Below are 72,089 nucleotides of genomic sequence, written 5' to 3'. Positions count from 1 at the left end.
AAGCATGGATGGTGCTTGTGCTTCTGGAAAAATTACCTGCGATGTGTCTGCTATCGAGGCTGTACGCTTTAGGTGACATGGGCAGAGCACTCGGGTACAAACGTAGAAAAAACGCGTTCAAATGAATGGACCAATACGTCCTCTGCAGTTGCTAGCATTTTACTTTCGCGTAACATACCGTACGCGATGGTATTGGCTAGATGCGTGCACCTAATAAAGAGCGGCAGCTGCAACGTACAACCAATGTCGCCTCGACAGGTTGCCTCCTTCAGTACGGTGGCAGAGGCCTCAAATGATATCTCGCAGACAACTCCGGTTCTCACCGCAGGTATTGACCAGGCACGGCTGTTATACCCAATTTTCTATTTGAGGGGCGTGTAAGACACCCCGAGAAAGCTCCTACCAAAGTGGCTGCAGTTATTGTAAAACCCCGCAGCCGTTGAAGGCTTGCTGTTTATTAGTGATCTGTTCTCTGGAGAAACATTTCGTTTTTACGCAAACATTACGGCGCTAACCACGTGCAGAATGGCCCTCCTGGAGCTGCTTCAAACAAATTTAAGACTTCCCTGTGAACTTTTGGACTTGCATACTCAAGAGTCTGGCTGGGGGAAAAGATCTGAACATAAAACCAAAGTCCCATAATTACTGAATGAAGCGGAAAGCTGTAAAATAAAGGAGCAATTCGGGTAGGCCGAAATGCTGGCAGTGGAGTTTGCCTCTGTACGTGGAAAATTGCATTGCTAAGAAGTGGGTCTGGACCAAACCGTGAATTCGTAGTGCTGGCGGGTGTTCAACGTATAGATTTCTACCATCGATAAGGCTGGATACGACGCTAAACTTTGTGTTAGCAGTCACAGGTAGCACTGTGATGAAAACGAAGCCGGCTAGAATGGGGAATAAATTTAGCACAACCTGAGGGAGTGTGCTATCCGTAACGGGCGTCTTTGTGGCATTCTGGCTGCTATTATTTCCGGCTGCTATGGGCAGATCTCTGTATGTAAAGCCGTGGTTGATTGATTGATTCTGTGGTTTAACACGCCGACGCTCCACAGGCGATGAGGCGCGCCCCAGTGGAGGGCTCCGGATTCATTTTGACCACCGGGGGATCTTTAACGTGCGCCGAAATCTCGCACAAACGGGCGTTTTTGCTTCTTGCCTCCATCAGAAAAGCGGCCACCGCGGCCGGGAATCGAACCGCCAACTCGTTCTCTGCAGTGTGACGCCTTAGCCACTGAGCCACCGCGGCGGGTCTGAACAACAGTGACAAATGCCTTTAGCTCAGTTCTTTTTGTGCGTCTGTGCGTTCTGTTAGTCGCATGAGACTGCGATACTTAAATGTTTTTCATAATTCCAGGGTGGTGCAAGAGTATCGCCTCAAATGAATCATGTACTGTTAAGTTCGTGTGCATGGCACTCTATGTGTATTCCATTTTGTTGTCAGGTATGGCTTCTAGCAATTCTAAGTTTAAATTACACGACATTTTGAATGTGTTCGACAGGTGTGGGACTGGCGTAGCCTTCACATTTGAGCAAGCAGTTGAAGGGTGCATACAGTTTCTGGATTTGAAACTTGACCTCTCAAATCGGCACCCGTGTTGGCGTTACCACCCACATTCGGAGAGGCCGTTGCTGAACTACTCTTCTGGCCATTCAAAGATAGTGAAAAGAGGAATAGCCATGTCATGTCTTGGGTAGGCTGTTAAGAAGTCGTGTGAGCATTTGGTGGGAGAGAGTTTTTCGGAGCAGATCACTCGCCTTAAGGCGGCGGGTTTCCCTCCGTCTGTACTGTCGGCCGTGTGTGGTGGCCTTGTGCGCCAGATAAAGTGCAAATTTTCAAAGGAGGAGAAGGACCGGCCTGAAATAAAATTTGCTGTAGTCCCCTACGTCCATAAAATGGCGCACGGTTTGAAGAACGTGGGGTCCCGATCCGGCGTAAAGGTGTTGTTCTCGACAAAAACAAAAGTGGGCAGTCTCTGCCGCATTGTTAACAACAAGCACCGGCCTAAGAAAAAGAGGAACGAGTGTGGCGTCACCCACAAGCAGCCTTTTGTTCGTTGTGCGATTGGCGTCGTGTACAGAATCCCGTTGTCATGCAAGTCTGTGTATGTGGGCCAAACTGGACGCTGTTTAAACATTCGTTTGAATGAGCATGCGTCAACTGTGAGACATTCAACATGCGCCAATTTGCCTGCACATTGCAAAAAATGTAAGTGTCACCCGTTGTTTGGTAACACAGAGGTGCTCTACCGGCACAATGATCAAACTGTCGGAGAATTTGTAGAGGCATACTTTATCAAGGAACATAGTGACAAGTGTATAAGCAAATCATCCATTATTCTTCACGGGAAGGAGCAAGCACTAATCGGCCCAAAGTTTGTTTAATCTGTTTTGTGTTCATTTATTAATTTGTGTTTTTCAATAAAACTGGCAGTTGCGAGTAAGTGAGTGTGTGTGTGTCCCTCATCTTTGTCCCCGTCGATTTGTGCGTTTGAAGTTTTTTCCATATGACTTCTAGCTGCTGCTCGCAACAATACCTAGAAATTTACTCATGATCTTTAAAGTACTTTCTTTTCACGAATCATTTTCTGTAGTTCCACTTTGTAACGGCCCGCATCTGGGCTAGCAGTATTAACAAATAAATGATATGAGAAATTGAATTTTTTGTGATGCTTTCAGCCCTGTCTGGCGTAGCGAGACATGTGGCCGATATGAAGGCCGTCAATAGTTTATAAAGCCTTTTCTCCTTTTTCAAATTTTCAAATTCGGTGGCAGCTGGGCTGCGCATATTATGACCCAATTACTCTACATTGTCTTAGCTACACAACACCGACCGGCAATTTTCGCTGCAATCCGTTTGAACAATCTTACCCAGCTTCGAGGTCTGTTTTATCCAGGCTGATGACAAGATTCGCAATAACCCTGAAGAAAAATACAAATTTACTTAACGAGCAGAGGTACATATAGTAAGAAAAACTAGACCCCGAAGTTTTTAATTAAATATTAGAATTTCGTTCTTCCAGAGTTCGGCCGTCTTTTGAGTTGTTGTCCTTCGACTTTTGTTTGTCTTCGTGCTATTATCCCTCTTTCCAGGTTACCGTCCCTCGTAATATGGTAAACTCATTGCGCCACCGTACAGGTGCACTGTTGCTACGGTAGTGGCCTTCTTCAGGCGGCTGTCGTATTCTCTGAGCCGTTTGTGTTTCTTAATATGTTGCTGTGGCTAACAGCCTTGGCCATTTCGCCTTGTCACAATATATGTGCTATATTCGGCCATAGCACACTCTATATACAAGCTTCAGTTGCACTAATATATAGTCTTACTACTATTCCTTTGATAATTTCGCTTTGCGATACTATATTTATAAAGACAAGCGCCCGACTGACTGACTCTTCAACTGACTCTTCAACTGACTCTTCATCTGACTCTTCGATTGACTGACTGACTGTTCAAAGCCCAGCCAAAACTTAGGGGCTTGAAATTCCGGGAATCGATTCATGTCATGAAGTAAGTGGTCAGTACGGCGGCAATTTCCGAAATTATATTACTTTACAAAGTGTAAATTGTGTTTTCCTAAATTCATCATTATCTCTCTAATTCGTTCTCATATCGATCAGCTTTTTCCTGATATGTGTAGCCTTTATAATGATCTAAGATGTAGTTCTGCGGTTTTCGACTAACCAACACTAATAGGCCGATTCGGCAATGGGGAACAAAATGGATGTATTAAAATATTACCCAATAAATCTTTTACTGATTCCTTTATCCTATTTATTTGCGCTAATGAATGTTACTAATACAATACACAAAACCGAATGAAGCATTTAGCCCTGTGAGGGCGGGGAAAGTGCGAAAACGTTTTTTTTAAATGACACGGCTGACAGGCGGAAAAGGCAAAACAAGTTGTATCAACACCTAGCCAAACTGCTCATTCAAAATATTTCCATTTTTATGAACACATTCTGGTTACAGTGTTGAAGCGGAATATTGCTGCAAATATAAGAAATACACCCAGAAGGGAGTGGAGAGCATTGAAATTAATTGTATTTATTTATTTTTCCATCGCAGGCCATTTCAGATATTCAACTGGTTTTTGTTGATATAGTTCACTTATACAGGTTTCTCAACACTGTTCCAGCAGATTTTTTTTCATAACACTCACGTAGTATAGACATTCATGAGCCCAATAAAAATATGTATTTTTAACAAACCATTTATTAACTAAATACCCTCTTGGTATATCCACTTTCTTTGATTCCACCAATGCAACCCATGCAGGGGCCCAAAACTTTATTTTATGATTTTGTGCTAGCATGCCTATAAAGACACCATCGGGGCTTTTACCTTACACCTCTCTGGACGTTGAATTCAGTTAAATTTTCCCGCTTTCGCATAGCTCTCGCCATCCTCTGGCAGTTTTTGCACCACGCTCCTCCCCGTGCCAACCCATGTTATTTATCATAAAACTGTGACTGATGAGTACCTTATCATACCTAATTAGCTAACACTTCCAATGGGGAAGTAGTCATTTGTCTTGCTGCAATTTGTTTCCGGAGAGTTCCAGTAATGCACCTATTGCAGCTTTTCCCCCATTACCCCATGTGTCCGGTAGAAGCAACGTATTGTGACACACGTGTCCCGACTTCTCCGAGCCAGATGGAAAAACTTTGGCCGCAGAAAGTTTTCCCGTGGGAACTCGCGGCAGCATCGTAAAGGAGATATGTTCACTTATTGTCTCGGGGCGAGCCAAGCTTCCCTTCGCTTGACGCGTCCTTGGCGGGTGGGCGGGCAGCCGCGTCGTCCACCACCGCTTGTGGCCGGCGCTTCTCGCCCTTCCCCCCGCCGCTGCTCGGGCGTAGGAGGAGGTGCAGGTAAAGAGGAGCGAACGGAGAGGATCGGGGTTGGACTTGGGCGACCGTCTTGCTATACGGACGCAGCTGTAGGAGCAATCCGAAAGCGCGTACCTCCTAGGAGCCCGCACGCTGCCAGCGTTTTGTGACCTGGCCTACACCTCGAGCCCACCGAGCTTCCGGTCCGGTACTGCCTCCCGTTTCTGCACTGGGATTCACCGCAGAAACCTTTTTGAGCCACCGACCCCGATATGCCTTCATCTCCTGGCCTCGAGACCCACTTGGCCCGTGGGCGTGCCGTCGACGTTTGACCACCCCTGCTACCCCAATGATTCCGTCCAACCTGGTCAGGAAGTCGGCACCACTGAGGCACCCCTTGAAAGTATTTGTTAATGTTTTTCGCCCAACACAGTGATTTTTATTTCCTTCTAGCTCTCTGTGGTCCCACAATAATATAAGTTTGTAACTGACCAATTAACGAGCGTCACAGTATTGAAAGCACCCGCGAGTTCCTACTTGTGTAAAACGTTTCGGCCAACTACCTAATTATGAGAAGAAACAACGGAACACGCGTTATGCTAATTACTGTCGCTGGCCCACTCCGGCGTCTCCTGGTGCTACCGCTAGTTTACTCTAAATATAATATACAACGAGTAAGTTCGCAAAGAGAGATATTGAGAGAGAAAGGTAGAGAGAGAAAGAGAGAAATACAATGATTCAAAAAGTTCCCCCTTAAGGGGCGGTGGCCGCTGCCCACGAATAAGCCTCGGGAATTGACCAGCCCCTGGCCCGAGACCTCCAAGCTGAATTTGCCGAATCTTGGTCTTTTAATCCTTCTGTATAAACAAATAGTTAGGAAATAAATTGCCCCTCCCGATACTAAAAAGCAATACATTTTTCACACGGGAAAGGTGTGTTCCTCAGGCCAAGCTCTGTTAACCTCATAAACTACTGGTGTGCGAATACATCCCCGACCTTCGCTCTCTCTTTCCCCATTTGCCCTGAGTTATGACGCAATCCACTTAAGACCAGTGCTCTAACCGTTAGCAACTCTTTGCGGCCCTTCAGACGGCTCAAGTGACCCTTTCGATTCTTGGAACAGGGAAGAACTCCCACTTTAGCACATCAATAAACGTTATATTGGCAGTACTAGCACCACTGCTATGTTTGCACTAATAGTACGATTACTGTTTTCATTTGATATTACAACACTATGCTTCCTCACTTTTGTAATTACCGTGGTGTACTGCTCATACGCTTGTCTAAAACGAGTTTTTAAGTCGTCATCCCATATGTAATCAGTAGGCTGACCTTTTGTTAGGTCAACCTTGGCCACGGATGGGGCAACGACCTTTCAACGTGCCGAATGGTAAAACATTATCTCATCAAATATGGTTTCTTTTGAAAAATCCGTGTCGCTTTTATCTTGAGGTATTAAGGAATTTTGGACATGATGATGTTTGCCGATGATAATGTTATCGTAATGAGCCTCGTGCTAGCAGTCAACCTCGAGCTCTGTTATATTTTCTAGCACTGAGTCCTGCGTGTTGCACTATCCGGTTCATTTCTCTTTTCGCATCCATCAAAAAAGCGGCCGCCGCGGCCGGCAATCGAACCCGCCACTTCGTGCTCAGCAGCAGAACGCCTTAGCCACTGAACCACAGCGGCGGGCAAAGCCGATGTTGCTCCTCACATCCTATCATTGATTGCTCCTAGGTATCCCCTCACATTTTCTCTATCGCGCTCAGTTAAATGCTAGCATTCTACAATATAATTAGTCATGGGCAGAAGTCTTTGGTTCTGTACCGTTTTTTAAGAATGAAGGGAAACAAATCTTCTTTTTTCTGACCGCTGTTGCCTATTGCTCCCACCTCATATTATATTAACGTCAGGGTGTTTTTGTTACTTCAGTTCAGCACTCAGAACGTCTATATTATAGTTAGGCACACCATCCATTTTCATTACTTAGGCTTAGGTTCAGGTTTAGGCATGTCTATTTAACGCTCGGCGCACAACTGCAGATGCCCGTATCTTTTTCAGTGGCATATGTGGCAAACACAGCTCCTCCTCTTACAAAACGTCGTGATGCTAAACAGCTTGCAGTTTGAGACCAGAAAAGTCAACAGCCATTTACCTAAGAATTTCTAGTAGAGGTGCACACGCAATACAATATTTTTTCTCTATATTTCTATACCTGAGCGAATTTAAAAGACGAATACTGTTGTTTTGATTTGATTTTGATTTTAAGCTTGATGGCTCCTACGCAACGCAGGTGGTATGCGCGCCGTAGTAGCGAAATACTGTTCTTTTAGCAACAAATGGATTTCACAAGAGAAAATCAGGTAATAAGTCACGCATTTACAAGAACGTGTAGGCGCATATTCAGTGTAACTTTGGAAAAAGAAGTGTTTTCTTTTTGCCACTGCAAGTGCATTACTATACCTAAACTGAAGTAGCACCTCACTTGATCTTTAATGCATTTTCAGGCAAACCATCCTGTGTACCCGGGGTATTGCCTACAGGTAATACACCACACTGTGAGCTCTGGTGGGCGAAGCCTCAAGGTGAAGAGGTTTGGAAAAACTCTCAGCTTGGCACATGCTGCGAGCTTTTTTTCAATTCTACATGCAACACATCAAAAGTCTACGATGTCTATCAACCGGATACTTGTTTTAACATTATACCAAACGCGACGTGCTAGTTTAGGCTCGAGAAGGCCTTTTCGATTGAGAAGCAATGCGATGTTTGCCTAAGTTGAAGAACTTTGCTATGTTCAACACGCAATGACAATGGCAACATTGCAACACTTTCACATTCAATAAAGGCACAGATGCTGACTTGTGCACACGTCTTTGTACGAAGGAAGCGTATTTTTAAACCGTACAATAATACTAGTTACGTCAAAACCCTCGAAAGTCCCATGTTTCAGTTAGAGTATTTTTTTTGCAATATTGTATGTTTCGTCGCTTTCAACTCATCCCCCCCTAGATAATGACCACTCCGGTCTTCAGGGTACGTTAGCAACTAAATAATTATGTAATAATTAAACCAACTAACTAATTTAAAAATAAATCATTCATAAATTAATATGCTCTATTCTTGATACCTGTATAATTTTTAAATCCTCTTATTGATGTTCATCATTGTGCTATGATTATCCATACTGTCTCCTGAACGTCGCCGCCAGGCAGCACGTTCCGCAAAGCACGCATGTCATCCCAGCTTCCTTCCCACGCTTTGGCGATTGGCAGAGAGCGCGACCAGGGGCGGCGCTGCGAAGCGTGTTGACGTCGGCTTAGGGATTCTCGTATTTGTCATCTGCTTCACTCGGGCTCGCTCTCCCTACTGTTTGCGATCGGTTCACGTTTGATACTTTTCCGCATTAAACATTACGCGTGCGCAGCTTTGTATCATAATAAGAACTTAAAATCGCATATACTAACTCAACGTATTTAAAGTATAGTTTTTGATACCACTCCGGAAGAAGCATTGCTGGCGTCGTCCTATGTCTGCGAAGCCGGTCCTGTGCCCACCGCAAAGAGTGGGAGCTAAGCGTCAGCTTCCGTATTCAGCAATCTTTCGATGAAATGGAACAGCCAGAGTCTAATAGCCAGCAAAAGAGAAAATGCAAGGCAAAAACAAATTCCAGGACTTCGGAGCTGTCCGCTTTGGCAGAAGGCATTACGACCTCCGTAATCATACGTAAGTAAAACAATTTTCGCAACCTTGCCGAACGATCGAAAGTATTGGATCACGTCACTTTACGTTGTCATCGCACGAAAGTATGCCGACATGCAGTATCGGCTGCACAAACTATAGGCTTAGTTCCAAATAACCCGCTGTGTGAGTAGGCGCATGGTTGTTTTATACCAGGTTTCGAACCAGTATGGATGTTTATTGAGCAAAAGAGGTCACGTCTACGGTAAAGATACAGTAACACTACGTTTGTTCAGACCTGGAAGGATATTTTGCTACATTTCCCAAAGCCATATCTTCACAATGTTGAGATATGCGTTATAGTAAAACTGAACTCAAGAAGAAGAGGAGCACATGGTGGAGGAGAAGAATTTATTTACCAGTAAAATCGATATGGTTATGGGCCGGCTCTTCTGACCAGAGCAAGAGAGTAAAATTAATTTCCTCCAATTATGGGAGCGTCATCCCGAGTAGGCCAGGGTTTGTTCGTGATGCCTGAAGGGGTTGGAAAACAATAAAGTGCTTCTTGGACATATCCGTAGGTTTCGATTGTTGTCACACGAAAAACTGGCATGTATACTATTTATTGCGGTCTTTAGCGATTATATCAAGTCTTCAATACCGTAATCATGTCTTAACGGTTAGGGTTGAGATTCAGTTCGTTACGATAACAATGGTTACAGTAGAAATTCAGTGTAGAAAAGCCGCCTTCCGATAATTGCGTAACGTTTTCCGCGCCGTTTTGCGGTGGCGTAGCACAAACCTTCTCATTGAATTTCAATGTGAATAAACAACGCACGCTGCGGATTTAGGCCTTCTTCTACGCAGCCATAACGAAAGCCAATTTATGTAGGAGGTACTGTGAGCCTTACAGTCTGATGAAAATATCCACGCGAACCTTGTGGGCCTCCCACACATCCCCAAACGTCCTAGCTAGACGTTTGTGATGGTTCGGAAAAATTAATGCTTTGGGCACAGAAAAAAAAAACATTTACCTGATATAGGTCATTACAACGAAAAAAATAGAAGAAAGCCTTTTTATGTCCTGCTGTGCAGCCCGCTGCTTGGTGCGTAGCACTACAGACTGTTGAACATTCATAAGCGCACATCAAAAATGCATAAGCAAAACCTTTTGCATATTGAGCACTTATGAAACAGTTCTGAGCACTGAAACTCGCAAATAGGCTACAAAGAGCGAGTTACACACAATCGTATGACCGATGCTTTCAAAAAGTTGGTCTCTCTCTCCTAGTGTGTCGCAAACTTTTGCGCTATGCAGCTCTAAACTATTCAGAGGTGTCAGTATATGGAAAAATACCTGAATTACTCGAAATACGCTTTTTAATGCACCAAAGCATCAAACCGGGCAGTTTCTGTCACAGGCACTAGTGCCGCTAACAAGCGGGCGACAGCAGCGCTAGTCCCTAGGATGACATCAGATCTAGGGGGCGCCACTCAAACATCTCTCCGCCAATAGAGACGGAAACATGAAGTTTGCCACGCGACACTAGCGCCACTTTTTTGCCCTACTGGCGGAAAACGGAAGTTGTGAACGCAAGCCGTCTCGCTCGCGACTGGCGGCACGTTCTTTTTTCTTTTTTTACGGGAGTGCGGTATTCGCTCGACGGAAGCTTTTACCGCGGCAGTTGAGCCCGGACGTTAATTAATTAACCAGTTTAAGTTAATTAGTGATTTGAAGTGGTGCTTCGCTCACTGCGCTGCTCTCCGTGCTATTTTCGTAGTTTTAACAGCGATTCCATTAGCCCGGCAAGAAAGTTCTCGCCGCCGGATATGCTGACCACGGGCGCCCCCCGGACTGGCAGTTCGGCCACCTGGCTCGCTTTTCGGCGGGCCACACGGGACCGGACCTGGTGGGTTAGGCCTGCCGGCCGTACCTGCGGCCCCAGCTGGATACTCCTTGCCGCCGCCAGTAGGCTTGTCACCACCTGTTCTGCCTGTGTCGCCTCACATCATGCCTCCTGTAACTACTCCTGGCCCACTACAGGCCGTACCCGCGGCCCTAGCTGGATACTGCCTCATGCCTCCTGTAACTACTCCTGGTGCTCTACCGGCCGTACCAGCGGCCCCAGCTGGATACTCCCTGCAGCCGCCAGCAGGCTTGTCACCACCTGTGCTGCCTGTGTCGGCTCACGTCATGCCTCCTGTGACTACCTGTAACCCTGGTGCGTTGAGTGTTTTTTGCCCACGGCTGATCTCCCAACGGGATACTCCCCGCAGTTACCGGTAGGCGCACCGACTGTAGCTAGCGTGTTGCAGACACCGCCCAAGGATGTTCGGGATGCCATTACCCAAGAAGATCCTATGATTGTCGCTGAGTCACTCTGCTCTGACACTTCTGCAACCATTATTTATTCATACGCTGAAGGCGAAGCATTGGAAGCTGACGGGGATGGTAAATTTCAGCTCGTGAAAGGTAAGCGACGTCGACGAGCGTCGAAAGGTTGTTTGTCAACCGAGGACGACAACACCCGAGTGAACGTACCGAGACATGGCCTTACTGTGATTCTAAAACCCAAGGATACCACCAAGATCAGCACACGCTTCAATGCACTATCGCTAAAGGCCTCCTTTGAACTCGTAGCTCCTGATGGGGTGTTGCAGCTGCGGCCGAACTATAGGGTGAAACTCCTGGCGGTCAACACTAGACATGTTGACGCTACAGCATGCCTGTAGAAAATCACCACTATTATGGGCATCCCTGTTGAGGCCTATGAGCCGCGTCCGGAAAACTGCGCGCTGGTGTCATGAGACGGGTGCCAGTGGAGATTTCCGACGCTGAAATAAGAGAGAACCTACTTCAGAGAACGCCTGTGAAAACTGTACGTCGTCTGGGAAAGACATCGCAACTCATCCTAATCGTCTTCAACACCGACACAAAGCCTCAGCATGTGATCCTTGGCTATACCCGGTACACCGTGTCGACTACAGACAAAAACCAAAACAATGTTCTCGATGCCAGCGGTTCGGGCACATCGCTGGAACATGCAACCGGAAAGTCCGCTGCGCTTGCTGCAGAGGTGATCACGATCGCGCTGATTTCAAGGGTGAAGAACTTCGATGCCCCAACTGTCGACAGACGCATGAGGCTGCTTACGCCTCTTTTCCGACTCTCCGTCAAGAGAAGAATATATATAGGTACAAAAATCTAAACAAACTTGATTACAAGGCGGCAAAGGCGGCTGTCGTTCCTAGCGAAGGTTCCACGCACCATGGCACCAAGAAGGCCCAGGTGAAGAAACAGGATCAAACACCTAAGGTGGCTACAGGTGATGACTTTTCCGACTTCCCATCACTTCCATCTGAGCTATCGGACACCAGTGGAGCCACAATCACATCATCTGCCTCTAGTTCAGATCGTGCTTCGCCGGCCTCAACACCACCACGAATGGCATGGAGAGGTCCTCGCCGAGCCCAAGCGAGCCAGCAGCAACAGCTGCCCACTCACACCTTAAGCTCTTCGTGGTAAGTGCTACTAGACGCTGTGCGGTCATTCCTGGCTCCTTTCACGTCTCCCGTGGTCCGCGCGATCATCACATTACTCGATGTCGTTGCTCCCCTCATACAACACTGGCATTGAGCACCGGCACGACTTTACGCCTACAAAATATCCGGAATCAGGCGACCATAATTCAGTGGAATGCCTGTGGGCCTCACCCACGATTATCTGACCTCCGGCAATTCGTCAGCAAGCACCAGTTCCCTATAATCGCCATATCGGAATATAACCTGCGCTCCAAGGTTAGAATTTCTGGCTATTCGCTCTTGGAGTCCACAACCGATATGAACCGAAGCAGGGTCCTACTAGCAATTCGCAATGACCTCTAATTTGTTGTGCACAATGTACCCCAAGACTCTTTTAATGAGTACGTCGCGACTACGGTGCAACAAAAGGCCGTAAAATCCACCGTCATCAACGGCTACATACCTCCTCGAGCGCGCTTTGACACCAAGCGTTTGCATTCTATTCTGGCCAACACGCCACCACCTAATGTGCTGACGGGTGACTTCAATGCGCATCACCCATCTTGGGCCAGCAGAAGCGCATCATCTAGGGGAAGCCGCCTTCTAAACGTCCCTACCAACGCTGGATTGGACGGCTTAAACACAGGCAGCGCCACATTTGTCCGTGGTAACACGTCGAGGGCCTTGGATGTTACGCTGATATCTACATCCCTGCTGTTATCTGCGTCGTGGTTTGCTGAGGTAGAAAGCTTTGGAAGTAACCATTTGCCCACATATACAATCATCAAGGGAAATCGTGGAGGTCCAGAAAAACTCAGGGTGCACGGTACAAAGTGGGAGAAGTTCAGAGACTTTCTCGGGGACAGCAGTGCCACTTTTAGCACGCACGAGAAGTTTGCTGGCCCTGTTTCGAACGCGAGGGTTGCATCCGAAAGACGCTGTTTGCTTCCCCGGGAGGCATCTGCAGTAGACATCGAGTATGAGCGACTTCGGGCAATTCGCAGGAGAGCAGAGCGGAGAGCACGAAAAACGCCGTCTCCGGATGATATTCGAGACGCTAGACAGGCGCAGAGACACGTCCAAAAACACATTCGCAAGCTCGCTAAACACCGCTGGAGTCAGTTCTGCTCTCGACTGGATCCGCGCAAACCACTCACGCGGATCTGGCAAACGTTTCGCAACTTGAGAACACCACCAAGCCCACTTCACCCGTTTTCAGCCGTGGCTTTCCAGAAGGGCGTCTGTGAAGTGAGTGTTGCCGAGCAATTCTGCACTAAAATCACCACTCCGCCTAGCAACGTGGTAATTTCGGAGGTGTCCGCGTTCTGCTACTCCACCGCGAACGCAACGCTGATGGATAAACCTTTCACCATTGAAGAGCTTACCACGGCGTTGGGAAATCTCAATTTGTCTTCCTCTCCCGGCGCTGATGGAATCACGTATTTGGCTTTACGCCATTTGGGCCCCAAGGCTCTCCAGCAGTTGCTCTTCCTCTACAACCAATCCTGGCGGATTGGGCGTCTTGAGGCCTGCTGGAAGATTGGCTGGATCGTGGCGATCCTCAAACCAGGCAAACCGGCAATGGATATAGTCTCTTATCAGCTAATTGCACTACTAAGTTGTATTGGCAAGGTAATGGAGAAGATGGTGCTGGAACGGCTTGTTTGGGACCTGGAGAATGGAGACATTTATCCATTGCAAATGTCTGGATTCAGGAGAGGACGTAGTAGCGTAGACAACATTCTTTCTTTGGTGTCAGATATTACCCAGCAAAAATCAGCCGGAAACATCACTATAGTTGTCTTCTTTGACATGAAACCAGCATTCGACAGCATCGCACACGAAGCCATCCGAAGAGAGCTGACATGCATAGGGCTTCGAGGACGCATGTTCCAGTGGCTATGTGACTACTTGCAAGACCGGTTCGCCTACATGGCCAGCAGTGATGGCGAAACGGCCAAACATCCCGTCACGCAAGGAGTTCCTCAGGGCGGCGTCTTGAGCCCGACGCTTTTTAGCATCTGTCTCATACGCCTCCTAACAGTCCTGCCCAAAGACGTTAACATTTCACTCTACGCAGACATCTGCATCTCGGCTTCAGGCAGGAACCGTCGAAACATTCGCGCCGCACTCCAGAAGGCAATTGTGAAGATGAGAAAATAACTCAGATGATGTGGGCTCATTTTTTTCCCTGAGAAATGTGCTGCTATGGCATTCACGTGGCGCGATGTTTCTCGTTATACACTCACCGTAGAGGGTACTCCAATACCTTGTGTCAAGTCCCACAAGTTTCTCGGAGTGACGTTTGACCGCTCAATGTCATGGGCCCCACATATTCGGCGACTGAAGGAGCGGCTTCTGTGTTTCGTGCGCATTCAGCGTATGCTCGGTGGAAATTCGTGGGCTGCCCTGTATCCTCCCTTTTTTGCCTATATAAAGCCCTTTTTGTCGGCCTCCTGCGTTACAGCCTCCCGGCCCTACATCAGCTATCGCCTACATGCCTGAAGGTCATAGACTCAGTGCTGGCAAAAGCAATGCGCACCTGCCTGGGTCTGCCTAAATGCACATCGACTGTTTGAACTCTGTGCGAAGCTCGGTGCTTTTCCGTTACAGTGCTACAACGCCAAGAGGTCATTCGAACGTCTTTGCGCCATTTGACTCGATGTCACACGCATCCTTTGGCAGTCATCTCAGCACAGCATGTTAGACACCTGCTTCCAGCGAATTTTCTAAGACCTCAAAAGTCGATAGTAGAACCGTGGATACTGGCGCCATGGAAAATTTGCACAACAATATCCGCAATCAGCAAAAAGTCCGCCATGCACGCGGCCGTGCTCAAGTTCTTCACACTCGAGTATATCTACAGTACGTACAAAGGCTACACACATGTTTATGCGGATGGCTCGATTCGCCCGGGCTCATCCGCCATCGGCGTGTGGATCCCACCTGCCCGGTGCACTATCCAAAGAAAACTTAGCCACGAAACATCCTCGACTGCTACAGAACTGGGAGCTGTAAGAGCTGCTCTTCACTACATCAGCGGACATCATGCCCAGCAATGGGTAATATTCCTTGACTCTCGCAGCGCCTTACAAGCCCTCTCACAACAACCACAGTTAGCTTGTATGTGAAATTGGTGAAATTCACACAATGGCAGTGCGCGAGGGTCATGACATCTATCTTCAGTGGCTGCCTGGTCACTCGGGCATTCAAGGCAATATTAGATCTGATGCAGCCGCCTGCGCAGGTAAGTTTATGAGCAGTACGACCCAGCTTCCTTTCTCCCGAGAGGACAGCAACACCCTTATCCTCGAAAATGGATGGACTGCACAAATGTCTGAGTGGCAGGACCGTCACCGCAGGTATCTACCACTGCAGGCTATTGACCCGCACTGCAAGTTCCGCTTTCCACGCGGCATCAACAAGCGGTGTGAAGGAGTGTTGCACCGACTACGCCTGAATGTAGCATTTACTAGGAGTTTTAAGTTCAAGATAGGTTGGGACGATTCCCCGCTGTGCCGGACTTGCGCTGTGCGTGAGACTGTCGATCACTTGCTGTGTGTCTGCCCTCGATTCGCTGCTGCGCGGAGAACTGCAGCGTTCTCCCTCTCTCGTGTACGCCATGGAGGCAGTCTGGAACTTCGTCGTTTTCTTGGGCCCTAGGCCAATACTGCTGACAGTACCTTAGGTACAAAAGTTCTACTCCAGTTCCTACGAGACACTAAACTAGACAAATTTCTCTAGATAGCAGACAGAGCAAGTGTGTCGTGATATCTACTTGTTCGCACTGTGGCGTTCATCTCTTTACTTTGCTTGTGTTGGTGTCACAGGCGTTCATCTATTTATTTTTTTGGGGGTTGGTGTTACTCTTTTTTTCACATCGTTTACTTTTCGTTTTGTTTGAGTGTTTACATTAACTATTCTCTTTTCAATTGTATTTTTATGTCCGGACTCTGCTGGCAGATTTCTCTTGTTTTTACTTTCCTTTTTTTCAACGCTTCTTGTTTGTCTTCTTCCTGCTGTAACCCTAATGTCTAATATTCACCACTCATCAACGTAGTCACCCACCATCTGGTGTAGCAAGCCTTGTCCTTAGCAGGGCTGACCTCACCAGTTTACATTAAAGAGCCTTCTCTCTCTCTATAATTAGTCACACATTGGGTTACAAGTCAACGTGACGCCAGCAGGGCTTGTGAGGTATCAAACTAAAGTCTCGATGAGGGCACTCACGTAGGACAAATTAAAAATCGCTTCATAGTTATAGTCATGAGATAGTCACGTAAGTCACAGATTGGGTTAAAAGTCAAATTGATGCCACTAGGGCTTGTGAGGTATCAAATTATACGTCTCGATGAGGGAAATCACGTGGGACAAATTAAACATTTCGTCGTTCTTATAGTCATGAAACAGTCGCGTGAGTCATGGATTCGGTAAAAAGTCAAAAAGGCCGGGGGTTGTGACAAACCCTTGTAACCTAATGTCATAAGGGCCAGAGCGTGGAAGTACGGTAATTCCACGAGACCTCCTCGAGGAATCGGGGGGGGCCACACAATCCCTGGCCTGGGAGCATGCAAAACGGCCGCCACTGCGGAGGTTCCTGGTACAACTGGAATCAGGTCCTACGCGGAGGTCGGGCGGTCGGGTGTCGACCCGGCACTTGGTGATGCGATTGAAGCAGGAGTGAGATGAGTGAGATTACTCCGAGATATAAATCGCCCGTTTCTCTCGCATTCATTTTTCTTGCTCACAAAGTTCCGTGCGCATTACAATCTGAAGTGCAAGCTTTTTGGGTTTTTTTTGCCAGGAAAATCGGGTGCGCATTAGAATCGGGGGCGCGTTAGGATCGGGTAATTACAGTATTAGCAGCAGCTATTTCATTCCTGATCACTTCGACTTGACTGCACCTGGAAGATTATAAAAGGCGCGCTCGGAATACGCGTGAGTGATACAGATCCGCATGACCTAACTATTGAAGACAACACGCTTACTAAACATGATCTGCAAGAACAGTTCTACAGCATCGTACAAGTTTCACACCAAATAAGGGTACCTTTTGTAACACATTGGCTCCCTTGATGATAAGGTCCCGGAAACAAATTTTTCGCAGCTGACTGACCATGCCAAATTCTACCGAGCATTTGCTTGCTTTGAATACAGCAAATATATTTTTCTTAACAACATTCAATCCAGGCTCGTAAAGCACGCACTTTGTATTATTTTTAAAAATTTCGTGCACATGACTACTATTCTACTGCGTTTGGGTATTTTCCAGGTGAAATGAACCGCGTAAAGGTCTCGTTAATGCCTTATGGTGGCGATCGAAATGATGTCACGAACTTCAGGTCTATGGTCGTAATCCCATTAGTTTTTAAGAGCATCAAAACGGTATTTTTTTTGCTTCACCAATGTACTATAAAAAATACTAGCAAAATGCCAGCATTGCTAGCGTAAAGGTTGGTCATCTGAATACGCACTGATCTTACCAAAAGAAACAATTTCAAGGAATAATTACAGCTAACAAATATACTTTAGGAACGTTCGTAGACTAGATCAAAGTTTTGGACCCCTGAAGCCATGCCCTTCTCCTTGAAAACCTCAGCAGCTATGGCATCTCTGGTATGCCTAATTTACTGCTTCAGTAATACCTTACTGCAAGAGAACAACCTGCCGTTAAAAATGGGACGCATCTTCTTTCAAGCAGATATTAGGCGGCGTACCTCAAGGAAGCGTGTTGGGGATTGTTTTATTCAATTTATGTGAACGACATTGTGAGCAGTGATGAGTGAACAGAATTTGTGCAGCACGCGGATGATATCAGCCTGTTTTTTGCTTCCGATAACATTTGCGAATCATTCAGACAATTATATGAACTTAACTTTAACCTGGTATAGTGGTCTAACAGACCTTAATTAGTAATTAGCTATAAAAGATCTAAAGCATATGGTTTACTGCAAAAACCCATACTCGTGATGGGCTATCTGGTTTTGGGTAGGTTCTCCTTAAGTGTTTTAAATGATGATAATGTTGTTGGTTTCTATCCCACGCACTTGGCGCGGCATAGCGATTCCGCAATATAGGTATTTCCTACCTGAGTTAAACCGCCACTTTATCGTTGCTTGTTCAGGTCCCAATTTAACTACTGCACACTAGTAAGGGGGACGAACACTAAAAAAATATTGGTGAGCTGTTTCTCTTACGGGAAAAAGCTATGCGGTGCATTGGCAATGTGGCTATTTGCATTCAACTACATATATATTACACCAACCCCGTAACGTCGGCATTCGGCAGCTTTGTAATTCCGCCTGCAGTAGCAACTACATTTCATTCGACTGGTACCGACACTTTCCGGCTGAAATGTCAAATGTAACGCTACTCCAACCTACGGTGTGCATCACAGAATTAGAAAAATTTATCGTTCTTCGTCTCGTCATAGACCACCTTGTATAGTAAAAAAGCATAGATTCCTGTAGAGCTGTAACAAACCACCTAATATAAGTCAATGTGATGGCCTAACAGGTGGTGAATTCTGCAACGTTTGCTTTACGAACAATTAAGCTGATTTTAAATTTGTACTTTCGTTTATTTTAATGCGTTTTCTTTTTTTTCGTTTCACCTTGGGAAGAATAAGCACGACATTTAGGTCATCATAGTAACGTAATGAATTTCAATATTTTTTGATGTTTTTAAATTTGTTATACTGCATTTTTTCATTATTGTTGCATCAAGTGTTCTTTTCTGTATGACATTTATATATATGATCATGGTGCCGTATTGCCACATTTCATCAATTCTTGCACTGTCAACTTTAGAGAAAGTGAAAGGGCTGTCATGTGCTGGTGTTTCTGTATCACGGCACTCTGGCCTCGTCAAGGTGTCGTTATAGCTCCTGGGCCGAGTCTACGACGTTGTAACCAATGTTGAAGTAAAATTCTATTTGATCTGATTTCAAATGCGTTATGGCCCATCGTCGCTCTCCAGCCTTGTACAAGCTATACTGCGCAAATACTTTCGCCACACTTCCGCTATAAACTTTTGTGTCGACGCAGTTTCCATGGCAGGGCTCATTTCGGATATAAACTCCTACCATTCTCATGAAAGGTTCCGCGTCCTTATATTTGTTTTATATACCCTCTATAAGCACCTTCACTATGCGTTTTCTTCTTTCTCAGTTCACCCTTGCATGCGGAGATGTGTACTCAATCGAATTTCGGTTTTTACCATTTTTATGCAGAGATAACCAAAACATGGAACATCATTTGTTTAAAATACTAATTACATGAATACGATGCATGGTCGTGTTGATAGTCTATAATGCGCCAAGTACCATGCTATGATGGAAATACAGGGCATCTTTTGTTTATTAATGGTTTTTCCATACGTGTAAACCATACAAATGAAAAAGATCAGAAGGATATTTTGGAGGTACTACCAACCTCAATTCTTTGAAGCAGAAACCGATATTATTAGCGCCGCCAAGGGTGCCTGTTCTACCTTAACGAACTTTGGCAATAATTTGCTCAAGTGTCCTAGATGAACATTGAAAGACCATTTAAAGGAGTTTAGGTTTTTCCATCCTCTCGAGCTAGTTTGCTTTTCTTTTTTCTTTTTCATGAAGTTGACACTTGGTCTGAAGTAGCTGTTCAACCAAACGGTAGAAGCCAATTTGCTTTGAGACACAGTTTGCTCTCCTCACATTCTTACCGAAAAGCTTTCTAGGCAATTCCTGCGACTTTCATTGGAGGTTTAGTATTTCTTATCAAGCTAGTTTTATATTTTGCTACCCGCATGGTATATATACAGACGCTAAGATTGTTCGCCGTAATCATTATGCTGTCATGCTGGTTTTATGCTTGTGTACAATATTTCTATTTCTGGTAGGAATGAGCCTTCTTGTATTTGTTGTCAATTTCGAGAGCTCTGTACTATCCCTTCCTGTGCACAGAATACTCATAGTTCTTTGTTTCAGAAGACGTTTCTAGCAGGACGGCGAGCAATATATATATATATATATATATATATATATATATATAACACAGAAATAAGGGTTGGCAGTCGAGAAAACCTCGGAAAGCAAAGGGGAGGATGTGGTAGATCATTGAAACAGATTAAGAATTTGGAAAGAAAGAAAGAAAGTGAAGAAAAAATGCCCGCCAGGTGGGATCCGAACCCACGACCTCCAGAATACCGGTCTGGTGCGATAACCACTACGCTACCGGCGGGGCGATTTTCCCATTCACTTTCTGGGGTATTTATATTAGGTATGTTTGTTTCCTGTGCTTGGGGGTGGTAGCCAGCGCCATTCGGACTAATCGGGGTGAAGGGGACCTTCTTTTTAACCCCCGGGTCGTGACTCGAGTGTCTACGACATGTCCAGAGTGGTCGACCAGCTTTGAACCCTCTTAAGCTCCCTTTGGCAACAAGACTGCCAGAACAGAGGCCCTCGCTATGCATGTAGCGAATCAGAATAGGAAATGAGGGGCTCGTTGAAAATAACACAGAAATAAGGGTTGGCAGTCGAGAAAACCTCGGAAAGCAAAGGGGAGGATGTGGTAGATCATTGAAACAGATTAAGAATTTGGAAAGAAAGAAAGAAAGTGAAGAAAAAATGCCCGCCAGGTGGGATCCGAACCCACGACCTCCAGAATACCGGTCTGGTGCGATAACCACTACGCTACCGGCGGGGCGATTTTCCCATTCACTTTCTGGGGTATTTATATTAGGTATGTTTGTTTCCTGTGCTTGGGGGTGGTAGCCAGCGCCATTCGGACTAATCGGGGTGAAGGGGACCTTCTTTTTAACCCCCGGGTCGTGACTCGAGTGTCTACGACATGTCCAGAGTGGTCGACCAGCTTTGAACCCTCTTAAGCTCCCTTTGGCAACAAGACTGCCAGAACAGAGGCCCTCGCTATGCATGTAGCGAATCAGAATAGGAAATGAGGGGCTCGTTGAAAATAACACAGAAATAAGGGTTGGCAGTCGAGAAAACCTCGGAAAGCAAAGGGGAGGATGTGGTAGATCATTGAAACAGATTAAGAATTTGGAAAGAAAGAAAGAAAGTGAAGAAAAAATGCCCGCCAGGTGGGATCCGAACCCACGACCTCCAGAATACCGGTCTGGTGCGATAACCACTACGCTACCGGCGGGGCGATTTTCCCATTCACTTTCTGGGGTATTTATATTAGGTATGTTTGTTTCCTGTGCTTGGGGGTGGTAGCCAGCGCCATTCGGACTAATCGGGGTGAAGGGGACCTTCTTTTTAACCCCCGGGTCGTGACTCGAGTGTCTACGACATGTCCAGAGTGGTCGACCAGCTTTGAACCCTCTTAAGCTCCCTTTGGCAACAAGACTGCCAGAACAGAGGCCCTCGCTATGCATGTAGCGAATCAGAATAGGAAATGAGGGGCTCGTTGAAAATAACACAGAAATAAGGGTTGGCAGTCGAGAAAACCTCGGAAAGCAAAGGGGAGGATGTGGTAGATCATTGAAACAGATTAAGAATTTGGAAAGAAAGAAAGAAAGTGAAGAAAAAATGCCCGCCAGGTGGGATCCGAACCCACGACCTCCAGAATACCGGTCTGGTGCGATAACCACTACGCTACCGGCGGGGCGATTTTCCCATTCACTTTCTGGGGTATTTATATTAGGTATGTTTGTTTCCTGTGCTTGGGGGTGGTAGCCAGCGCCATTCGGACTAATCGGGGTGAAGGGGACCTTCTTTTTAACCCCCGGGTCGTGACTCGAGTGTCTACGACATGTCCAGAGTGGTCGACCAGCTTTGAACCCTCTTAAGCTCCCTTTGGCAACAAGACTGCCAGAACAGAGGCCCTCGCTATGCATGTAGCGAATCAGAATAGGAAATGAGGGGCTCGTTGAAAATAACACAGAAATAAGGGTTGGCAGTCGAGAAAACCTCGGAAAGCAAAGGGGAGGATGTGGTAGATCATTGAAACAGATTAAGAATTTGGAAAGAAAGAAAGAAAGTGAAGAAAAAATGCCCGCCAGGTGGGATCCGAACCCACGACCTCCAGAATACCGGTCTGGTGCGATAACCACTACGCTACCGGCGGGGCGATTTTCCCATTCACTTTCTGGGGTATTTATATTAGGTATGTTTGTTTCCTGTGCTTGGGGGTGGTAGCCAGCGCCATTCGGACTAATCGGGGTGAAGGGGACCTTCTTTTTAACCCCCGGGTCGTGACTCGAGTGTCTACGACATGTCCAGAGTGGTCGACCAGCTTTGAACCCTCTTAAGCTCCCTTTGGCAACAAGACTGCCAGAACAGAGGCCCTCGCTATGCATGTAGCGAATCAGAATAGGAAATGAGGGGCTCGTTGAAAATAACACAGAAATAAGGGTTGGCAGTCGAGAAAACCTCGGAAAGCAAAGGGGAGGATGTGGTAGATCATTGAAACAGATTAAGAATTTGGAAAGAAAGAAAGAAAGTGAAGAAAAAATGCCCGCCAGGTGGGATCCGAACCCACGACCTCCAGAATACCGGTCTGGTGCGATAACCACTACGCTACCGGCGGGGCGATTTTCCCATTCACTTTCTGGGGTATTTATATTAGGTATGTTTGTTTCCTGTGCTTGGGGGTGGTAGCCAGCGCCATTCGGACTAATCGGGGTGAAGGGGACCTTCTTTTTAACCCCCGGGTCGTGACTCGAGTGTCTACGACATGTCCAGAGTGGTCGACCAGCTTTGAACCCTCTTAAGCTCCCTTTGGCAACAAGACTGCCAGAACAGAGGCCCTCGCTATGCATGTAGCGAATCAGAATAGGAAATGAGGGGCTCGTTGAAAATAACACAGAAATAAGGGTTGGCAGTCGAGAAAACCTCGGAAAGCAAAGGGGAGGATGTGGTAGATCATTGAAACAGATTAAGAATTTGGAAAGAAAGAAAGAAAGTGAAGAAAAAATGCCCGCCAGGTGGGATCCGAACCCACGACCTCCAGAATACCGGTCTGGTGCGATAACCACTACGCTACCGGCGGGGCGATTTTCCCATTCACTTTCTGGGGTATTTATATTAGGTATGTTTGTTTCCTGTGCTTGGGGGTGGTAGCCAGCGCCATTCGGACTAATCGGGGTGAAGGGGACCTTCTTTTTAACCCCCGGGTCGTGACTCGAGTGTCTACGACATGTCCAGAGTGGTCGACCAGCTTTGAACCCTCTTAAGCTCCCTTTGGCAACAAGACTGCCAGAACAGAGGCCCTCGCTATGCATGTAGCGAATCAGAATAGGAAATGAGGGGCTCGTTGAAAATAACACAGAAATAAGGGTTGGCAGTCGAGAAAACCTCGGAAAGCAAAGGGGAGGATGTGGTAGATCATTGAAACAGATTAAGAATTTGGAAAGAAAGAAAGAAAGTGAAGAAAAAATGCCCGCCAGGTGGGATCCGAACCCACGACCTCCAGAATACCGGTCTGGTGCGATAACCACTACGCTACCGGCGGGGCGATTTTCCCATTCACTTTCTGGGGTATTTATATTAGGTATGTTTGTTTCCTGTGCTTGGGGGTGGTAGCCAGCGCCATTCGGACTAATCGGGGTGAAGGGGACCTTCTTTTTAACCCCCGGGTCGTGACTCGAGTGTCTACGACATGTCCAGAGTGGTCGACCAGCTTTGAACCCTCTTAAGCTCCCTTTGGCAACAAGACTGCCAGAACAGAGGCCCTCGCTATGCATGTAGCGAATCAGAATAGGAAATGAGGGGCTCGTTGAAAATAACACAGAAATAAGGGTTGGCAGTCGAGAAAACCTCGGAAAGCAAAGGGGAGGATGTGGTAGATCATTGAAACAGATTAAGAATTTGGAAAGAAAGAAAGAAAGTGAAGAAAAAATGTGAAGAAAAAATGCCCGCCAGGTGGGATCCGAACCCACGACCTCCAGAATACCGGTCTGGTGCGATAACCACTACGCTACCGGCGGGGCGATTTTCCCATTCACTTTCTGGGGTATTTATATTAGGTATGTTTGTTTCCTGTGCTTGGGGGTGGTAGCCAGCGCCATTCGGACTAATCGGGGTGAAGGGGACCTTCTTTTTAACCCCCGGGTCGTGACTCGAGTGTCTACGACATGTCCAGAGTGGTCGACCAGCTTTGAACCCTCTTAAGCTCCCTTTGGCAACAAGACTGCCAGAACAGAGGCCCTCGCTATGCATGTAGCGAATCAGAATAGGAAATGAGGGGCTCGTTGAAAATAACACAGAAATAAGGGTTGGCAGTCGAGAAAACCTCGGAAAGCAAAGGGGAGGATGTGGTAGATCATTGAAACAGATTAAGAATTTGGAAAGAAAGAAAGAAAGTGAAGAAAAAATGCCCGCCAGGTGGGATCCGAACCCACGACCTCCAGAATACCGGTCTGGTGCGATAAGCCATTTTTTCTTCACTTTCTTTCTTTCTTTCCAAATTCTTAATCTGTTTCAATGATCTACCACATCCTCCCCTTTGCTTTCCGAGGTTTTCTCGACTGCCAACCCTTATTTCTGTGTTATTTTCAACGAGCCCCTCATTTCCTATTCTGATTCGCTACATGCATAGCGAGGGCCTCTGTTCTGGCAGTCTTGTTGCCAAAGGGAGCTTAAGAGGGTTCAAAGCTGGTCGACCACTCTGGACATGTCGTAGACACTCGAGTCACGACCCGGGGGTTAAAAAGAAGGTCCCCTTCACCCCGATTAGTCCGAATGGCGCTGGCTACCACCCCCAAGCACAGGAAACAAACATACCTAATATAAATACCCCAGAAAGTGAATGGGAAAATCGCCCCGCCGGTAGCGTAGTGGTTATCGCACCAGACCGGTATTCTGGAGGTCGTGGGTTCGGATCCCACCTGGCGGGCATTTTTTCTTCACTTTCTTTCTTTCTTTCCAAATTCTTAATCTGTTTCAATGATCTACCACATCCTCCCCTTTGCTTTCCGAGGTTTTCTCGACTGCCAACCCTTATTTCTGTGTTATTTTCAACGAGCCCCTCATTTCCTATATATATATATATATATATATATATATATATATATATATATATATATACATATATATACCCATATCGCATCTTACCACGCGGAAAGTGTTTTCACCACTTTCTTTCTGACTCAAGAAATTCTCCATCTGTTTCTATGACCCTTTGCTTTCCGAGGTTTTCTTGACTGCCAACCCTTATTCTGTCTGTATATATAAGGAGAGGGGCAGAGCGATAGGAAACGGGGTAACGCTGAGCAGCAACATGGGGAAGGCAAAAAGCCTAGAGAGGACAGCAAGTGTGAAGAACACATTGAGCAAATTTAAAAAAAGTGCTTGAACAGGGCACTCATATTGGCAAAAATTTTTAACATACTAAACCTGGTGGCAATGTTTATCGTTGTCAATATGGTTGAGGGAAAAAAATATTAGGCCTATCAAAGGAATGTCATCAATAAATTTGTTATATTTTATTTGTTCTTTTAATGGATAATTGACGGCTGCTTGATTTAGCGATGGAAAGTAAAAAAACATATACTCCAAAAACTAAAGCCACTGGCGGCGCCTCTCATTGACCCTGTTCGAAGTTCAAAAGTAACAAACGGTTTCAGCCGATCGCGCGAGAATCAGAATACGGCAAAAAAGCTCTCTGGCGAACGGCAATTCATCTGCTCGCTTTTAGAAGTTCAATAAAGGTTAACTTTTCTTTTAGGGAACACCCGGCAGCTTCGCTCTTCACATACGCGTTCACGATGTTAAGTCAGTAAAGCAAGGCTAACTTTTAACTGCTAAAGTTTCTCTTGTAGGTGAATTTATTATTCCTTTGAAACCAAAAACAACCACACGGAAGTGGCCCAATGTCTAACTGATTGAAGTTGTTTACGCCACTTGCACTTCAGCTTACCTTTCTTACAAAGCATAAAACTGCAAATAGGTTGAGATAACAATTACTTTCGTATAAGGCGCTCTTTGATACCTAAACCAGGTTTTTGAGACTTTCACATGGCAGTGGTCAGCGGAAACTAAACCACGCTGGGGTTGTAAATAACTAACATATTTATTAAGCAGTTTCTCCATGCTTTTTACTCCCACTGAGTCGAAGCCCTATAACTCTGGGGACCTTAAGCTTCTAAGTTTTGTTTAGTGTTTTTTTAAGTCTTTTAAAACCTTCATTTACACATTTTTAAATCAGAACATTCCAACACGCCAGGTTCCGCAAATATTCATAACTTCTTCCTGATAAACCATTGAAACAAAAATTTTGCGGGCTTGTAAGATTCACATATCTGAGTGCAAGGTGCCTGATAAAGAAACTAGTGTAACTTTTCTATTTACATATCTTTTCGCAAAACGTATGGTCTAAAGAGGTTCTTGTTATCTAGCCAGATTTTTGTTTTATATTCTCTAATGATTTATCATATTACATGTATTGTGGTGCCCCACACAGGCCAAACATTAGCTAGACAAATTTCAAAGCTTTCGCTTAATCAGCAATTCGCTGTTTCGACAATAATATTCAGTGTCACTTCAAATTTCGATGTATTTGCAAGCGAAATTTACTACAAAAATGCCAACAATTCTTTTTGTACCCTAAGAAATTATTTGGCGTAAAAAACAATGCTTATTGAAGAGAAAAAAAGACATCCTGCTTGGGATTAAGAAAATGTTTTTATGTACCATCCCACCTTAACTAATGAAACATCGTGTCATTCTTCCAGGATTGGCTGAAAGAAGTGGGAAGAAACTGATCAGAAATTGCGAGCTATGGAAAAGGCAAATCAGTAACAACTATAAAGAAATACGTGGAACCGATGCGAAATGCTGCGAACACGTTTTTAGGAAGCGCTGCGACACAAGTATAAACGAACGTGTGCACCGACCTGACCTGTGCGGAAAGCAATAAAACAAATATATTTCCCTGCTGTGTAAAGCACATCAACATAAAATTATTCTGCTTGTCACTTCTACAGTCAGTAGTAATAGGACTTACTTTCTGGCACTTTTCTTGCTCCTTGGTGATTCCAAGCCAATATAATTTAAACCTACTTAATTAACATGGTAATTTGAGCGGATGAGATAACTGGAAAATGCGACTGTATTTCTCTTTAGCGCACACCACCAGTGACTAGATGTGGCCCCATACGTGGTCAGAAACCGCATCATAGCCCTTTGTACAACACAGACCCTTACCCACGTGGCAGACGCTACCGCATCATTACTCAGAATCTGTGTGGAACAAACTTTCCACTTTAGCCGCAAGGACTCCAAAGTGGGTCACATAGGCTACACCGGTGCTTTTCGTACTACGCAAAAGACGTAATAGATGATCAAGGTTAGTGCGACTGTGCAGCAATACTTGCACAGTTTTGCGAGTACAAACAGCGCAAAGCCATATTTCCGGCACGCGGGCCGACGGCCGCTTTTCCTAATCGCACCAAAATTTTCAAAGCAAGATGAAGTGGAGCCTTGCTGAACATTTAAATGTTCCTGGCAGGAGTCTAGTTCATTACGTTTGCCCCTGACCACTGCATTTGTTTCCCATACATCAAAGCACTCCACCAGCGCAGAACTGGGACAGAGGTTTGGGTTTTGGATTACCGACGTTATTTTTCTGAAATTGCTGCTAGGCCAACGCTGTGAAAGCGGGCACGAAATGCACAATTTTTTCAAGTCAGTCACGCTAATAGTCATATACTGAAGTGAGCCGGCAAAGCGGCGTAGGACCAGTAGAGGCAATTGTACCAGATGAATTGCTCAAGAGTCGTTTTCTGAAGCGCAATTCGAAACCTTGTAATCTTTCACTCCCCACATATGCCACAGAAAAAGTAGGGTTCGAAAGAAAGTTTTATGTCTCTTTCGTGTACAAAGGTGAATGCATGCTATTGCCCATAACCGTGTATAATAGTACTGCAGTACTAGTGAAGGCGAGTGGCTCAGAGCCTAAGGCATTGCACTGCTGAGCGCGCGGTCGTGGGTTTGATTCCTGGCCACGGCGGCCGCTTTTCTCATGGAGGCGAAAAGCAGAAACGCCCGTGTGTACGAGATTTCGGCACACGTTAAAGATCCCCAGGTGGTCAAAATTAATCCGGAGCCTCCACTACGGCGCGCCTCATCGCCTACGTTGCGTCGGCGCGTGAAATCCTACAATCAATCCTTACTGAAGGAGAAAGTGGAGGAGGCTCTCAATGCAACTTGCTAGCAATTGGTCCGGGTGGGTTAAACATGACTGCCGCAAAATTGACCATTTCAATACTGAAAAGACAGTTTAGGCCCTAAACAAACAATACAGTGCCATGTCCTCTGAGACAATGGGATTTAGAGTGAAAGTAAACGTAAAAATAGGTAGTAGGCCTTTATCACAGCCTGTATTCTGCCATAACAGGTAACCTTTGTTCGCGTTGCAAGCGAAACTACAAAGCATGTTGGCGTGGCAGGCAGAGGCACGTCCTACAGTAAGATATTACTGTTCACACCCAAGCTGAAAACAATCTGCACACAGTAATACCCTATGTAGGTATATTTAAAGAAAAAACAATTCCAAACAACAGAGTATTTATTAGCAGATTGCAGGTAGGTCGCACATGCACTGCAACTTCGCACCATTTCAATGGTATAGACCGCCACGTTCCGACTCGTGCGAAAGGAACCTTTCTATACTAGTTATTTAAATTGCTGAATGAATGTTGTGCTTGTGACGACGCTAAAAGGCTGGCTTTCGCAGAATTGTACCAGTATCCCATTTACAGGGTGTACACTTGGGATAGTTGGTAGTTAATATTAAAATGGCTACTGCGGGAACAGAAAAAAAAGAATTCACGAGGAGGCGGCACAAACCTATCTAGAGAGAAACTCATCCCGTGTGCTCCTCGTGTCCTTTTCACGCTGTAGTTATTTTAGTATTATATTCCCATGTATCCGTCTGTTGTTTTAGCGGTCAATGCTGTGATTACTTTTAATACTATATTCGGGATTTCAACATACTTTAAATTTTTACCTGAACTTTTCCACACATGGTCACATCCGGGCCATATATACCAGGTATCTGATAACCTATCTGTCATACAATTTGATATTTTACTAAGCTAATACACCATCACTTTTTTTCTGTCCCTAATACTTCCTTTTACCGTAACTACGTGACTTTATTGCAATAAATACCTTTGCACAAATTGTTTATGTTTTTGGCGCTTTTATCTCTTCGTTGGACTCGCGCTATAAAAAGCAAACAAGGATCAACGTCAAGATAACAGTCGCAAACGTTGTGAAGTTGACTAAAAACCTCCTGAGCTCAAAGCAGATTTGACACCTAGCACAGAGAAACTGAATTTGCCATATTTGCTGGACAAAACGTTTTGTATCCTTGACCTTCCCCTCCGAGGCGCCCCCCTCTTCCCCGCGTATGAGTAGTTTCTACTTGCGTCAAAGTAGCTACCATTAGTAACAGTACACTCAATCCTAGGCTTGCTAGCATTTCACCAACCCTCCTCTGTTGTGGATAATGCACGCATAATCTTTATGTTCTTGATGGATGAAGTACCTAAATACATTCATTATGTGGAAGCAACGTAGGGGACGGGACCATGGCCAGATCTGGCATTGTGGGCTGCAAAATAAATCTAGCATTGCTTCGAGCGCTTGTGCGAGGATATGGCACTGAATGTGTATGAAGAGATTTTTTTCCCAAACGTCTGGGGCTTCCTTATGTGAAGTGGTAACTGAGAAAGGTATTTATCCCAATTAGGGAAATAAAATATAATTTCAGAAGCGCTGGTGCCAAGCACGATGAAACACCTGGCAGAATCCCTTCGAATGTAGCATTTTTTTGAGGTTGAACAAAACTGCTTCCACAGTCGCTGGGTCTTCTATCGCTTTTTGAAGAAAGACTAAAGGTGGCCCTTGGAGACAGAGCATGACGGCATTTTTATAACACTAGTTGCCAATGAGTACAGGCTTCTATTTTATGACATGCACAAACAGAGCAGTATGCCGTGTCACGAGTCATCTTTAGAATTGGGGATTTTAATTAGGTTTCCTGAAACAGCTGATGGAGACGAAAACCTCATAGCTTTTTTTCAGGAAGGGTAAATGCTATAGACTAGAGGAATGAATTTGTTTATAAGTTACAGGCACAAATCCTTGTAAGGCAGAATGAAGCAAGAGAAAGGAAAATAAACCAGCTGGCGGATGATGTTGAACTACTACCCGTGTCCCCACCGCACACACACCGCTTTATTCAGGTCATTTTCACTCGTCCTTTACTTAGTGTGAGCACGACGATTCGGCTGTAATTTCCGGGTTAAAAATTATGCAACCCTCTGTCTAACGACGGCGATGGCGTAAAGCGACACTTTGTGGTGGGGGATTCCTCGGTTGTTGTCTCCGTTTGTACTTTGATTGACAGACCATGTGGACTTTTACTAGTTCAGCTTTCACTTTTGTTCACAAGGTATTTGGGCATAGGATCCCAGCTGCTATGTTATTGACCCTTGGCCTTTTGAGTTTGGACTAAGCAAGCCTCACATTCAAATGTCACCGTGGTTGCACGGAAGAGAGCATGTTCTTCCTGTTTAAAATTGTACGTGCATTCACCCCTCTACAAATTCAATCTTCTTCGACCATGTTGAAATGGCGGACTTGGGTAGATGTCGGTTGTTAACGCGAGCGCCTGATTTTCGAATACCAGCATGGCAAGTTTTTTTTTAACCATCTCCCAATATCATTGCCTTTTTTAGAGAATGCTGGCTTTCCTGCAGTGCATTTTAAAGCGAGACTCATCATCAGAGAGAATTATAAAGCTTCGCTTTAAAATTCGTTCTTCTAAGCAGGAGCTACATTTTTTAAAATTTATTTCTATCATTTGCACCATTTAGAAATTCTCGGCCGAGATATCTCCGAATTCTCACTCCCGCTGCGCGACATATGGCAGAAAGGCGAATGCTACTTTGGGCCTTGACACTCAAAGTCCGCCAGTATCGCCTTAAGTTAAAAAAAACGTAGAAAAGCCGATGCTCTGCCAATATTTTGGCAGCCTGTGACGTGCAAGGAAGGGTAGGAGATGAGCGTAGCACTGGTTTAATGCCTTCCACTGGAGGAAGAAGGAATTGCTCGAGTTTCCGAGCGTGGTCTTGGAGAGTTCACCTTGTAAAATTTGCTTTGTACGGTGCCTAGTCAGCGTGCAGGGGAACTCCGAGCGTAAAATGCGCGTCGTGTTAAACTCTGGCTGGAGCCAGAGTGTGTGACATCGGGCAGGGGCCTGGTAATCACTCATCGAAGCGATGGAGTCTGAACTTGTTGCATGAAGAAAACCCAGGCGCTAGCCGCAGAAACCTGCCAGCTGGAATTTGCATTGTGACCACAAATCGATTTAACATATTTACACGTATGTAGTACCTCCAATAAAATCGAGAATAAGACGGAATCCCGTCTGGCTGGGAGGGTACATTAGGAACAAAAAACAAACGCCGACCAGTCCAAACAAAACGTATTGACGTTTCGGCTTTCAGCATGGAAGCCTTGTTCACAATAAATGCATCACCTGAAGTGGGTCGTTTAAGTGGGTTTGAGTAATCGCTGCACAGAGCATTCGTAGATCGGGTTTAGATTTCCGTCGTTACGATTGACTGTGTTAGATGTGGTCTAAATGATTAGTTATTCCAGATGTATTCAGATGCTGTCACTTTTTCTGTTGCGACGATTCTTGCATTGTCGCAATCAATCTTGTGGTCACTCACGACGGCTTGTTCGGCTAAAACATGGTTGCGGACGCTCCTATTCTTAACGTCACGTGAGTGCTGCTGAACGCTATTCATATAATTCCCTGATTCCCCGATATACACGCCGCTGCAGTCTGCACAAGGTATGTCGTTTACCACACCGGGGAAGTGCTCCTTGGGCAAGCGGTCCTTCACTCTCACGAGCTCATAGCGCATCTCTTTGGGTGGAACGTGGGCCACCTGCACGTCATATTCCGGTAGGACACGTGCAACACATTCACTTGTTCCTAAAAGGTAGGGCACAGGAGCTCGCTTCATCGGGGCAGGAGGTGCGTGCAGTTGTCCCCGTCGGGTCAGTTGGCATTCCGTTGCGCTTATGAAGTGCCTCGGGTAACCGCAGCTAGCCAGGTCGTACCGTATCTTTGCCGTGTCCACCGCCGCATCCCCGGACTTCGAGCCCAATCTTTTCGCACGCTGCAGTAGCGTGCTAACAACAGCCCTATTGTGGGAAGCGGGGTGCACGGAGCTGAAGTTGAGGTAGCGGCCTGTGTGCGTTTCCTTGCGGTACACGCTGAAACTTAGCCTCTGGCCCTGCCGAGACAAAAGGACGACCAGGAAGGGAAGTTTGCCGTGGGCCTCCTCTTCTAACGTGAACTAAAATGGAACGTTCCATACTGTTGAGGTGGGTCAGCAAGCTGTTCGCCGCGTCTTTCTGAACGATGCAGAAAGAATCGTCGACGTAACGCAAGAAAAATTGAGGGGCAAAGAAGGCTAGCGCACGTGCTTCTAGCGCTTCCATGGTCAGGTTCGCCGCCGTGACCGAAATAGCGGCACCCATTGACGTCCCCTGCCTTTGCTTGTAGAAATGGCCTATAAAGACGAAGTACGTATTGTTCAGGCAAAAATATAGAAGCCTGCGTAGTTCTGGCACATCGACCGGTGATCTCTGGGGCAACGTCTCATGAGCCTTGAGAGCAGCGGTGCATACGTTGACAGCCAGGTCAATCGGAACGCCCGTAAAAAGGGACTTCACGTCGAAGTACACAATCAAGTCGTCTTTCTCGAGCATGGTGTTGCGCGTGTTCTCGACAAAATCGAAAGAGTTATGAACGTGAGTGGTCCCTTTACCGACGAGCGGAGCCAGACCTTGGTGCAGGAACTTCGACAGGCTGTGCAGGGGAGAACAAGTATAATCAACAATGGGGCGCATTGGGACGTCCGGCTTATGGATTTTTGGCAGTCCATAGAGTGCACGTGCGGATCCATTGTAGCTGAGCAGCTTGTAGTAGAGTGCTTTTTGGTTCGGAGAAACTGTGAGGAATACGTCGAACAGCAGCTTTTGGGGTTCTCTCTCCCACCTTGAGTGTCGGATCCTTCTTGAGGCGGATATACGTGTCACTGTCATCAAGCAGAAAACGCTTCTTCTTCTCGTAGTCGGCTCTATCAAGAAGAGCGGTAGCATTGCCTTTGTAGGCTGGCAGGGTGGCAATGTCATTGTTTTCACGGGCACCCGTAAGCAAATCTACGCAACACCAAGTTTTTCCTTCAAATATAAACCGCTTTCGATCGGGGGGGGGGGGGGGGGGAAGGGGGGCGGGGGGATAGGGGTGCAGGAAAGAATGAGCGCAACTGACAACCCACCAAAAAAATGTTGTTGCATTACACCTACACCAACCAATGTTCAAACTATCATATGCTCAATTGGTTCCAAATGGCAAAGATGAATATGGCAGTGTCGCTTTCCATACAATTCAATCAAAAAAATGTTGTGTTTTGTGGTGGGCATGTCATTAAAAGGATGTTGCAGCCAAATTTGCTAAAACATGTATAAATTTTGATTTTTTTAATTAGGGTTAATTTTTTCTAATTTTTTTTAATATGGTTATAAAAGTAGGTGCCCAGAGTGTGTCCTTCTAGATATGTACTGGCTTCTCGTAAAGCTTTTTTCACGTCTTGCGTCGGGAAGGTAGCGGATCATGTAGTTAACAATCACATAGTAAAGCACGTAGAACAGAATCGTCTCCTGCCCTATAACCTGGTCGGCATTAGACTAGGCCTCTCAACAAAAGATGCAATGAAACTTATCAAGACTCAAATCATAGACAACCATACGAGGGACGTGCGGGGCATTATCAGGATCGACTTGAGGAAGGCTTTTGACAACATATCGCACAGACACATTCCAGATCCTTTGTCGGAACTCAACCTATGCCAGGCTTTCACGGCTATGTCAGGTCGTTCGTGGAGGGCACCTCAGCTACGTAATGGTCGGAGAAAGCAAATTGGAGGAGCACTCGCTCGGGCCTTAGGGACGCCTCAGGAAGTCGTGATCTCGTCCTTATTGTCCAGTCTCGTAATTGGGCAACTGTCGGTATTCCTTTCGGGAATCGAGAGAGTTAATCATACTACTATGGAGACGATATCATCATCTGGTGTACCGGAGGCAGCGAAGGGGAGGTGGAATAGAGTTTTAAGGAGGCAGTAGACCGAACCGAAACTTTCCTCGAGGGCTCAGATACTCGATGAAAACGTCTGACCTATTTCTCTACAGACCGGTCAGAAAAGGTCCAGACCCAAGGAGTGGAATCCCCTCGATGAGGGGATCATCAAGCTTCACACCAAGAGTGGGGCCAACATTCCTAGGGTATCATATCTAAGGGTACTCTGAATGCTCTGGAAAGTAAGGGAGTAAACATTACCACATTTACGTAAAATCACAACCAACACGGAGTGCATGATCGGCCTGATCACTAGTATTTCTAATAAGAGCGGGTATGAAGGAGGACAACCTTCTCAGACTTACACGCATTCCTCATGAGCCACATCATCTACGTGGCTGCAATGCACAAGTGGTACGCATCCGAAAAGAACAAGTTGGGAGCGTTAGTCCGTTAGAGTATCAAGAAAGTACTAGGCGTTCTGGTAAACGCCAGCAGAGAACGCCTTCTCCAGCTGGGTGTACATAACACACTTGAGGAAATCATTGAAGCCCAGGAAACGGTTCACATGTCACGACTCCCTACCCACCCATGGGGAGCGAAATTCTCGCGGTTTTGGGTTTCGGCCCAACCGTAAAGGAGGAATGTAAATGTGCTATGTCGGATCACCTAAGGGTTAACGTCATGGTTGCTCCTTTTTCTAAAAATGTACAGCCGCAGCACAATGCGGGTTGGCGCAGAGCACGGCCTTTGGCACTGCTCCGGCAAATCAAAGACTACCCTCACATGGTCAGTTTCGTGGATGCGGCTTAGTACGGGCACACATCTAGCTTTGTCGCTACAGTAGTCAATCACGAAGGCCAGGTCACTTGTGCCGCCACCATCAGATGCTCCACCTCGGCAAGCGTGCAGCAGCCTCAGATGGCTTTGGCACTCCTACACGAAGAAAGAAATCAAATCTTCACTGATTCCAGGGCGACGTTAAGTAAATTTGCATCTGGCTCCATCGCCGAAGAAGCAGATAGAATGCTCCACGATATAGTACTTCATCCACACACTATCATGTGGTTCCTGGGACATCTCGACTTCCAGCTCGATTTCCTCGCCAACCTCGACGACATCGCACACGTCCAATAGCCCACACTGACCTACTAAGTGGACGTAAATGTGAGTCGATGTCTTGTTGAACCTAGGTTTGTCCAGTTCCGAGACGTTTAAAGTGAAGGTCTTGTTAAACCTAGGTTTGTAGAGTTCAGACAAATGTGCTTTACACCTTTAATGAGGTAACTAAGCACTACTACCTTGACAGGAGAGTGTACTCTCCTCCCCACGCTAAACTCAAGATACCACATGCTATTACAATGCCCATGCTTCAGTCAGGATCGTATCCAAACTTGGTGTTAATCTATTCCATCAATCCAGACGGCTATAATCCCGACCGTCCGAGATGTGCATAGAAAAGTAATTGTGAACGCATGATCTGTTGATGTCCCTCGTTACAGAGAGGTCCGAATAGTAGCACCTAAGAAGAGTGTAGCTCTGCGCTACGAAGCTCCGAGTTTTCATGTCAGTTATGGGCTGTCCAGAGAGCCCAGGATGCGGTGGTGAAGCTTAGACTTCCCGTCCCAACGTTAGAGCGGACCGCCGCTTCGTCCACCCCTGAAACGTGGGGCATCGGAGTCTCTCAGGACCACCAATATAGTTCCTTGCCTGACCCTCTGTCTTAAGTGCCATTATAGAATGCCGCCATTGGAAAAACTCCCCCTATTTAAAAAATCTCCTCCAAAGTAAACCGAATATTTGGACAGGTTGTAAAGATGTTCCTGACAACTTATTTTTGTTCGAACTGCGGCCACACATTAGGGCATATGGGCGCCCATTTTTGTAGTTTTTATCGTCACCCTGTCGTGAATATATTGCTGTGTCGATGCTAATATCTGATCTAAAAACCTGAAATATTGTACTAATGTTTACAATTTTTTTCGCGCCATATTTCTACTCATAAGCCGTATTGTCTCCTTAAATCACTCACGCGAAAAATGTACGACACTCTTCCTCCAGGTATGACGAAACAGTTATGATCGTGATTAACCTAAGAAGACCCAAAGTTGCCGGAGCCGGCTTCACTGGCATAGATGAAAATGACGCCAGAAATTGGCTATCATCTTTTTAGCGGGTGAGTACGCATAAACATTAGAACGAAGCCACGAAACTAAACAACGTCAGCTCCTACCGGACCAGCGTCGCCCTTGGCACCGGAACAAAGACCATGGCTTCAAGGCATGGTCTCATTTAAAGGCCCCATTTGTGGGTATCTTCGGCCGTCCCGCGGGGCGATAGCTTAGCGAAAAACAGCGCTTGTGCAAACAGGCGCAGCAGGCGGGGGAAAGTTTCCCAAGTTTCAGAAGTTTCACTTTCACTTTCACAAGACGTTTGAATTGGGCTGACGGGCTCGTCAAGCTGCTTCCATGGAGCTTTTATCGTCAGCCTTCGAAGTAAATAACAATAAATGGAAATAAAAGATACCTCACCTCAAAGTTATATTGAAGATGTTATCTACCTCTGGAAAAGTGTAAAATCAGTATGAGTGAAAAGGATAAAAACAAGCATATTCTGAAAGGCATCGATCACGACGCGTTTCATATGTGGCTGGCTAAAACCCTCAAACGGCTGGCGACATCATCAGTACTTGTCAGTCTTACGAGTAGCTACGCAAAGTTCGGGCACTCACAAGGCGTACATTCATGCATGACCCCTTGGCAAGTTTAGCCTCTGATGCATACCAAAATTCCGCGGTGCGCCAGCACATTGAAAATTTGGTGCGAGAGGTTGCTGGCCAGCTATCTCTTTTACCGTACACAGAACCGCCGTACTCCCCTTTGCCACTACTGTTCCGAATGGCATTCAAGATCAGGTGGCCGAAGGGCTCCCTTGTGAGCGTCCGCATCCTCCTGTGGCCACTCCTACGACGTACGCCGAAAACGCCACCAGATCATTTGCCGACGTTGCTGTACCCAGGTCTTTTCACCGCGCTGCGTCGACACCATATGCTGAGGATAAACTTTCCCCTAGCCGTTCATCCAGTCTCCATTGGTAGACCGTCGACGAGTGCAGGATATCAAGCTGGAAATCGCGGTCGCACGCTCGATAACCATTGTATGTGCTTTTCATGTTGCATTCCTGGACACGTGCTGCCTACGCGAGGAATTCTCCCGAAGAGATATGGTTCCTCGCCTCCTTTCAATCAGCCGCTCGCTCGTCCGCTGCTCGAGCACGTCTGTTCTGACCACCGCCACGTCAACAATCTTCACTCAATGTCCCCACGGTGACGCTCTGGGCCTCCCATGTGGTGCCGCCCTGCCTCCAGCTATTCGTAAATGTAGATGCCAAGGCCCGCAGGCAAGAAATGCGTCGGAACCAACTGCCAAAGAATTAATGTTTCATCATTTAGTGCCGTTGATGTCGTTTTCGAAGGTGTCAGTGCTATCGCACTCACCCGATTTAAACTCCCTATTATGCATTGGAGAATTTGTTTTATTGAATAAATATTCGGCCATAGTTATACGTCTTAACACATTAAAAGGTCGGCAAGGTAATGAATGAATGCCTGTGCACCAACTAAGCAATCCTACTTATTAACGCACTGGTGGGTCTGCTGCTGCACCAATGCATTACGTAGATATCAGAATCGCACTGCTTTGGGCAGCCAGGTCGGTGTTTTACAATAAACAACACAGTAAATGCACGTGCAATCAGATAGAAATCCAAAGAAGCAGAATTGCAATATCTTGATCTTGAGTTCCGTAGGTAGACGTCTGCGTATTCGTTCTTGCTTTTACCAGAATCAGGGCTGCTGAAAGGCAACGAAGCGAATCCAAGTTTTTAAGCTATTCTTATATAGTTTTCGGAAGAATCATGTTCAACCGAATATTTATTCTTTGGACTACCTGCATTGTTGCATCTCTTGGGGAAGTATGACTGTCTATCATTTCATTATCCGCCCTCCGTACGAGTCCAGAGAGTAAAAGCGACAATAAGCACAGCACTGCTTTCTTCTCAGATGCAAATCACAATTAATATCCAAAGCAAAACAGAATGAACACCCAAGACCCCAATTTTGTTGTACTCCCTCTTGCTAGCTGTAGCGACAGTACATTTGTGTGGACAACAAATCGGAACAGTTAGGAACCAACTCACTCCTTTTTTATATATAATATGGCATATAGTCTGATGCACAGATGCCACATAATGCTACATGATGCTACACAGATGCTACACAGATGCTCGTAGCTCCATAAAATTTCTTCGAGTCAGCAGGTTGATCACTTTTGCCATTGAAGTGTCATGGAAAAAATTGATATTGACCTATCATATACACCCTGAAGGAGGCCTGAAACTTTATGGGTGTTGTGATTTGGCCGAGAGGCGAAGAGTGCAACCCCAAGCAGCAAGACCCCTGGGCAACCCCCTACGGGGTGTGTGCCAGAGTAGCCGAGCGAGGGTGAAGTCTGGCGTGTGCGGCTGGCGGAATGTCTGCTGAAACGGGCGAAGCAGTCCCGTCAGTGAAGACGCCGGTGCTGGGTGACACGACCGGTTTCAGGACACGGCACGACAGGCTCGGCATCCCGCTAAGCTTCTGGTATGAGCATGACCCTTAAATCACTGTTGCCAGCATCCTGTCGTCCTCAGCTCCTGGGCAGCAAACAGGGACAGGGCCGCGTCACTCCCGCTGGTGAGGGCGACGACGAGAGACAGCCCTATGACCTACGAGGCAACTGCGCCCCGTCGACAGTACCCGGCCTCATCACATGTCCCATGTAGCACGTTTCGTTTTTCCGGTGGTTTTAGCCTTAGTGTTGTTGGGAACGTCCCGCCAGTGATATCGTCCCTTTTTGTTGTTTATCTCACGTTCATGTCTGTCGTCCGTTCAATCTCGCAATATAATCGTATGTGTTGTCTGACGCCCGATTAGTAGTCTCAAATTTTCGGAAAGAACCTAACGTGGCCCTCTTCTTCGCAATGCGCTTTGATGGACCAGTGGCTGACTATTGCATTTGTGTAGCATCATGCTTTTCTAGACAACATGACATAAAACAGACACCATTGAAAAACGATATCTCCTAAATATATGGCATAAAGTCTGAGATTTAGACATTGAGGTGTGGTCTTGAGATCGTTCTAAAATGGCGCTCAGAAAGTGCAAAAAATAAAGTATAATATTTCATCCGGAATATACCTTAAGTGCGAAAATTTTAGCGGTTGCTGATATGAATATCCTTTGAATACGTAGTAACCTGGCAAGGTGGTCGTAGCTCTGAAAAACGGCCTACAAACGGAACGTGTAATAAACTCATCCAAAGCTGTTTTTTGAAGAGGATGTTTTAAGACACATACCCCGGGCATTGAAGAGAGGAATAATTTCCGCATAGTGGTGTTGTACCGCGTGTCAAATGGTCCTAAATTCTGTCCCAATTGCAGTTTGTAGAGACTGACGTCGACCTTTTGTGATAACTGAAAAAACCCTCTTGTTCCGGGGAACAGACTAAGCCGGGAAGACGAATTTTCATATTTATACTCCTATAACGTGTACAACAATAGGCTAAAATATCAAACAGTTAAACCGGGTCGTTCGCTTTCAACTGACTGTAGAGTAGTAGTTATTGAAAGTGAGACATTCAAGGAAATTATGTGATGTATGAGCCAAAAACAAGACTAGAGGCTGTACAAACACAGCATTTGCGAAAAAGTGTGCCTTTATTTTTGTGTATTACATGTTACGCGACAGGAATACTTGAAGAATCGGACATCTACGCTGACCACGGTTTTCACGTTGGCCATGCTAACAAATATTGAGTTATGTGACGTGTGTTTGATGCTTACAAGGCAGGACACATTTCAGTTCCGTGGACGATCGTGGTGAAATTGCCTTTACATATAGTACAAATCTAAACGTGTGTTATGAATTCCTTTGGGAAAATAAAATTGATTTATTTACTTACAAATACCGCTGTCTGAACGAGAGACATAGCAGCAGTGGTAAAGTTACATAAAATACATACATATTCACCACAGATACATGTAATAAATACTGTAAAATGTACCGTCTAACACAAAATGTTGCATCACTTATATACACATAAAAAATCAGCTAAAATTCATGGGATCATGGAACATGTTCAGGCAAGTCTTTCAGAAACAATTCAGCGGGCAAACTTCGGAGGGCTGGCTCTAGATTGTTCCATCATTCAAATATTCGTGGAAAAAGAAATACGTAAAAGAATCCAAGTGCGCTCTAAAGGGGACAATATTCAAGGGACCAGTGGGTCTTGTTTCGCACCGCGAGCAGTCTACAAAAGAAATTGGTGGGGCTAAACAAGTTGAACCATGTACAATCTTGTGCATCAAAAAAATCTTGTCACGCTCAGGCCGGTGAGATAAGGTACGAGTTGACAGTTGCTCAGCGTGAAATGTAGGGGGAAAATTGCGATGGTAGCGACGGAATATAAACCTAATGGCCTTCTTTTGAACAGATTCAACCTTAGCAATATCACATTTAAAGTAAGGCGGCCATACAACTGAAGCGTACTCAAGTACAGGATGGATAAGGGTTTTGTAAGCAGGTATTTTACAAGGTATAGTGAAATTTTTAGAGTGCGTTTATGTAGGCAAGCTTGCGGAGCACCTCCACACCGATAAGGTCGATGTGTTTGCTCCATTTCAGGGTTACTGTGAAAGGGACACCGAGATATAAACTCATTGACCTTAGTTAATTGTTGTCCTGCGTAATGATGAGTGAAACGACAATGCTGGTTTTTGTTAGTGAAAGTCATCGCAACTGTTTTGTTAAAATTAATCTCCCTTTGCCAGTCCCTGCTCCTTGCGCAAAACTTGAAAATCACATCATTCAGATACCGCTGATCTTCAACATTTCTGACACTGCAATACAAAACACAGTCATCCGCATACAACCTCAATTTAACAGGCGTGCCACAGGTAATTTCAACGGCGTCATTAATATTGTTACACAAAATGTCAGGACAAAATGTAATCCCAGCGGACAACGGCGTCACTGGATCTTCGTCGAAGCCGTCGCGTAGCTGGCCTCTCGCCCGTCCGAGAAGACATGGCCCCTCCGACTCAAGGCAACTCTTCGGTGACACCGCCCAACGGCTGGCAGCAGCCACGGGAGCCGCGGAAGTTTGAAGGGAAACCCGAAGAAGACGTCGATGAATGGCTCACCCATTACGAACGAGTGAGCAAGTACAACCGCTGGAACGCTGCGGACCGGCTTGCGAACGTCGTTTTCTCCTTGGACAAGACAGCGTTGACGTGGTTTGAAAACCACGAGGAAAAGTTGACCACATGGGACGAATGCGTCGAGGAAATCAGGAAGGCCTTTGGTGATTCGGAAGCGAAAAAGAAGAAAGCCGAGCAGACACTCCTTCAGAGAGCGCAAGTTCCCGGGGAAACATGCACGACCTACATAGAGGAGATACTGAAGTTGTGCCGGGTCGTCGACGCTAGGATGCCGGAGGACGACAGAGTTGGGCATATACTTAAGGGCATTGCGGAAGACGTTTTTAATTTTCTCATCAGTAAGGACAACCTGAACACCATCTCTGACGTAATCCAACACTGTCGCAGGTTTGAAGCGCTCAAGATGCGTCGGATAACGCCAAAGTTTGGTCGACTACCCAACGTCACAACGGTCGCCAGCGTGGACGTCAACTCGTCTGTCGACCTTGCGTCGACCATACGGCAAATAGTCCGTGAAGAGCTGCTCCGACACAGTGACGTTGCGCGTCCCTGGACCCCATCTCACAACAGCGACTTACGGCACGAGGCACCTCCGAGGCACGTGGAATCGTTACGACCATCTGTCAACGTGGCCGACTTCGTTGACGACCGGCGAGGTGACATGTATACTAGCCCGACACGAGATCGCTACTATCAATCACGAGGCCGTTTCCATCGTCCACAGGACGCCTACCACCCGGACGACTATCGGCGTTCAAGCCCTTCCAGTCGCCAATTCCCATCCGGGCGGTTCGACTCTCCTCGCGAGCCACCTGTTTGTTACCGATGTGGGGTCGCCGGTCATATCTCGCGGTTTTGCCGGCGTCGCAGCCCTGGATCAAGCGCGGGCCCGCGGTTTACCTGGCCTAGGGGTAGTAATTATAACCCTAACCGTTGGTCGCCACCATTTCCACCCACTGGCAACAACCAGCATCTTAATGGTCCCCGCAACGGCTCTCCCGCCTCCGACAGGAGTTTGACGCCACCGCCCCTACGCCAACCCCAATCCCCGTCGCCTCGGCGGCGCCCCTTGTCACCGCCGCCGGGAAACTAGCCGGCGCGGCCGATGGGGGTGAGGTCGCCGGACAGTCTCTAGGAAACATACCTCTGCCCGTCTTTATGGTCAAGAACAAAGTGGAAGTGTTTATTGATGGTGTACAGACGATGGCTTTAGTTGACACTGGAGCAACAGTTTCCGTTATGAGTAGGGTTTTTAAGGAGCGTATTGGGCCTAAAGTGATGTTCAGCTGGGACCGTGGTGCCATATTTCGAGGTGTTGGGGGCGAGTCATTATGCCCCATCGGTATTTGTGCGGTTGACGTTTTCCTAGCCGGCAAACACTTACAGGCTGAATTTGCAGTGCTTCCGAGGTCCACACATGATGTTATTCTCGGTATCGACTTCCTCCGTGGATGTGGCGCTATGGTGGACTGTGCGACGGGCGAGCTCTCCATAAACAGCATGTTCCATTCAGCACTCGCGGAGGAGCCTTCTCTCTGCGAAGAACGCTTTCTGGTTGTATCCGAAGACACGCTTCTGCCCGCCCGCTCAGCGTCTCTTGTTCCCGTATTGGCCCGCGGTGCTGGTGAGCCTACCTTTTGCGCTATAGCTGAGCCCATTGCATCAAACTGCATCAAGAAAGATGTTTTGTTACCGCATTGTTTGATTTCGGTAAACGGTAGGCGCAGTCTTATATGGGCCGTTAACTGCTCAGCGGCTGGTACTGTTTTGCCGCGGGGAATGAAACTAGCGGCGTTTGAAAAAGATGTGAGAGTATCCCTGGCAGCAGTGACCGAAGAAAATTGTGATTCTGGTGGGAGCTCGGCTACCCTCGACGGACCATTCCTGCAAATGATAAACAAGGGTCTTTCTTCTACCGAGAGGGAGGCACTAGCTCGTGTACTCTGCAGACATGCATCGGTGTTTGACTTCTCGCAAAGAGACGCCAAGATCGACATTCCGTCGTGCCGCTCGCGACACACCATCGATACCGGAACCTCCCGGCCAGTGCGACAGAAGCCTTACCGGGTTTCTCCGAGCGAGAGAAGGATTATTGCCGACCAGGTCAACGAAATGCTGCAAAAGGGTGTTGTGCAGGAATCAGCCAGTCCGTGGGCAGCACCGGTGATTCTTGTAAAGAAGAAGGATGGCTCTTGGCGATTTTGTGTTGACTACAGGCGCCTGAACGCAATCACAAAGAAGGACGTCTACCCACTACCACGAATAGACGACGTCATCGACTGCCTGCACTCTGCTTCGTATTTTTCGTCAGTCGACCTAAGATCTGGTTACTGGCAAATTCCGATGGATCCAGACCACAAAGAGAAAACGGCTTTTGTTACCCCCGACGGACTCTTCGAATTCAACGTCATGCCGTTCGGCCTCTGTAATGCTCCTGCTACATTTGAGAGGTTCATGGACACAATTCTGCGAGGCTTGAAGTGGGAGATTTGCTTGTGCTACCTCGACGATGTGGTAATTTTCGGCCGTACTTTTGAAGAGCATAACACACGCCTTGACACTGTCCTGAACTGCCTAGGAAAGGCCGGTCTTGTGTTGAATTCGAAAAAGTGCCACTTTGGTGAACGCCAAGCACTAGTTTTGGGCCATCTAGTTGACAAACATGGCGTTAGGCCTGACCCGGAGAAGATCGCAGCCGTCAGCCATTTCAAGCCGCCCCAGTCTGTGCGTGACCTTCGAAGTTTCTTGGGGCTATGCTCCTATTTCCGCCGGTTCGTGCCTAAATTTGCAGAGCTGGCTGCTCCTCTGTCCTATCTTTTGCACAAGAATGTGCCTTTCAACTGGACGCCAGAGTGCGAGGACTCATTTTCCCAACTTAAGTTTTTGCTCACTTCTGGCCCGATACTTCGCCACTTCGACCCATCGGCTTCGACGGAAGTGCATACGGATGCCAGCAGCATCGGCCTCGGAGCAGTACTCGTGCAGAGGCATCACGGGGCCCAACATGTCATCGCCTATGCCAGCCGCACACTCAGCAAGTCAGAAAGAAACTATACTGTGACCGAGCAGGAATGTTTGGCGGTTATCTTCGCTGTGCAGAAGTTTCGCCCTTACATTTACGGACGTCCTTTTACGATTGTCACGGATCATCATTCTCTGTGTTGGTTGGTTGGACTACGTGATCCATCCGGGCGACTCGCCCGCTGGTCTCTCAGACTCCAAGAATACGACTTCGTTATATCCTACAAAAGCGGCCGCCGTCACACCGACGCTGATTGCCTTTCCCGGCTACCACTTTCAACGACTGCGTGCGACGCGGACAATTTCGACGACTACCTCGCGCCACTATCTGAGGAATTTCCCAACGTGGAAACCTTTCGACGAGAGCAACAGAACGATCCCAAGCTGGCCCCATTCTTCGCCTGCGCTCGTGCATCCGCCCCTTCTAATCGCTTTTCTCTTCGGGACGGCCTGCTTTACAAGGCAAACTACGGAGCATCTGGTGCGCGGTTTCTTTTGGTTGTACCAGAGAGTCTGCGCTCTTGCGTACTGCGCGCTATGCACGATGATTTGATGTCTGGACACCTTGGTTACGCTAGGACATTACACCGCGCCCAAGAGCGGCGCTTTTACTGGCCCAACATGCGGCGCACGACTGAAAAATACGTCGCCACCTGTACAGAATGCCAGCGTCACAAGCGTCCTGCCGCCATACCTGCCGGTCTTCTTCATCCCGTGCAACCACCCACTGCTCCTTTCGAGCAGGTTGGGGTTGACCTTGTAGGCCCACTTCCACGAACGCCTGGCGGCAACCGCTGGATTATCGTCTGTGTTGACCATCTGACGCGTTATGCGGAAACCGCAGCTGTTCCAACTGCTTCAGCAACCTCTGTGTCTGTATTCCTGCTGCATGCCCTTATTCTTCGACACGGCGCCCCTCGTGGGCTTATCAGTGATCGTGGCCGCCAATTTATTGCGGATGTTGTGGAGGAATTACTCCGGCTTTGTACTTCGCAGTTCCGGCATGCTACCCCGTACCATCCACAGACGAACGGATTGGTGGAACGCACGAATCGCACACTCATCAACATGATCTCGATGTACATCTCCTCCGACCATAGAAACTGGGATGAAATACTACCATTCATCACCTACGCTTACAACACCGCCCAGCACGAAACCACCGGCTACAGTCCCTTCTACCTCGTCTACGCCCGGTCAGCTAGGACGCCTATCGACACCATTCTACCATTTTCCTTGCACAACGAGGCATCCATTGCCAAAACCCTTTGCCTGGCTGAAGAATCCCGCCAATTAGCCCGTCTACGTACACTGTCCTCGCAGCGCCGTTCTAAGGACCGATACGACGCTCGCCACCGCAGTATTGCATTTTGTAAAGGTGACCTGGTGTTGCTATGGACACCGCTAAGGAAACGCGGTTTGTGTACGAAGTTTTTGTCCCGTTACACTGGCCCATTTGTTGTTGTGGATCGTGTCAGCGATGTCACCTACGTCATTTCCCGTCTCACTGCGACCGGACGCCGGGCAAGCAAGACTCAGCTTGTACATGTTGCACGCCTTAAAACATACAACCCGCGCGCTGCTGAATGACTCTCCCAGGGGGTTTCGTCTGCGGAGGGGGAAATGTTACACAAAATGTCAGGACTGCTTCACTGTACGGGCAAATCCTCCCCGCCAGCTGCACGGCCGATGAAGAAGGGAACGAAGCGCTTCTTTCGGGCGGAATCGATGTTGGCTGCACGCTCTCCGGTGAACCACCGCCATTACTGCGAATAAACCCCACTTCGCCTCTTACTCGCCTGCTTATCCCCGTAACAATATCAATAATAATAATTAACGACCCAGAAACCCAGCCTTGTGGCACGCCTGATGAAACTTGCACTCGTGATGACCGCCTGTTGTTAAATGTAACGAGCTGTGATCTTGAGTGCAAATAATCTTCTAACCATTAGAGCAATGGGCTGTTCCCACGAAGTGTTCGTAATTTGTGCAGACGTTTTCAGTGACAGACCTTATCGAACGCTTTAGAGTAGTCAATAAATATCGCATCAATTTGACCCCTGTTTTTAAGTTCTGAAGCAATGTCGTGTGTGAACTCAAGTAGCTGCGTGGCTGTAGAGTGTCCTGCACGCAACCCGTGCTGATGCCGTGTTAGCACACCGCTTTCACTGAGGTACTGGTCAATTTGCTTGTGGATAATATGCTCTAATAGCTTACAGCATGTCTTTAATAATGAAATCGGCCTGTAATTTCGAATGTATAGCTTGTTGTCAGCTTTAAACACCGGTACCACATTGGCGGTTTTCCACACCCCAGGGACAGATGCTGACTCAAGCGATCTTCTGAAAATAACGGTTAAATTGGGGGAGGACCATCCAGAGTACCTTTTCAAAAAAAGGTTGGGAATGCTGTCACGGCAGGCACTCTTCTCTGTGTCTATGCTTAATCAGACGTTATGAACTCCAGCGGAAGTAATGTCTAGCTCAGGAAACACCGTTAAATCGCTGGGAGCATGAGCGTTAGGGATTACGTCATTTGCAGAGAGAAACACGGATTTGAAAAAAATTATTAAAGCCCTCAGAGATAACACTGGCATCAGAGCATGGTTGATCGTCGATGAAGAAAGACTGTGTATCGCTACGGATGGGGCTATTCGTCTCCCAAAACTTTGATGGGTTATCTTTCATAAATGTCGATAGCGTGTGGTTGTAATAAAAATCTTTGCCTCCTTCATCTTAGCCTTTAACGAAGATTTTATAGAAGATAACTGCCCATTTTTATTTCGATCGTCCGGTGGACAGCGCCTGCGTGACCGCTTGATATGACTTAAAAGTTGTACGAGTTCCCGGGTGTACAGTCGCGTGCCATTTGAAGGTAATCGCGCCAGCCTCAACCGACTATGACGATAATACCCCCACGTGGCTTGTTTTACTCTGCCTGTGTCCTGGTTTACGCATTCTTCTCTCCCTCAGCCTCTGTTTATTCATGCGGCCATCATTCCAGCAGCAAAACCAATAACCCCTACCTGTTTTTTATCGCGCACGCAGCGACGACGTCCCACTTGTATTTCACAGCAGTTCTCTGAAAGGTGCGCTGAAACGCGTTCTCGGGAAATACTGGACATTAATAACAATGGGCGCAATCGTTGCTCGCGATAACCAATAAAAAAAACGAACACGTGATTACAAGCACACAAAATCACCGCAAAGTGGAAAGGGTGGTTTACTAGCCGCGGGAGGGATCACTGCTTGAAGGAACAGCGACTGAGGTAGAGTATAATGCATAAACTAGGTCCCAGTCGGGCCAAAAAATGCCGCGAGGGGGCGTTTTATTCTTTGTCGGGGAAAGCTCGCGTGATTACCTTCAAATCGCACGCGACTGTACCAGAGGTGTTTTGGGTGACGTTTGACACATTTGTTTAGAACAAATTTTGTCATACATTCAGTGACAATAATTGATTGTACAAAGCATCAACCGATAGACTCGAGCTAGAAAATAAAAAAGTTATGAAAATAAGAAGCCAGAGTAGAAACAATTCAAGCATCGTCAGTGCGGTTGAAGTCGGCCACAGTTCTGTAAGATGGCCTGCTCTGCTCACACGTGACGTTGAAGTCTACTAGGACAGCCCGGTGGTCTGACAAACCTTCAACTATTTGTTGTTTGACACCACTCTGCAGGATGTCATCACTGACAAACACAAGAAGGGAATTTTCTCGCGTTGGGGCCTCTATTACTTGGGTTAGGTCATAGGATACTGCTATGTGAATTAATAAGTCACAGATCAATTTTGTGCGGCCAGTTGAGGTAAGATTCATCCAATTAATGCAGGGGGTGTTGAAATCACCAGTGATCACAAGCCTAGATTCGTAGAACCCGTCTTCTGCTATGTAATCAATAACAAGGCCAAATATATAACAGCAATTAGAAGAACGGCATATTCCTTCGATCACTATAGCAAGTCTTTAAACTTAACCTTGAACCAAATTGATTCTCTTTCGTGTAAATCAGGATGCAAGCAAAATTCGATGTTATTCTGAATGAATAGCGCCACACCCCCGCCACGCCCACCACTTCTGTCTTTTCGCAGTACTACGTATCCAGGCTGAGTAAATTCCCCGTCTTCAATCGAGTCATTAAAGCAAGTTTCCGTCACGCACATGACTGAAGGGTGGTAACATTCTACTAGCCAGTGAAAGTCAGTAATTTTATTCACTTAGCCACGCGCGTTTACATTCAAAAGCGTCAAAGGTTTTAATGAGCTGATAGATTGCCAGTGCTTTTTTCAAGCGCGTTTCCCGACGCTCCAGCAGTAGTGAAGCCAGTACTATTGAAGAGCACATGTTGTGGCGCCTTAACTACAGCAGACTTCGCGTCGTCTTATGTGTATCGAACGATATCCATCGCAAGGCAGTGTCGGTGAAGACGTATTTTACGTCAATTTTTTCTTACTTCAGCGGAGTGCTGCCACATGGTCTTATCTTGCCCTCGTTGTGTGACCCGACTCGGTGGCAGAGTTCAATGTTGTCGGACTGTACCTCTAGCTTATCTGTTATAATTTTGGCCACCAACACAGTGAGTTCTTCTGGGTTTTCGTCAGGCGATTCAGGGAAGCCATATATTACTAGGTTGTTTCTGCGGGACTGGTTTTCTAAATCCTCATTTTTTCTGTCCAGTTCGCTGACGACGCTATGAAGTTTTGCAACCGTACTCTCTAACTTCTCTAAATTATTTTGTGCTAACACTATACAAATAACAAAGTAATATTGGGTAAACGTTTTTGATTACAGAATTCAATTTCTGTTCACCTTGTAGAATGCTTGAGTGGCCTATAAAACATAATACAAAACTTGTTTTAAGTTCTTTGCAGTTCCAAATAAATTGATGAGGTAGTGACATTCGTAGATGTTTTTGTTTATGAAACGTTTTTGTACATTTCAGTTTTTTGAGGTGAATGCGCATCAGGCATGTAGATTGTGAACGGCTAGTTGAATAAAAAATGCACAAAAAGTAAACCTGAAAAATAAGGAATGTCACGAACTATACTGTTCATCAGCAAATGTAACGAAAAAAAAAAAAACAGAATCAAAACAGACCCAGCGATCGCGCTGGAATCACTAGAGCAAGTGACGCTGGTTTCAAGGCAGTCTAAGTGGCTGCCGTGGCGTTGCGCCAGACGAGTATCGTCGTCTAGATAGTGGCTACCTGAACATGCAGCGATCTGTAAGATAAACACCAAGATGTATCAGCTGCGCTCCATGCTGCAACCGGACCCACTGAAGAGCCGATTCTTTTGCGTCGGCTTTATAGGCCACGATGCCCATGTAGAGGTCGCTCCCGTAGGTTTCCAATCAGAAGCGGTGCTGTGCAAATCCAGTTGATCCATGCGCGTTGGCATTTCTCGACGTAGCAGAGGGCACGTGGTTGCAACACTAGTCAGCGACTTTGGGTAGTTTCGGTTTCCGAAATTGGGTGATCATAGCGGCAGGGTGCTGCGGCGTGGCCTTTCCCTTTCCCTCAGAGTTTCTTCGTTTCCACACCTTCAACGCTTCCGCGCCTTCTCACGCATGCGCAGCAGCTCACCGGCGCCAATATTTTTTTTCTTTCTCTGGGCGCGCGCGGCGGGCCAGTTCGGTGCGTGCGTGAGCGATCCGGCGTGCGAAGGGTTGCGCGGGTTGCCTAAACTCGTCCACGGGCCTAAAGTTTCGCTGTATTATAAAATATATTCGAATGTATTCTAAATATGTGGCTGTGGAGGAAGGAGCGTTACCAGTCATGCGCAGCTCTGTGGTGCAGCAAGACCAAGTTTGGCCAAGTTTCTCGCCTTCTCCAAAGACGACAGGTACGCAAATTAGCTTTGTACAAGTTATAGTGAATTCTTTAAAAGCCGACCGATTGCACTCTTCTGTTTTCAAAATACTTCGCGCATGTAACGTAAAGTTAATGATACGTACATGTCAGTCGTCTTGGAGTGGAAACTAATGTATAAATATATCCCAGCTCTGCAGGTACGCAAAGTTTTTATTGAAGTAAACAAGTCTTTGGCGCGCACACTCTTGTTCGTAAGATCAATTTGTGGTGGCATTGCCGTTTTTGATTGCGTTAGTAACTGCTTGAACGTCGATTAAGTATACGTATCAAGGTATTTTTTTGTTGTTTCGTGCAGCAGGTATGAGACTTGGTTTGGGTCCCAAGTCGAGGACGATTTGCGACTTCATTGGACGTTTCCTCCGGTGACTCCGCTTAATCCCTTTAATGTCGTCATGACGCACCTGCTCACAAAGAAGGCAAGCTCACCGGTACGCGCTTCTTGCCGTTCACGGCGTACCTACAATCACGGCAATTGGTGGCGTGGAGTTGCTACGCCCTAAGCATTTTTTCCTCCGCCGTCTTGCTCCAAAACGTATATTTGCGGCGAAACTACTGCCAAGCGTTGCTTCAGTGCTCCGAAAAATCAGACGTAACACCGCGGTGTTCAATGCGAGTCGATTTTCAGAGGGAGCAGTGCAAGGCCAACCCGAAATACATGCGTTGTCTAGAGCTGCCATTGCAAGCGCTTCGCTCATACAAAAATAATAAACCAAGTAGCACTGCCGGCTTTGCTGTTCAATATAACCTGCGCGCCCGCGCCTTGTCATATTAGAGAGTTTTAGCTGACCGTTCTTGACGCTCCGCTATTCTCCCGACGCCCCGCTCAGCACAAACGGAGCGTCAGCAGCCGAATGGCTTTTAGCTAAGCGATAACCGTATCTCCCTCGACGGGGAATGATTCACGTGACTGGTCGTTTCGCGTGCACGTGTAAACCAAAACTTCACCCTAAAGAAAACGTAAGAATTTTTATTTGGTTGCCCAAACAAAGCAAAATACCGTGTTTCTTGGCCTCATTTAACCTTTTTTTTGTATAATGTAGTCGCTGACATGGTATAATTTTTCTAAATAGCAATAAACAAGCCGATAAACTTTGCAATAGGCAAGCCAAACCTGTGTTTCTCGGCGCTGCACAGAAGCAGCCCCGCGCTTCGGTCGAGGTTTTTCGCTTCCGTTCTAAAGATCTTTGAGGTGTGTGACACCATTGCCTATTCGAGAGCGCTTTCGCGGATTCGTCGGTCGTGTTTCAACTAAAGGAACGAAGTTCGCCGTAGCGCGCTCGCATCGTGGGGGCAGCCATGTTAAAATTCCGCACGGTAGCGTAAGCTGCCGCGACGGTCCGCTAAGAGGGGGCGCCCCGGTTAGCGGAGCGGGGCCCCGCTCCGGTATCGCCGGTAGCGCGCTAGCGTTCCACGCATGCGCAATGGCGCTCCCGCTTGCTATCGGAGCGGAGCGGACGTTCAGAAACGGTCAGCTAAAACTCCCTATTATTGCGAGTAGGTTTGCTATTCCATAGTTCTGAAGTTAGAATCGTCATGCTGTATCGGACAGGATGAGATAATAGGCGCTGCCCAGACACGAGCTAGAGGGTAGCTTGTAACAACCTGGCCGATATCTGCAAGTAATGAGCTCGGTACACGCGGCTTGCAATACAGGAAAGACTTCTTTTCTCCGTGTCTTCTCTCTCTCCCCCCCCCCCCTCCGGTAAACAGACTGTTCACGAGCCTTTAAAAGAAAAGACGCGTGCGTTCTATTTTTGTTGCTATTGTGTTGTGCGTTCTACGACGTAGTTGCACATTATTTTTTACGTATAGTCCAGCAATGAGTGTCTATAATACGGTCATTGCGTTGCAACAGTTTTCTGTCGCTGCATTTTGTTGGTGTGAATATCATTTCTCGGAAGTGTACGCAGGTTAATGGGCGGGTCAACGCTTTCTTTCAGAGTTTGCGTTAACTCGCCCGAAAGGCAGGGCTTGAAGCATACGTGTGCAAGCTTTCTTTCAAAGCATAGATCCCAATTACTGTGTCTCTAAACTAAAGCAAATTTTTTAATGCCTAAGGAACATCCCTTTCTTCACAAGAGCCCAAGAAATAAGTATACATTGAGTGGAACTTTCAAGTTCTTTTATTCTCTAGCGAGGTGTGCGCGAAACAAAATCTGTGTAGGGACTAGGACCTTCGAAGTTCTTCTTTCGTAATCAAGTATTGTGTACCTAAATGTGTATGTAGAACGTTTGTTTTTCTATTGTGCAATATTGTATGCCTAAATTTGCATATGTCGCATTTTTGCTTAGAGTCCACTACTGTGTACATAAAATGCATGAGCAATATATGAGTGTAGTACATGTGCTTTTATGACTTCAAATCAAAGACATCATCATATGTATTTTGAATAAATGCAAAGCAAAAAGAATGTTTGTGTAACGCTCCAGTTAGTATCGCCACAAAGACAATAATTCGACACCAGAAAACACTATTTCCTACATGTTCTCTTCGTTCAAATATTAAACACGTTACTGCCCACATACCAAACGACGGGCGGCGGCCAGTTCGAGTCACCGCCGCCACTCGTCCAACCTGCGCACCTGGTGCATTTCCGAGCGGCCCATGAGGCAGCGACCGGCGGCCGGCGCGACAGTTGGGCGAGCGTCGGTTTCAGACATGGATGGTTTCGGAGGCCGGTGCGCGGCCGCCCGGCCCGGCTGCCGCGAGAAACATGACGTCAGCAGCGTCCGGGACGTCACCAACCTCTTTTTAAATGCGGAGCATTTTTAGGCTCGCCCGGGCCGCCGTCGTTGATGGCAGTGCCGTCCACACGCTCACTGCGCCTGCGCAACTCTCCTCCTTACACGCACACATCCGCGATACTACACTATAAACAAAAGAAATAGTTAGCGGCGCCCGGTTGGGTGGAACACATAAGTATGGGTGGAACACATATGGCACTTTCCACTTCAGCCGTACAAATGCACAGTAACTTTACCGCGCTGCAGATGTGCAAAGAGAAAGTTACTCACATGCAGAAATATAATTTTTTTTGCATTAGAAACTGTGCCGAAAGGGACAATACATAGTCGTTTAACGAATGATTATTCAATATTGCGGTGTATTTAAAATACCTTACAAACCATTTGCAGGGAATTGAGTAAGGGGGTTACAAAAGTGAAGCTTTGCGGATCATACAGCACAAATTTTCGAGTAGCAAACGAAGGCAGAATAAGTAATGGCTACGATGTTCGCAATACAAGTTCAATTCAGAAGACGATAACAAGCAAAAAAAAGTCAACAGCATAGTCACACATGGAATATACGCACAAGAATTATAAAGTATACCGAACACAATCAGGGTAGTAGATTAAAGAAACAAGCAAAGATAGCGACATATGTAGACGCGACGGACAAATGAGTTGCTGTGGTTAAAATGCGCATAAAGGAAAAGCAAAGGAAATAACGCGGAGCCTAAGCACGTGCGTAAAAAAACATTGGCACTATAAAAAATAAAATGCAGGTTGAAACTGACAACCTATAGCAACTCTCAACGCAGGCTGTGCACTTTTGGGGCGGCCTCTCTCCGGTATTGTCCGTACGGCACACGACGAAATTATGCCCAACAATTACGAAATTGATGTTTGTTTGTCAACAGGATCCGTGCAATACAAAAAGGCCTGGTAGTGCTGGAACTCCCCTCGACCCTAGAGCCACTAATTATGCTACGACCGATTCCGGCCAATCGGCGACAGGCGGCTTCATAAGAAACTGCATGTGTACTCTAACTTCGAGCAGTAGGGCATCCCGAGACAGTGCTGCGCTCCCAGCACTATTGATAGCCGGTGACCCTCCGAATGACTGAGCACGAGGTCCCGGGTTCGACTCTCGGCCGCGGCGCCCGCTTTTCTGATAGAGGCGAAAAGCAAAAACGCCCGTGTGTACGAGATTTCGGCTCGCGTTAAAGATCCCCAGGGGGTCAAAATTAATCCGGAGCCCTCCACTACGGCGCGCCTCATCGCCTGCGTTGCGTCGGCGCGTTAAACCCCACAATCAATCAATCAACCCTCCGAATGACGTCACAGTGAGCGCAACTCCCCAACAGCAACGCACCCGCACCTCGCGCGCACTAATGCGGTAGTTACCCCTGACAATATACAGATACGGTGGTTTCACAAGGGACCTACAGCTCCGATTGGACTTTAGGACAGTCTTTCTCGGCGTCTTCAGACAAACGATGGAAGGCACAAAGTATTCTGGCGGTTGCGCTATTCATACGTCTAACGCCGCGTAAGCTCATCCGGCATAAAAGCCAGCACAAGCTGCATCAAACCAGATTATAAGAAACCCAGATGGAGCGAAATATGCTGTATATCGAACAAACACAAATCAGTTACGAAAATACATGCGAAACATATTCCTCAAAACGAAGTTCAAGTCAGATATATCGAACTCGGTGAACTTAGAATTGCACCGAAATGGGTCTCACGGCGGTAATTGAGACGTTGATTGGCCGTGGTTGAGATGTTGAGCCTGCCATGGAATGACGTGACACCCGACACTTTCCATAAATGAAGCAGACTGGAAAGCCGGGCTGGTTGAAAATGGTTCATGACTGCAACTGCGCACGACAAAAACTGGCCCATACGACCAGGTTGGCGTCACTGTGAACCCCCCTGATGCAGACACCATCGTTCATGTCATGGCAGCTGTCCTGTTGAAAACTCGAAAGAGGCAGAGGATGTCGCGAGTGAAAGCCGTCCGATGCTTAATGAAGCGCTTTTGGCAGTTGATATGCTCAAACATTATTGCTTCGATATTGAAGGAACCGGACTAAAATGCTGTGCCAGTTGACGCCGCCAAAATGAAAGTGAAAACTAGAATCAGTTCTTTTTTTGTGAAGTAGGCAGTTAAGGTGGAAAGTAGCCTTATTGCTAGAAGAAATGTATTAGTTTTGTGTATGGTAGGGGGTATATTGTGTGTATTGTGTGGGTATATTGTGTATATTGCGTTTGCTTCCGCATGGGGAATGGCGAGGAGCGAGGGGGGTGCCGCGTATTTTGAACTCGTAATAAAAAACTTGTTATCGGTGGGTTTCGCTATATCCAACTATTGGATGTATCGAACTAATTGCGGAGCATATTACACTTGTCTATAACTGGGTTTTGCTGTAAAAAGGAATGTAGCTTTGAAAAAACAAATTTTCATTTCTTTGTTTATATCAGGACAAATTGTCACAACTGGAAATCCTCTTGTGATAACACCATAGAAATAACAAAGTAATATTAAGTAAACGTTTTTGCTTACAGAATTTAATTTCTGTTCACCTTGTAGAAAGCTTGATTGGCCTATAAAACATATTACAAAACTTGTTCTAAGTTCTTTGCAGTTCAAAATACATTGATGAGGTAGTGACATTTGTAGATGTTTTTGTTTATGAAACTTTTTGTACACTTCAGTTTTTTTAGGTGAATGTACATCAATCAGGCATATAGATTGTGAACGGCTACTTGAAAAAAAAATGCACAAAAAGTAAACCAGAAAAACCAAGAATGTCACGACCTAAACTGTTCCTCAGCAAATGTAACGAAAAAGAAAACAATCAAAATTTACCCAGCGATCGCGCTGGAATCACTGGAGCAAGTGACGCTGGGTTCAAAAAAATCTGTCTTGAGAAACCTGCTTCCCAAGTTGCAACCTAGAATTCCTTCAGGAAACGTCAGCACGGTTGTAACACTTCGAGTATGTTTAAGCACGGAGCATATGGAATGCCTTGGTTTGAAATTTTCTTTCTTTCCACAACACGTAATTTTCAGATCTACTGTGAAGAGTACATAGCCCAGTTTGGAGACGAAATGGGGGGGAGAGGGGCGAGAGGTTTGGAGATGGCTTTCAATGAAAAGTTGGTTATCTGATTGATTGTAGTGTTTAACTCGCCGACGAAACGCAGGCTATAAGGCGCACGGTAGCGGATTGCTCCAGATAAACTTTGACCTCCTGGGGATTACTAACGCCCGCGGATATCTCATACGCAGGGACATTTCTGCTTTTGGATGCATCAGAAAAGCGGCCGCCGCGGCAGGGAATCGAACCCGCGTCAGTGTGCTCAGCACCAAATCGCTGTAGCCACAGAGCCACCGCGGCGGGCGTAACGTTGCTTATCTGGTTGCCTGTATGGCACTGGAAAACTGTTCTGTGCAGTGAATTCACCGGGGCAACAAGTAAAGCACTCATTGACTGATGAATTGATTGGTTGATTGCGGAGGTTTCACGCGCCTATGCTTCACAGGCGATGAGGCGTGCCTTAGTAGAGGGCTGCGTACTAATTGTGACCACGTCGGGATCTTTATCTCGCGCCGAAATCTATAAAGCACTCACTTTTTTTACATAACTTTAGAAACATCACATAGCGATTCTTTTATGTTTTATAAGTTTCCCTGGAGCAGCAACCTAACACTCGTACGTGCAAGTGTTTCCTTCCTTTTGTGGCACTTAGATCTATTACAATTTATACATGGAGGTAGTTTTCTGTCCTTAAAACCTCCCCATCTGATTCACAAAAGTCTGGCAATCAACTATGTAAAAACGCACCCAAATGCACATAGCAGATGACAAAGGCCACGCAGGAAAATAGTTTAATATGTTTTGTTAATGCAATAGCACTTTTGAGATGGGTATGCTTAAAGCAAACTTTGGTATTTCTATGTTACGTTCTCCTCAGATATCTTCGCTTGTGACGCATGTGTTTCCAGTGCCGAATAAAAGGGTAAGTATTTGTTGCTGAACTTCTCGCAAAATATTCTCTCATCATCGGACAAAAAACTGAAACCTTACGCGTACGCTACACGAACAGTGTTTGTATAAAGCAAGGAAAAGAATATTAGCATTGTCACTTATGCACTATGCACTAAATGTCGCAGAAAACCTTCGATATCAGCTACAATGTTAATGAAGATGTTATCAGTTTTTGATGTGGCTGTGTTTAACAGAGAACGACTGCAATATTTTGTTGCAAAATAAAGAAAATGGCGCGGTAATATCTTTAGGTTTAGTGTAAAGATCCCATAAATAGATGTTCAGCGTTCCCCCACACGATTTATTTTCCTGGAAACAATGCAAATAAACGCAAAGGGCAACAAGCGAAGAGCTGACTAACCACTCAATGGTGTAGTTGCGAATTTTTTTTTCTGAAGTACGCTGAAAAGAACACCGAAACAAAACAAATGGACTACAGAAAAAAAAGCGCGACCAATGATTTCTCTTTTCTCGCGCAATACCTTCAAGAACGTTTAACTCTGGCATTATCTGCACACTTCTTTAGTGTTTAAAGGTCCTCATATTTTCCAACGCTTTAAAAGGTGGTCATCCGAATTTTTTTACAATAGGCATGCAGATGACTAAACGGTTGCTCTTTTGACGTCTTTTGAGGACATGTGTTCGCTAAAATGATCCCATTACATGGCCTGTTTGGCCTCCATGGCACCGCTGAGGCAATAGCCTACTGCACAATTTCGCTTACACTAGATGTTTGTCCTTTGCGGTTGTTTTTTTGCGCGATGAGCTATTTACACTGAAGTTGAACTTCCTAACAACGTGAGTGGCAAGATAATGTGTTATGAAGTATACACACCATGTCTTTCCTGACAGGAACATGATGGTGCAGGAAGAGTGCGTGACGGTACAGTTGTCTGTGCCGAATGCAGATTTTCGTTACTGGGTATGTGAACAATCCAACAGGAAGCGTTCATCTGCAATAACCTCCCGAGAGCGTCTCAGGTAGCACAAACTGTAGTAAAAACTTTGATTTAGGAGATACATTCGTTCAAACAGATTGTCGACCAAGTTAGACCCACCTAATACGGTTACTAAGAGACTGATATATATTCGCCTCGACATTTGTCGAAAAGGTGCACTTTTCAATTCCTGCTCTATTTGAGCGCTGGTGTAGTCCTGTTCTCGACGTAAGAAAAAGTTCCGATTTTTTTTCGGGACGTTCGGCCAAACAGACCGTTTTTTGTTTCGGCTGCGAAGGGAACCAGTTGGGCTAGTTACAAGCCATGCTCAAGGAAGTGGGCTACGCCGTGTGGGGAGCTCGCTTTTAAAGACACAAAGGGAAAGCAGTCCTTCATCAAGCCTCGCCTTTGGTGCGAGCGCTCTGGAAGCCGCACATCAGGGCACGGTCGAGCCCCGGCACAAAAGACGCCCTATGAAGACGTATTGAAGCGCAGCGAAGACGAGGACAGGAACACAGAAGGCAACACACAGAGCGCTAACTTCGAACTCTAATGACACAAAAAATACTAAACCACCACATATACGTATAGTGCTCTTATCAGCCAACACGCCTCATTTATTCCAACCAGAATGAAGTCAATATCCCAACAACAAAAAATACCCCAAACAATTAAACTGCGGAGAACCTCAACAGTGTCAAAAAAACGATAAAAGTATCACAATACAAATACGCCTATAAAAACCGATAACAAAGAACGAATAAAAAGTTTACAAAAAGGAAATTGCCAAATTCACGCAAGAGCGAGCAGAAGACGCATGCGCGAAAGATACACGCTCCGGACAAGAAGTCACGGGTTTGACATAAAAAAATCTAACTCTTTGGTCCCTAGAGCTTTGGTCCCGAGAGCTACCGACGGCTTCAAAACGCCACGATCCCCCATATCAGTGATGGTTTTCGTATCCGAAATTTCGCGGAGTAAGGGAGTGTCGCTGCTTTACCACAACAACACACTTCTCAAAGAGGGGAGAACAGCCACAGATTTTGCATAGCAAATCAAACCCGTGAGATCAAACCCGTGGATTCCTGTCCGGAGCGTGTCTTTCATGCATGCGTCTTCTGCTCGCTCTTGCGTGAATTTCACAATTTCTCTTTGTAAAGTTTTTTCTTAGTTCTTTTTATCGGTTGTTATAGGCGTATTTGTATTGTGATACTTTATCGTTTTTTGACAATGTTAAATCTTTCCGCAGTTTTATTTTTTGTGTATTGTGTGTGTGATGTTGACTACATACTGGGTGGTTTAAATGAGGCATGTCGGCTAATATGAGCACTGCATATGTGGTGGTTGTTTTTTTTTGTGTGATTAAAGTTGTAAGTTAGCCCTCTGTGTGTCGTCTTCTGTGTTCCTGTCCTCGTCTTTGCTGCGCTTCGATATATCGTTATGTGCCAACTCGCCCAAACCAATACTCTCCTGAACCTCTATGAAGACTACGTTCTTACACTGGCTTCATTTGTTAAAATGAGTGCGAACCCGAAGGAGTATATTTGCTGTTCGGATTTTGATCAGGTGCGCAACGATATCAAGTGCTTTCGAAGTTCGAAAGAACAGTGGGGTTTATTTGGAATAAACGGTGTGCGGCACGCCACAACACACCAGGCGTTGCATGTGGGACGCAGAAATTACTACTTGCTTGAAAGTTTTGCGCCTTATCTTTTATATCTTTATAATATGTATTTGTTGCGCTGATAGTTAACGGCACTAAGTGAGATTTTTGTGACTGTTGTCGAGAAGCTTCGCTTCGCGTGCAAAAAGGCGGGAAAACTCGTTGGCCTGCATACGTTGCTTTGCAGCAAAGATAGTACAGCTTGTTTGTTGCAGTGTTGCTCTTTCTTGCTGACTTATTTTAGGGCTGCATTGGGGCTATCAATACTAATCGCGGTGTGTTTAGCGGCGGCTCGGGCGTAAGACCAAATATTTGTTCTGAGGACAGCTGTATTTCAAGCTCTTCTCTCCTTTGCGCGACACCACTGGGTGAATTTGTCGGCTTCTTGTTTGCAAATAAAGGTTTTCGATTGACGTATTGGGATACGCCTCGCAGAACATTTTGTAGTACATTCATTCGAATATGGACGCAAACGCGAGGTCTTTGACTCCCGTTTGAAAATGTGACGGTTACCGTTTGTGCAAGAGTCGCCCCTTACCACAAGACTATACGTGAACTGCGCCCTTGCTGTAAACTTTACCGATCCAAGCCTTGAGCAGTCAACGGTTTCTGGGTGTACTTCACGACCTCCTGGCCTTTATAAGACCGTGTTATTTAATAACCGAGTGTTCCCTTTGGTTTAAACACGTGAAAAGGTGAAAAACGCACAGACGGAGACAGAAGTTTCCAGAACCCACGAGCACGTGGCAAAAAATGAACGCTGCACATTCTGAAGGGACCGCTGACACCGTCACGTTGTTACCAGCAGTAGGCGCCGTCTTGTTAAGTCTGCTGCGGTGTCGGCCTGCCGTCGAGGTTGACGTGACAAGCATGCGCGTCCTCACTTACTCGCAGGCGCGCATGTTTTCTCCCTTTGGTAGGAACGCTGCGAGTGTAAGTATGTCGCCGCGGGGAAACGTTTTTTACTTCAAAGTAGCATACCTCTTCTCGCCACCCTCCCAGTTTTTCTTCCGGTGAAGCGGATTTTCTCGGCGCCGCTCCGAGGCTCTTACTCGCCACCGCCAACAACTCTTTCACAATGGTTATTGTCGAATCCCCTCCATTGTGTATGCACCAAGAACATCCCCATCATCATCATCGTGTGAATAGCGCTGTAATTAAAACATCAGAACCCCATTTCGTTCAGCCATGACAGCGAACCCTCCTGCCTGTTTCTCTTGTCCAAAAGGGTCATGGTTTGGGCCTGTCGGTGATGCATAATGGGAATTGAAAGCGCAAATTAGACACGGACAAAGAAAGGGGACAACAGGACGAGCGCTTGTCCAAGCGCTTGTACAAAACGCTTGTCTCTTGGCCAAACATTTGGGGCCGAAAAACCCGGGAAGACGACCAGGGGCCGACGGGGAGAGCAGCTGTGATGGCAGTGGCTGCAGACAAGTTGGACCCAGCACCGCTCACCCCCGACTCACCCAGAGCCATCTGGAACCATGGCTGATACTGACAGAATACGGACCAACGACTTCCTCGATGGCACCAACGTTAACACTGGCGTTCCTACCGTCGGCCTGGAGGGACGGGTGACTAATCAGAATCTACCGACACGGGGCGCGGCCATCCCTGGTGCACCGACGAAAACCGACAGCAAGTCTCCAGCTGATGCAGACATGCCACGCGCCGTGCTGTCCACCATGCTTGGCACAGACAGTAGCGCTTCATAAGAGCACGCTGCTGAGCTGCACGCTCTGCATTCGTTGCGGAAGCACATCCGTGCTGATTTCAAGCGAATTCTTACTGATTCCGACCGGGTATTGACATTACCGGATCACCACGTACCGAAACTGGAAGTTAACTTAGAGAACCTCCAAAAAATCAGAAGAAATTTAACTGAATGGGATTCCGATATTTTCATCCTGGTCGTACATTAAATTGAGGAGGAGTATCAGGAGGCCGATTGATACACGCTGTGCTTTTTCGCAGCGAACGCTATACCTCACCCATTAGATAGCATGCCTCAAAAACACGCAGCCTTTAAACATCAAATCTACAGGATTTTTCTAAATGCCTATCTTTTTCGAAGCGGCAAGAGACTTCTCACATACATTCACCGAAAGCCTGCCCAAAGCTGTGAAAGAAGACCAGGAGAACCTGCAGTCAACCGTTAGGCTTCGTGAAGCAGAAATTGTCCCTGTCGAATTGAATGTAGCGCAAGCACCTGAGGAACCACTCATTGAGCCGTTACCAGGTCAGTTTGAGTACATGATTGTCCAAGACTTCATGTGCGGTGAAGGCTTCCCTGAACTTGGAACCTTAACTACGAGTGCGTGCCTGCCACCATCCAATGCGTACCGAAGAAGTCTGCTTGACGGAGCAGGTCCAGAAAATACGGCATGATAGACCCTGCTCATGAATACACTGTTACCTCCGGGAAGGGCTCTTCTCACAGAAAATGTCGTCGGCCTAGAGCCTCCCGTGAATGTACCTGTAACACCGTTGCCGCACTCAAGATTAGTCACAAGAGCAAAGTGAAGACCAGAAAACCCATAAATTTCTTATGTAGACGTCGGCTAGCTCTGAAGACCACGTGCTGTACAAGAAAGTTCAAGATTGACGGGCAGTCACGGGATGTCATATAGGCATTTCCTAAGGACATGCACTATCGGCACCAAACCCGTTAAAGCGTGCAGTGGCGCCATCTGGATGCCAGTACCGGCCCTCTGCCGTCCGTCCCATTATTACGATGCTCGGCCCTTATAAAGCTGCAACGAAGATTGACGCAAAGGTGGAAGCGAATACTAAGAGTTCCTCCAATGTGACGTGACCATTACAAATCGGGCTAGTACTTCAAATATTACGACCGCGGACTAGTTTATTTGTATTAATTTCTCGCGGTCGGGAGTAAAAGATGTCACAAGACACGATCACCAATATTTCACTGAGGCTATTCAAACAGACCGACGACGCTGCTACTGACAACGCTGAAGGTGTCTAAAAAGGTCCATGAAGAACCAATCGATCTCGTATGTCACCGCGTGGCTCGACTTGCAAGATCCAGCAGCACAACCAGCAGACCCTCAAGAAAAACAGCAGCAGCGAAATGCCCTCGACAAGCAAAGTGACTCGCGTGCTTGCCGATGAACAGTATCCAATGCGCACAATAGCGGTGCATCAGCGCGAGCTGCAACGTGGATCCGGAGCTTCTACTCAGGCGTTTCGATGAACTGCAGTACTCGCTGGGCTATAGAATAGTTCCAGAAGAGCACACAACAGCCTGCAACTCCCGCAAATTACCGATACACAGCGCTACCAGAAAAAAAAGGTGTGGGACTGCCAGCAATATTGACCTCGCGTTTCGTTGAATCCCTGTAGCTGTTTGTGGCAGACACATGTAGCGGCGGCGGGAGTATGCCGAATCCTTTCCGTTGGGTATGTGCTATGAACACCGCCATTATGATCATCGTGTCAATAGCACTGTAAATAAAACATCAGAACCCCGCTCCGGCCAGCCATTACAGCGAACCGTGCTGCCTGTATCCTCTTGCCATAACAGTTATCCCAACGGATACGGCCCTCGCCACGATCGCTGCCTCTTTCCCAAATTGCGCATTCGGCTTACAGCTGCCATAGCGTCGTTATCAGATGATTGGGGAGAATAAAAAATAGCGCGAATGGGTGTAAAGCGTGAACCGAATGAAGCGTTTTCTCCGCGCGAAGACGTCCCGCGCATGCCACAGGCGCGCTGGCGCTGCCTCAAAACAACCCCCCGCTGCGGGCGGCGCTGCAAGCGACGCCAACATGGCGTGGGCTTCTGCTGTGAAGTGGTGCGGGTATCTCGAGCGACCGCTTCTAAAACCTTTTTAAAATTCCTCCCAAGGTGAACACTAAGTTGCTTGGGTGATAAAGGAGCTGTGAATGTGGGCGAAAACGGTACTATAGAACACCATTCGCGCCGCTAGTGAAAGTGTCCATGAAATATCTGCCCGGGGTGGTAAGCCTCAACATCATGTTTGTTTGCTTGCTCACGGTGATCCTGATGTGGCAAGTATGGTTGACTTCTGCTGTGCCACAGGTGATTATGACGCTTTATTTTTTCTTTAGGGATGCACAGCTTACTCTTTTATGTGTCGTCCTACTCACTGGAATTCTCGGCTCTTTCAGGTTCTCCAACAGTACCTGTTATTTGTATCGCGGAGCAAATACACATTTATCTGTGAAGGGGATTTTAACGTCAACATGTGTGGCGACACACCAGTACAACGAGAATTTGAGGCGCTCTTACATACTTTATTTTATGCCAATTTTTTGGAGCTGTCAAGGTAAGACAACACCGCAAAATGCGCTGCGATATCCTATAAAAATTATCTGTCAAATTCGTTTCAAACTTTTTATGATGACATAGAAAACGCAAATACAGCCTATAAAACGTTCCTTCACTAATTTTCTACTAGTTATCACAATACGTTCCCTACATGCTTAAGTAAAACTATCGCAGTAGCACAGTTATCAGGTGATTGGGGTGAATTCATATCAGCGCGACTTGGTGTAAAGCGTGAACCGAATGAAACGTTTTCTGCTGGCGAAAACGTGCCGCCCACGCCACAGTCGCGCTGGCGCTACCGCAAAACCACCACAACGCGGTGCGCGGCGCAGCCGGCGATGCCAACATGGCGCGGGCTTCTGCTGCGAAGTAGTGTGATGAGCTCCAGCGACCGCTTCTAACCGCTCTTTAAAATGCTGCTCAAAGCACACACGAAGTTGCTTGTGCGGTAAAGGAGCTGATAATGTGGGCGAAAACGGTGCTATAGACTATCATCCGCCCCGCTACTGAAAGCGCCCGTGCAATATCGGCCGGAGTGGTCAGCCTAAACATCTCTGGTAGAGCCAGTCGGCTATCTCGAGCTATTCGAAACTGACGCCACGAGGCGCTCGCCTCCTCATTGGCGCCAGTCATCAGGCTTCTTCCTCTGCCGTGGGCGTCGCGGGTCATTTTCTTGCCGAGGCAAAAGCGGCAGCGCGCGCAGAGTCGTCGACGAGGGCGTGAAAAAATCGCACCCGCAACGCCGACCCGCATAAATCGCGCACAGAGACGATCCATGCGGTCCCCGCTTTCACACGAAAACCGCCGCCGCCACCCCCACCTACAATGTAGCTGCGGCCGTTGCCGCCTCGAATTCAACCTCGCCCCCTAGCTGGGGTTACCTGCGTTTGAAAGAAACTTGCCTGTGTCGTCTGTCTCGTCTACTCGCAAGGGCCTGTCTCATCTACTTTGCTTCATGGCCCGTGTTTTTCTGTTTCGCTTCAAATCATGGTAACTATTTACCAGCCAGCCCTGAGAGAAGTTCCTCTCAATTTGCCCCGTTTGAACGCCGGTGTTCCAAGGAAGGAAGCAGCTTGAAAGCCATTCCGAGGACATTGTAACGTCAGCCGCCTTTCTTGCCTAGCTTGTCATAGTTCTGGCGAAAGATTAATAATTATGCATAGTCTGTCCGCATACACAGTCTTTCTCTCTACCTTCACATGTGCATTTCACGCGTAGGTATGTGCCCATCCCCGGTTGCCGGTTTAGGCGGGCACCTGTTGAAGGTGGAGGAAGGGGGCATGTACGCACAGCAGAGCCTAATGCCGCCACCGAAGACATCCCCGTTGTAGTGGTGAGATTTAAACGTGGGAATTGCATGGCTCAATGCGCTTTTTCAGCTGGCGTCCTCAATAAGATGCCTATTACTGGGACACCACTACGACTGGGTCTGGGTTGTGAAAGAGATATAAATGTGTGTGTCCGCTAGAATAAAGGTCGAGGCCAACGAGTTGTTAATTCCCAATTGGACGGAAACCAGTTGGTCGCTTGGAGGAAGAACAGCGGTGAATGCAGAAGTGTGAGTCTGAACAGAGGCTTGAATGGGCGTGAAAACAACGGAAACCCGCTGCCGCCGCCGTTGCCATGTCAAGTTCCATCTGGTCGAGTAGCTGCGAATCTCCCCAGGATGAACAGGAACTGGCCTGCTAGGAACGCCTACGTGGGTAAGTACCACTTGTTCAGCCTAAAGGGTGTTCATGAGCGATATGTTCGTCAGTGGCTTTCACTTCTAAGCGCCCGCTCATGACTGGTTGGCATTTTATGCATGCACGAGTTGCGAGTGGGAGGGAGGAGAGCAGCACGGGCAGTTATTGGTTTCATGCCCTTACTCATGACATCTCCATGGTTTTGGCGTGAGATTGGAACTTGGCCGTCAAAGAGCCCAATGCGACTGTTCCGGTGTCGTTACTCGTCGAGTGGATTGGTTTGGCGTGTTACACACACAGTAATATGCCTACGACGCAGGAGGGAAAGACACAGCTCTATATTTGTCGGTGAGGACAAACTTCGGCCATTTGCAACTTTTATTAAGATAAGTGGCTAGTAAGTATGCTCAGCCATAAATTACAAACAAGCGTCTTTGATTTCGTGCACTCCATGGAGGGCTTGTGGCTTCGCAGGTCATCTTTCTACCGAGTGGAAGAAGGATGACCTGGATGAAAGAAGGGAGTGAACGAAGTGGATGTGCGTGTAAGCGAAGAGTTTTAAACGCAAACCGGGATAGGTCATAAAAATCTAATCAAAATATGAAAATCCCAGCTTTGTACGCCTTCTTTTAATCGCAAATACACAAAATTACTAACGAATGGGAAAATTCTCATATCACCCGCTGACAGCCGAAGCCGCAGAAACCGAGATATTTTTAATGCTTAGTATACCCATTTTCCTGCATCAACAGAGGCGAAAACTTCTCAAATGTCCCACATCCTGCTTAGAGTTCTAGAACCCAACAGTTCTAACACCATACCACATCCCAATAATGGTTGCCGAGTGTTGAGCTGTATGGCCTTTATTTAAAGAGGTTTTTCTTTCGTTAACATTAGAAGCGTAATAAAGAAAGCGCACAGAAGAATTTTGGAAATCAAATCATGTTTCGCTAGCGGACAGTGCTCATGGATTTAAACGCGACACTGCGAGCGCGTGACCGCCGGCACATGCAGCGCCACCCGTGGACGCCCGTGGAATCGAGGTGTTGTATTGTGGTATACCGCGAGGGTGAGAGCGGTTTGCCGGTAGGCTTTCTGCTTCCGGTTGCCAATGAGCGGAACTGTGGTTCCCCGCAGCGACAGCGGGGCGCTGTAAGACTGGAGCGCTGGAGCGCGTGTGTGCGGCGACGGGAGTCGCCCGGCGGGGCGCGCAGCCAATTTCGCGATATCGTCTGCTCGCGTGCTCTTATTACGCGCGCCGTTCCGATGCGGCACAGATAATGTGCATGTAAGGCATGGTCACGCTTATCTGAATAACACGAACGTCTGAACGAAGTAATAGCAAACTTTAGTCCAGGATGATGCAAACTAAAAAAAAAGGAAGGACGCATTTTTTGCAAGCAAGTTCGCGTTTAGTATTTCGTTAGGGGCATTAGCATTTCGTCGGCTCTCCTTCCGCGGCCACGACGGCAGCCATTCTGCGTGGAAGACTGTCGTACAGGCTGGTGGCGAAACTGGAGCAGGCCGCCAGCCTCTGCCATTCCGCGTGCACCGCCGCCGATAGGTCGTCCGCAAAACACCGTGGCGGTGGACAGCGAGAAAGGGCCTTCTTTATTTCCGCCCAAACGTTTGCGATGATATTCATGTCCGCACCTTGCGGCGGCCAGTCGAGCACCATCACACACCTCTCCTCCAGGAGGTTGGAGACGCATGCAGCAGTGTGCACGGGGCTGCGGTCATGTTGGTAAAAAAAAACGGCGTCGGCAAACGGACCGCCCAGCGCATACGGCAGCATGACGGTGTCCAGCATGTCTTTATAAGTGGCAGCGTTGAACCGGCCGCCCAGGCGTACGAGTGGAGCCAAGCCGTCTTTGGAGATGGCTCCCCACATGCTCAGTCCACACCGGTCGCTGCTGGCAACACGCAATATATTGGAGGCGTCGAACCTGGGTAAAGAAAAGCAGAGCAGAAGATAATGTAATTTTACATTACAGCGACCCGTGAAGGCATTACGTTACCGCGATAATGGTTGGATGCGCCCCTGCGTGTTGTTGAGGGGGTAGGGAACGCCGGTTCTTTCATCTATGCAAACTGTGTGCATGAGCCGCTGCCCACAAAACGCTTCAAAGGGTGTCAGGTTGGCCGAGTGTGCAAGATCCTTATGCGACTCCGCCACAAATTGCGGAACAGTGCAAACCGTTCCAAAAGCTGCAGCTTCCGCAAAGCGCGAGAGGCAGTCAGGGACCCTTTAACTCTCGTCCTACTGTTAAAGGCGAAGCTGACGCGTCTCGATTGTTTTTCTTGCCGCTCAATCGCAGTTGCGCTAACGTCAATTGAACGACAAACGGCGCTAGGGAAACCGTTCTCAGGCATACTCCGTTTGTCGTAGTACAACATGCGCTGGCGCAGCTCGACATCTCGGAAGCGAATCGTGGTTACGCTGACTGAACGCAGTAAGAAATAAACAATTTTTCTCACGAAAAGGAAGAACCATGCAGCGCATTCGGTTGCCCGTCTATCATATGCAACGTGAATAAGCAGAAACTGAAATTGGACGACCTACCTAGAGTTATCCGTCCTCCAGACGCGCTGGTGTAGGTCAAATCGCGTTGTGAACGTCGACTCGTCTATAAAAATAACGCTGCGCCACTCTTCCGCCGTCCAAGTCTGATGCTCACAAGCGCACAGCAGCCTTCTTCGGTTCCGGGCAGAAAAGAAAGGCTTCTGCGCCGCCACACGGCTTCGAAGGCCCGCAGAGTGCAGACACTCACGTATCACTTGCGTGCTGGCCGCGAGCCTTAGGTCGTTGCGGATTGCTTTCGCTGTCAGCTTCGGGTCCTGCCTTCCCGCTGCAACAATGCACTCGTCGTCGGAGTCGTTTGTCGCTCTCGTTCGATGACCTCGGGGCAGTTCTCCAAGCAACCTTCCGTTTTGTACGCCCGCACAAACGTGTTTATTCAAGAGCGGGCGTGCCCAGTCGCATCGGGAATGTCCTGATCCCGGAAACCTGCTTCAGACAAAGTCACTATCTGCAAGCCTTCCGCCATGCCAATCCCCGGCATGTTTGGTTGGGAATGATTGGTGCCATGGCGGTGTGTTCACTTTATATAGCTATCTCGATCCGGCTCAAATTCCCTGATTACGTGGCCAGTAAAGTGCACGGCGTAGAAATGGTCAGGTGACCAACTACAGCCTTGTGGTTGGTCACTGAACAAGTGAAGTACCGATACAGAAGACGGACACAAAAAATTGATATAAAGACAAGCACTCACTGGCGTAAGACAAGTGACGGTGAACGAAAGACAAGCGTTGATGGTCATTCGACCATATCTACGCCGCCCACTTTACTGGCCACGTAATGAGGGAATTTGATCCGGATCGAGATAGCTATATAATGTGAACACTACGCCATGGCGCCAATCATTCCCAACCAAAAATGCCGGAGATTAGCATATCGGAACGCTTACAGATAGTGCATTTGTCTGAAACAGGTTACCGGGATCAGGACATTGCCGATGTGACTGGGCACGCCCGCTCTTCGATAAACAGGTTTGTGCGGGCGTACAAAACGGAAGGTCGCTTGGAGAACCTGCCCCGAGGTCATCGACCGAGAGCGACAAACGACTCAGTTGACGAGCGCATCGTTGCAGCGGCAAGGCAGGACCGAAGCTGACTGCAAAAGCAATCCGCAACGACCTGAGACTCACGGCCAGCCCGCAAGTGATACGTTAGCGTCCGCACTCTGCGGACCTTCGAAGCCGTGTTGCGGCGCAGAAGCCGATGGTGCAGAAATGCGAATGCATTGGGTGCACCGATGAGTGAGTTGCGAGTAATGGCGTAATTAATGACGAGAGTGTGAATGTAATCATTTATTCATCAGCACCTGTTTGTGTTATCGTTGTACCTGACGGCCACAATCACTGCCTTGTGATCGCTAAAGTGCACGGTCAAAGGGTCTTTGAGAAGCATACGCGCGTCACAGTTTCGCGTAAAGACCAGATCAATGCAACTCCCTTGAATGGTAGTGGGGCACGTGTCGAAGCCGGCAGAGAGACAATGCATAGAGTGCCTGGTCTGAATGTACTCGACCAGCCACTCGCCACTCTTCTTGCGCACGTCAACGTTGAAGTCGCCAACCAAGACAATGGGGTCAGAGGGTTTGGAGCGCACGCGCACACTTTCCATAGCCGCGTCCAGCTGCACGGACACGGCGTCTCGAGTGAGGTTGGGCGCGTGGTACACGGTCACCACAAAGACTCCGTCTCCGGTGTAGGCAAGGGTGTACAAGTCCTTGTACGGAGACGTGTCTCGAACGGGAGACGTGGCAACGGCGTCCGATATCAAGTTCCCATACACGTTAGACACGAGACTAACACCGCAGTACTCGCCGTCCTTGCCGCTTCGAGCAAACTAGTACAGCTCGCTTCAAGCGCATGCATTCGGCATTGAGCGCGGAGAGATAACACCTGCGGGCGCATGCCGACGGAGCACGACAACCCCCGACTAAGAAATGCATTCGCATTTACGACGACGACGACGACGACGAAGGCAGAACTAAGAGGCGGGCGCTCACGTGCGCTCGCGCTGGAGGAATGGAGCGGCGTGCGTCCAGGCGCACGCCGCTCGATGGACGCAAGACAACCCCCCACTAATAAATGCATTCGCATTTAAAATAATGTTTGTGTAACAGTCCAATTAATATAGCCACAAAGACAACAATTCGACACCAGGAAACATACTACTGCCTACATGTTTTCTTTGTTAAATTATTAAACACGTTACTGCTCACATAACAAACGACGGGCAGCGGCCATTTCGAGTCATCGCCGCCGCTCGTCCAACTTTTTCGCCTGGTGCCATTGCCGAGCGGCCCATGAGGCAGCGACCGGCGGCAGGCGCGAAAGTTGGGCGAGCGTCGGTTTCAGGGGCCGGCGCGCGGCGGCCCGACCTGGCTGCTGCCGGAAAAATGACGTCAGCAGCGTCCGCGACGTCACTAACCTCCCTGCTCTCCTCGCCACGCGTTGCCATGACGATTAATGCAGCGTTTTTCAGACGCCACGTACCACTAGGGGAGGATTTGGCGCCGTTCTCATGAATTACTGGGGACCACGGTGGATGCTAGAGAGGCCGCCCCGTGGCGTAACCACGATTCGCTACACAGATGTCGAGCTGCGCCAGCGCATGCTGTACTACTAAGAAACGGAATATGCCTGATAACGGTTACCCCAGCGCCGTTTGTCGTTGTCTTGACAGTATCGCAACAGGGATTTAGCGGAAAGAAAAAAAATCGGGACGGGTCAGCTTCGCCTTTAATAGTACAACGCGAGTTAAAGGCTCACTGACTGCCTCTCGCGCTTTGCGGCAGCTGCAGCTTTTGGAACGGTTTCCACTGTTCCGTAATTCATGGCGGAGCCCCATAAGGATCTTGCACACTCGGCCAACCTGACACCCTTTGAAGCCTTTTGTGGGCAGCGGCTTATGCACGCAGGTTGCATAGAATTAAGAACCGGCGCTCCCTACCCCCTCGGCAACACGCAGGCGCGCATCCAACCATTATCGCGGTAATGTAATGCCTTCACGGGTCACTGTAATCTACAATTATATTGTCTTCTGCTGTGCCTGCTTTACCCAGGTTCGACGCCTCCATTATCCAGCGTGTTGCCAGCAGCGGCCGGTGTGGAGTGAGCGTATGGGGAGCGAACTCCAAAAACGGCTTGGGTCCACTCGTACGCCTGGCAGGCCGGTTTAACGCTGCCACTTATAAAGACGTGCTGGACACCGTCATGTTGCCGTACGCGCTGGACGGTCCGTTTCGCGGGGGTGTTTTTTTTACCAACATGACCGCAGCCCCATCCACACTGCTGCATGCGTCTCCAAGCTCCTGGAGGAGAGGTGTGTGATGTGCTCGACTGGTCGCCGCAAGGTGCGGACACGAATATCATCGAAAACGTTTGGGCGGAAATAACGAAAGCCGTTTCTCGCTGTCCACCGCAACGGTGCTCTGCGGAAGACCGATGGGCGGCGGTGCACGCGGAATGGCAGAGGCTGGCGGCTTGCTCCAGTTTCGCTACCAGACTGTACGACACTCTGCCACGCAGAAGAGCTGCCGTGGTGGGCGCGGGAGGAGAGCCGACGAAATATGATTGCCGCAAACAAAATAATTCATGCGAAAGTGCTTGCAAAAAATGAGTCCTTCCTTTTTTTTGTTTGCATCATCCTGGACTAAAGTTTGCTGTTCCTTCGTGCAGACGTTCGTGATATTCAGATAAGCGTGACCGTGCCTTACATGCACATTATCGGTGCCACATCGGAATGGCACGCGTAACAAGAGCGCGCGAGCAGACGATATCGTGACATTGGCTGCGGGCACCGCCGGGCGACTCCCGTCAGCGCACACACGCGCTCCAGCGCTCCAGTCTTACAGCGCCCCG

General features: G+C 47.3%; 1 protein-coding gene across 1 annotated transcript; it reads left to right on the top strand.

Annotated features, from left to right (window-relative positions):
* The first annotated feature begins 41,256 nt into the window (after nucleotides 1-41,256).
* On the top strand, nucleotides 41,257-66,185 carry LOC144172507 (uncharacterized). The gene is made up of 2 exons (XM_077701193.1): nucleotides 41,257-42,046; nucleotides 66,133-66,185. Exons 1-2 carry the CDS (start codon nucleotides 41,257-41,259, stop codon nucleotides 66,183-66,185), a joined length of 843 nt encoding a protein of 280 aa, XP_077557319.1.
* The last annotated feature ends 5,904 nt before the right edge of the window (nucleotides 66,186-72,089 follow it).

This window comes from Haemaphysalis longicornis, unplaced genomic scaffold (assembly GCF_048455015.1).
Source record: "Haemaphysalis longicornis isolate Haplotype H1 unplaced genomic scaffold, Haemaphysalis longicornis Haplotype H1 scaffold_23, whole genome shotgun sequence".
Taxonomy (NCBI): Eukaryota; Metazoa; Arthropoda; class Arachnida; order Ixodida; family Ixodidae; genus Haemaphysalis; species Haemaphysalis longicornis.
This window is presented reverse-complemented; position numbering and strand designations above follow the sequence as displayed.

Coding starts and splice junctions, on each gene's coding strand:
- LOC144172507 (XM_077701193.1), top strand. CDS start 41,257: ATGGCCCCTCCGACTCAAGGCAACTCTTCGGTGACACCGCCCAACGGC. Junction 42,047..66,132: donor CTTCGTTGACGACCGGCGAG/GTGACATGTATA, acceptor GTGGCTTCGCAG/GTCATCTTTCTACCGAGTGG.